The sequence below is a fragment of the Phoca vitulina genome, unplaced genomic scaffold, assembly GCF_004348235.1.
Source record: "Phoca vitulina isolate PV1807 unplaced genomic scaffold, GSC_HSeal_1.0 scaffold5, whole genome shotgun sequence".
NCBI lineage: Eukaryota > Metazoa > Chordata > Mammalia > Carnivora > Phocidae > Phoca > Phoca vitulina.
This window is the reverse complement of record NW_022589708.1, coordinates 46043660-46115748: the sequence shown is the minus strand read 5'-3', so window position 1 is coordinate 46115748 and position 72089 is coordinate 46043660. Positions and strand designations below refer to the sequence as shown.

Here is a 72089-nt window from a genome sequence, read left to right as displayed (position 1 = left end):
CTGAAGTATCTGCTATCAACTCTTTGCTTTATGAACGCTTTAACTTTCTATGTGGGAAAAAAAGATATGGTAGCAAAGTTTTTTTTTTTACTGGGTTTTCACACCTGATCCTCTACCCTGTTTTGGTCTTGGTGAGGTATAGTGAAAAATTGATATAAACATGCTTTTTCTAGCTAATTTTTGTTACCTACAGACTATAGGGAATATGTATCAAATCAACACATTGCACACTTTAATTTACACAATGTTACATCTATTATATCCCAATTAAAACAGAATTAGGGAATAATAAATAATAATAAAATGTAGTTTTCTTTGTCTTATTTTTTCTTAAATGTTTAATATGTAATGTTTAAAAACATCCTAACTAACCATAGTTTCACATACTGTGGCTTGTTTATCAACTCTTGTTTATTTTATGCTCTGGTTATATTGAATCTTTCTATTGAATTGGAATGGTCTTCAAAAATATTCCAAAAGATTGAAGTCTTCCTCTAGCTACATAATGCATAAGTTCAATTTTAAGTGCAGAATATAATACTTGCACATAAATATCTGAAATCTTGTCACTGTTTGTGGTATCCTACCAATTTGTTTCAAACCGTGCTGGGAATACTAAGCAACACAACCCCTTCTGACAACAAAGGTGCTATTAAGGTCTGTTGCATCAATAATGGGTGGATGTAAACTCCCTAAATAATCATAGATTGGATATTGTGTAGCAGTTTCAAAAGCACAATTACAGCCCATTGTGTCAGTAATGTGTGCATTTAGGCCTCTTAATAGTACATATTGGCATAATGACTGTGAGATAGTGGAACTAGTTACCATAGGGTAGATTCTCATTTCCTGGATATATTTTAGGAGCGGAAATAACTATCTGTTTGAAATTATTTAGGTTCATTCTTACTGGAGTCAGGGGGTTGGAAAATGTTGCCTCTAGTGGGCTCTTCTGGCCATGTGTCTTTAGGAAAAAAATTGCTAAACTGTTACTCAAGTTTTTCTCAACCTTGCTTCAGAGATGCAGAGCTCAATTTAGGATACACATGTGTCACATCTGTCTCAATTCAACTCCCACTCTGAAATGTGCAAAATCTATGCATGGGTTAGGTCTCCCTAACTTGATACTGCCATCCCTCGTTTGCAAGCCCACTATTTCTGACAACAGAAAAAAATTATTATAATAAAAAACGGAGATTAAGCATCTTCTGCTTAACATCAGTTATCTATTCCTAATCTCATCCTGAAAAGTCAAACGATCTGCATTAAAATGCTTACCTGGAGCCTACTTTCCAGCCTTTTTTTAATGCGAAAAATTATAACATATTATAACACATCAAACCAAAGACCAATTTCCTAAAATGTAACTAAAATACAGCAATATTCTTACATGTAAACAACAGAACTATCATGCTAAGATGCTAAATGCTTAAGACACCATTTTCTGATCACAGTCTCTTTTTTAACAAGCACTTTCCTCCAGTGCAGTTAAGTAGCCTCTGCAGTTCGCATGCCATTACATCAACACTGCATTTAGGATAAAGTGTAGCAAAACCATCATATAGCAATAAATACATTGATTAGAGAAGTACAAATAAAAATTGATAGTAAACAGAAGGCAATTTTCAAAAATGAAGTCATTCTTATATCCCACACGGGGTAGAAAATAAAGCTTGAAGAAAGCTGAAAAGGAGGAGCAGAGAGCATTGTAACAGTCTCTTCCTGGTTGCAAAAGGGATGCGGCCAAGGACCTGGGTGGTGGAGGGGTAATTTCAGACACACCATGAGATTCAGAGGAGCTGGCAGAGATCCCCTGTCATTATAGTGCTGTTCTAGGCACTCTTGAACAGGAAATCAGAATTAAGTATTTGTGGTTAGGTGTTTCATGCTTTAGGGTAAAAGAATTACAAAACTCATCTTTGCTCATACTTTGCTTAATTTCAACTTTTTAAAAATAAGTATGTTGGAAGAATCCAGCCAGTCTCAGGTCTCAGTGAAAGGAAATATTATAATTGCACCTGCACATCTTTGCTGATGGCATTCACTCTCTTTTCTAAGCATCTAAGCATATTCTGATAATGAGAACTTTAAGAATTCTTTGATAATAACTTTTCTCACACATCATGTATTATGTTTTGGATTCTTAAATAAAAGTCAACCCTACGTTAATATTTGCAAAGCTAAACCAAAATAAAATCATATATTCTATGACACTAAAGCTTCTAAAACCAAGAGGAGGTTTATTGAGAAAATGTTAGTGCGGAGACAATTTTGCGGGTATGTCTATAAAAAGAGCCAAACTCATCTAACACACTACTTTCTATAAAATTCCAAAGGTGTCCCCAGAGTCAAAGTTCTTGGATAAAATATGTTTACTTTTGTTGCGGGCCTTCTGCATGGACCAGTATCATATTCCTTTAACTGATATCCCATAGTGTATTCATTCAGCTTACAAGACCAATTGCTCCATCCTGCTGTGGCTTCTCCACGCTTCTCTCCTAGACAGTGTTTTCTCTCCCCAGTCCTGGACAGATTACCCTTTCTCTGGGTACTATAAATTTTAGTACTAAATTATTAGAATTCATAGTAAAGGCAAAATCATCACCCCAGTTCATGAATTTTCCTTTCCTATTTTCAGTTATGACTTTCTAACTTCTAATTTTATTTATTTAATGCATAAACTAGTTATGATATCTATAACTCTGTGTTGTAATATTTCTGAAATTTTTAGTTCTGTTAGTATTTTCTACAGGGATGGAAACTGATAAAACTTATATATAAAAGTAAAAATAAGCTTTAGCAAGATTATTACAAAATGAAGATCATTTTAAGAAGTACTTTTTTCTCTCTCTCTTTACATAAATAATAAACAGAAACAATCACCTAAAAGCCCTGCTAACGAAAGCACTACTAGGATATTTAGGAGTTTTGAGCTGCATCCCTAAGAACACTTCTCCATTTCTATCAGCATATGTCTATTCCTATATCCATACTTATAAAATATTTAGTGTATGGTGCATATTTAGTGATAGACATATGAGTTTGAATTAGGTACATATTTCCATAATTCATCTAACATATACACTATGTTTAAAATTGTATTGCTTGAGAAACACTGCTATTTCCAAGATGTTAAGCTATACCCAATTTTTCTGAATCAATTATTTTAGAAGAGACCCATGCCTTCTTACATAAAAGATGATGCATTTTTGAACATTAAAGTCTTAGCAATCAAGATTAATATTTTTAAAAATTAAAAATGATAATGAGCTTTAAGAATTAAAATTGTCAATATAAATTCTTTGTACTTTGTTATCTTCAATTTTGCTAATACTGGATAGATCAGATTAGGAGCAGGTCAGCCAAGGCTCTATGTGCAGGCTTTTAGTTATTCCCTTCTTGAAAGGGGAGAGGTTATAGCCCTAAACTGAACTAACGTCACAGAGATCTGTTACCAAAATAATCTTTTAATAAGTAACTCATCATCTACCCATAATCAATGACTGATTGGAGACAATAGCATACCCAGTGTGGGTCTTCAACCAAATGGAAAAACTAGTCTCTACTCATAAGGAATGACACATAAAGTGAAAGCACAACACATGTCAAGAAGCCAATGTACATTTAGAGTGATGTGTAAAACAAGGCTGCATCCACTAAATACCATTCATTCATTCAGCCAGTGTGTATTAACTGCCTATCTGACTTAGTTCATGATGCTTGGTTTTAGAAATATCAGAATAAAAGAGACATTATGGCTGCCCTAAAAGACCTCAGAATCTGTTACAGAAACAAATATGAAAACAAGCAATTATAAAATAACATAATAACTGTTATACCAAACATTAAAGGTACAAAGAAGGAGCTTATGGAAAGAAATACTACTCAATTGGACTGAGTAAGTCTGTGGAAATTTCATAGAGGAGGAAGCATCAGAATTAAGTATTACACGATAAACACTATCATGTCCAGTAGTAAGTGGTGGTAAGAAAGGCATTCTAAAAAAAGGAAGCACTTTGTGTAAAGACATGAAGGAATAAAAGAGTAGGGAATTTTCAGAGACCTAAAGTAGTTTGGTGTTGTTGAACTGTAACGTAGGAAGGAAAAATGACAGGATATGAGGCTGGACAGGTAGCAGAACCAGACCATATCAGATATAGTACTGTTAACTGCCTGAGTGAGACAAGCAAGCAAACAACAACAACAACAACAAAAATAAACAAACAAAACAAAACAATAGCTATATACTGTATTTTGACATAGGGACTCCAAGAGGTCTGTGCTAGAATTCTAGATATCAGCATTTTCAGCATATCAAATGACAGTTGAAATCATGGGCAAGATATCTAAATTAGAGGAGGAAAGTACAGAACACAGATCCCCTTTGAACACCAATATGAAGTGTGCAGATGGAAAGGAAAGTTATAATAAGTGGTCTGTGGAGATAGGAGAAGAATCAAGAGTGAACATTTTCACAGATATCCTGGGAGGAGTAAATTTAAGTACAAAGTCATTAACGGTGCCAAAGGCCAGGGAGGTCAAATAAAATAAGGACTGAACATATGCATAGGATTTGGCAACTGGCAGATCATTGCTTGTCTTAATGAGAGAAATTCCCTGGAGTGCCAATGTTTCAGTAGACATCTACAAATCTGTAGCAAAGAGCAATTTGAAAGCCATGTTTCCCAATTTTAAGAACCAGGGGCTTGTGAAGGAAAAAGATTTTGCAAATGCTAAAAGCTTAGTTGTATGTATCAAAGTCTAAAGTCTAAAGGACTCATGAGTCAAATTGTGGACAAGAATGTGTAATTAAATTAGTAATTTTTCCCAGATCAACCAGAACAAAAGGAGCTAATACCACAAACAGAGACAGGGGTGAGTACTCTGGAAAAGAGAACCTGATGGGACAGAACCAATATTTAAAAGCTATTGAGTCATTAAAGTTTGGATAAAAACCTTGGATAAATTTGGAGATTCAAGAAATGAAATAGGCTTTTGCCAGGCTTCTCAGTTCAGCTTTAGAGAAATAATTTCATTTCAGCATGCAGAATTCTTTGCCTGTGACAATCATATTCACCAAATTTTGTTGCAGTAAAATGAGAAAATGGATACATAAGTATATACAACAAATTTTAAACTTTGTACTCCAGCAAATTGGCTAAGAGATAAAATGTTTAAAAATAACTATAGATACAATATTTTGTTAATGTATTCACAATATAAAAAGTTGTAAATTGTGACACCAAAAGCATAAAATTTGAGGGGTAGACAAATAAATAGAACATATTTATGCAGTTGAAGTTAAACTGTTGTTGGCATAAAATATGCTTGTATAACTATAAGATATATTATAAGCCTCCTGGTAATCACAAAGCAAAAACATATATTAGGCATAAATGATAAAGGGAAAAAATCAAAACATATCATTACAAAAATAATCACTTTATGAAGAAAAGACAGCAAGAGAGGGAAAAAAGACAAAGGATCTACAAACCAATCAGAAAGCAATTAACAAAAGGATGATAGTAAGTTCTCACCTTTAATAATGACTCTAAATATAAATGGTTTATGTAGGTTATTATATAATGATAAGGGGGTCAATTCATCAAGAAGATATCACAATTGTAAATATATATGTACCCAATATTGGAGCACCTAAAGATATTAAAAAATATTTAACCTATCTGAAGGCAGACACAGACTACAATGTAAGAACAGTAGAGGACCTCAATACCTCATTTTCAACGATGGTTAGATCATCAAGACAGAAAAATCAATAAGGAAATAAAGGACTTGAACTCTAGTCTACACAAAATGACCCTAAGAGACATGTACCGAACATTCTAATAGCAGCAGACTATACTTCCTTCCCAGGTGTACATGAAACATTCTCCAGGATATATTATGTTAAACCCCAAAACAAGTCTTAACAAATTTAAGAAGATTGATATGACATCAAGTATTTTCCCCACCAACCATAGCCAAGATATGGAAACAACCTATATTTTCTTTGATAGTGAATTAGATAAAGAAGATGGTATCTATACCCAATGGGATATTATTTGGCCATAAAAAATAAGGACAACCTGCCATTTGTGACAACACAGAAGAACTTGGAGGGCATTATGTTAAGTCAAATAAGCCAGACAGAGTAAAATAGATACTGTATGGTATCATTTATAGGTGGAAACCTAGAAAAAAAGCCAAGTCATAGAAACAGTGGATGCCAGGGAATGAAACAGAAACAGAGGATGGAAGAAATGGGACATTTAGGATAAGGGTAATAATGTTCACTTTTAAGAATAAATTCTGAGGGCGCCTGGGTGGCTCTCAGTTAAGCGACTGCCTTCGGCTCAGGTCATGATCCTGGAGTCCCGGGATCGAGTCCCGCATCGGGCTCCCTGCTCAGCGGGGAGTCTGCTTCTCCCTCTGACCCTCCCCCCCTCATACTCTATCTCATTCTCTCTCTCAAATAAATAAATAAAATCTTTAAAAAAAAAAAAGAATAAATTCTGAGGTTTAATACACAGCATGTGTCTGTAGTTAATAATATGGTATTGTATACTCAAAAGTTACTGAGAATAGATGTGTAGATCTTAACGTTTCTCATCATGAAAAAACAAGAATTAATTATGTGAAGTGATAGATGTGTTATCTTAATCCTTGTAATTATTCCATGATATATATGTTTATCAAATTATCAAGTACACTTTAAATACACATAATTATATTTGTTAATTATTCCTCAATAAAGTTGGAAAAGAAATAGGACAATGGTTGTGATCCTTTAAAAGACGATAGATTATAAAAGGGTTGTTGGATAGGAATATAGGTCAGACAGCGATCTCAAGAGTGTGAGTAAGAAATTACAAATACCTAAAAGTAAAGCAATCCAGAGACTGAATCAAGTGATACTTAGGAAGGCATTGATTAGATGGTGGGTATCAGAGAGTAAAAAGTCAAGTTTTTGTTTTTGTATTTTTTTTACATGTCTTACAAATAAGATTACATGAATGGTAGTTTGTTAAAACAGATACAGTCTGACCAAAGAGAAAATTGTAACTTAAATTTAGTTTTGTACACATAGAAAATTACACAAAAATCTACACTTAAAATATCACTCTAAGATAACTTAAACATGCCAAATGGTCTGTTAATACATTAAAAAGATACGCATGCACTCTGAAGCTTCTGCCTCCTTTTTAAGGAATTAACGACAACAACAAAACCCACAAAGGAATAAACTTCATTTCATACAAACGTTAGCACATAGTTTCTGTAAACTCACCAATAATAGGGCTCAACTAAACTAAACTAACATTAAATATGCCTCTTTTGTAGATAACTTGGCCCCTTTTCATATTTTATTTTACTTCTTTAATTTATTCTACCAAACAACATGTCAGTAATATCGTTTCCATAGCCACTTATTTTGAAAGAGGCAAAGAGTCAGATGGGCACATTCATTTTATTGCTAACATTTTCTCTCTTATTTCCTGTCTTCAAATAAGTTCCATAGGGGTTAATTCAATTGAATTCGAGACAGAAAAGAAAGACTTCACAGAAAAGATACCATCCTTCTCCCTCCCTGCTTGAGTGCTGCTTAGAGAATTGCTAAATTGCTTAGATAGAATGCAGAGTATGGTATCATCATTTCTCAGCAATTTAAAAATAAATACGACAGTTAAAGTCTTTGTGCCATTTTGTTGACCTTTATAATATAAACATTGGGAAACAGAATGTGTGACTATGTTTTAATTAGTCTATTGATAATTGACATTACAGAGAAAGACAGAAATGCTTTCAAGGGGTGATAAAGCAAAGTAGAGGGATTAATATTTTGTTTTTAAAATCTTATACTATTGTGATAGCCTTAAAAAATTGATATTTTACTTCTCTAGGTTACCAGGAGAACCACAATTACAGAATTTGATTTTAATGTGTTCACAATTAATTCAGAATACTCAGTTTAATGAGGAGTTCAAATAACATTCATCAGTCATAACTGTATCTAGTTATTTTAGCAAGATTTATTTCAAATATTAAGGGAATTTAAGTTGGCCTCAGATTTCTTGAATAACTATAAGATCTGGTGGGAAAAGCATGTCTTTTAAAGCTTCTACAGGTGATATACAGCTATCAAAGGACCCCAAATATATTTTACTCACAAAATCAAAAGTCAAATGATATTGAGATTGTTTGTTGTTCTTTTGTTTTTAATGTCCTGAAGATTCTTTCCTGACAACTATATTTTTCCTTTATGAGCACTGTAATAGGACAGAAATGTAAACTCATATTACTGGCTGGTCATTTCACAGAGGTTGTATATAAGCTGCTACTAATACAGACTCTCAGGAGTCTGCTTTTAAGTCTCAAGTGACCAATATAAACAGCAGCTCCAGATACGTCACATATACATATGGACAAATTCTAAAGGAATAAGAGGCATAAATGGAAAGATAATAATAATAATAGTAATAATAACAATACAGGGACATATGAAGAAAATAAGGATGAATTTCTTTTTAACTTAGATCTAAAGAAAAAAAAATTCCTACTAAATCATTCAGAATATAAAGCCAATGAAAGAGGGAAAAAATAAAATCAACTGCATGGCAAAAGACACTATAAGCAAAGTAAAATTTTCATAATACCAAACTGGGAAACATCTTTGTAACATGTATCAGAGGCCAAAAAAATAAACATGCATTAATCTATATTAATGCTGGAAATGCAATATCTTAAAAAAATTCCATTCACATTACGTACCAGCTGAGTCATCAGTCTCACTTGAGAGCATCTATTCCAAAGGTACCCTGGAAGAAATATAAAATAATTATGCAAAATGTTATTCATGATCGCATTGGTAGTAATAGCTAAAATTAAAAACACTCTATAAATCTATCAATAGGAAATCGATTTATGAGTACAACCACCTATTGGACAACACACAGCTGTAAAAAGGAATGCGATGTCTTTCAGTCATGTGGATATATGTTTAGGTGAAAAAAACAAGGTACAGAATAGTATGCAAAGAATTATATTTGTACATGTACACACATTTTATTTGCAAAAAATAAACACTACATCAATATTTGCAGAAAAATCATTTGACAGTATGCAATATCCATTCCTGGCAAAACTCTCAGCAAATTAGGAATATATAAGAACCTCCTAAACCTGATAAAATGTATCTACACAAAACTTAGTAATAATATCATACCTAATGGTGAAAGAGTGAATAATACTTTCTTCAAAGATCAGAAATACAAAAGTAAAATCTTACCACTCTATTCAGTATTGTACTAAAGACTCTAGTCAGTGCGTTAAGGCAAGAAAAAGGGGGAAAAGGCATCCAAAATAGAAAGAAAGAAGTAAAACTATGTAGAGAGCTAGTGGAATTTATAAAAGCTACCAAAGGGTAATAAATGAGTTTAGCAATTTTATACAGTAACTCAATATAGTGAAATAAATTGTAGTTTTATATACTAGCAACAATCAAAAATTGAAACAAAAATACTATTTACAATTGCATCAAAAATATGAAGTACTTCGGTAGAAATCTGCAAAAGGTGTAAAAGGCCTATACAGTGATATCTATAAAACACTGCTGAGAGAATTTAAAGAAGCCCCAAATAAATGAAAAAATATACCATGTTCATGGGTAAGAAGACTCAATATTATTAAGATGTCAGTTTAACCCAAATTGATCTATAGCTTTGATTAAATCTCAATTAAAATCTCAATAGGCTCTTTTAAAAATAAAAGTGGCAAACTGATTCTGCTATGTATGTATGTAAATATATATGTATGTATATAGATGTGTGTAAGCATGTGTATATATACATCCATGGATGTATGTTCACATGGGGAAATGCAAAGGACCTAGAACAGTCAATACAGTATTGAAAAAGAAGAATAAAGTTAGAAAACTAACACTGAATGATTTCAAGACTTATAATAAAGCTATTCTAATCAAGAGAGAGTAGTCTTAGTGTAAAGACAGACAAGCAGAAAAACGGGATAAAATAGTTCAAAACTCCATACATAGAGTGATAACTGATTTTCAACAAAGATACAATGGCAAGTTGGTAAAGAAAGGGAATCTTTTTACAAATGATACTGGAAAGTAAATATCCATATAGAAAAAAGAAGTTCAAACCATAATTTGCACCATTTACACAACATTAATTCAAAAAGATAACAGACATAATATAAAACCTGAAATTATAAAACTTCCAGGATAAAATATAAAAGAAAAATTTGTCATCTTGATATGGAAACATTTCTTAGCTATAATACCAAAAGCATGATCTATAAGAGAACATATTAATAAATTGAAATTCAACAAAATGGTAAGAAAATCTCCTGTTCTTAGAAGGACACTTTTTTTTTTTATTATGTTATGTTAATCACCATATAGAAAGACACTTTTTAGAGAATGAAAAGGCTGGTAATATATTGGGAGAAAATATTTGCAATGTATGTATCTGACAAAGGTCTTGTATTCAGAATTTAAAGAATTTACAAGACACAATAACAAGACAATTTTAAAAATGAGCTAAATATTTGAACAGGGACTTCACCAAAGAAGATATACAGAAGGCAAATAAGCACATGAAAAATGCTCAGAAGCATTAGTCTTTAGGGAAATGCAAATTAAAACCCCAACAACATGGTACATACCTGTTAGAATGCCTAAAAGTAAAACAACTGACCATAGCAATAGTTTGCAAGGATGTTGCAACTGTAGGAGGAACTGTAACTCTACTATACTGATGGTGGTAATGCAAAATTGTTCAAGCACTTTGGAATACAGTTTGGCAGTTTCTGAAAAATTAAACATACATGTACCATATAGTCTAGCAATTCCACCTCTAGGTATTTATGCAAGAGAAATGAAAGCATGTGCTCAAAATACTGCGCACAGGTGTTCTTAGCAGCTTTATTTGTAGGAGCCATAAACTGAAAATAACCTAAATGTTAATTGGCTAGAGAATGGATAGGGAAACAGGCCATACCTGCCCTATGGAACACTCCTCAGCAATAAGAAGCATCAACAGACACAACAACATAGGTCAATCTCAAGACCAGCATGCTAAATAGAAGTCAAACACAAAAAAACTATATATGATATGATCTCACTTACATTAAATTCTCTAAAAGGCAACACCCTAGAGACAAAAAATAGATCAGTAGTTGCCTGGCAAAGGAGATAGAGAGGGGAGGGGGCTGGTGGCAAGACTCTGGAAGGAGAGGTTAACCAGGGAAAAAGAAACTTTTCGGAGTGATGATTATGCTCATTCCTTGATTATGATGATGATTTTGTGGGTGCACACATGTGTGGAAACTTACCTGATTTACACTCAAAATCTGTGCAGTTTGCTAAATGTCACCCATACCTCCATAAAGCTGAAAAATAATAAATAAGGTAAAAATGACAAGAACACAGGAGTCTACAAAAATAAACTTCCAATGGCCAGATATGGAACAATTTGATCATTGGAAAAAATAACTACAATGGATTGGCATATATTGAAATCAAAAACAAAACAAAACAAACAACAACAAAAAAAAACCCTTAACTTAAACTTGGTACTCATAAAAGAGATTGGGGGGAAAAAGCCAAAGGAAAGAAGTCAGCATTTATCCTACATTTTCTATGTAAACTGTATTGAAGGATAACAAAATAGATCAACTTGAGTATGAAAAGTTAATCTTTATAGAAGGAAAAAATTCAGGTAATAAATGTGAAGTAACTGTTTCAGGCATTCATTAGAGAATAAAACCTTTAGATAAAAGATTGATGGGAAACTTTACAATGAGGATTCAGGATGCAATGGTCTGACCTACTGTTTAATCTTAGTATCACTAAACGTGGTGCAATGAGCTAGTCCACGCTGCCTGTTGTAATGCAACATGAAATAATCAGCATTACCAAACAATATTGTTAGGTAAAGAAAGTTGAAGCCAAATCTACTCAAATCTTTATAGCTACCTTCCTCTATAGGAAATGCAGGAGGAAGAATTAAATGTCACCATGAAAACACAGAGAGTTAAAACCAGAAACTAGGACATCCTACAAATAACTGAAGCGAATCATTCAATGAGTTAATGATATAAAAAAAGAAGGGGCTGTAGATTTTTTAAAAATGCAATTTAAAGACTGGTTTTACATTCTGATTTTTATAAACAATTTTAAATATGGCTAGATATTAGATGATAGCAAGAAAGTATTGTTAAATGTGTTAGATTTTCTTGTGACTATGTAAGAAACTATCTGCATTTGGGGGAGATATATACATCCTAAGATGTATGGGTAAAATGATGTATGGTCTTGCGGTTGTTTAAAATGCTTGACAGCATATCAAAAAAGCAATGGAGGAGGCAAAACCTGGAGAGCTGTTTCACATTCATACTTTGTTTGATATTTTTCACAATAAACATTTTAAAAATACAAAAAGTCTTTTGAAAATAAAATATTTATTCTTCTTGTCTCCTCTCAATTAAAGCACTTTCCTATTATTCTATTCTTAACTGGTATTTGGTCTTTCTGTCATTTTCCCTGCTCCTTATATCAGAGGAATACACCAAATCTGGTATTTATCTGCAAGTTGCTTAAACCATCTATATTTGAGGGTTGCTGGAGTGGTGGGGGGTGGGAGGGATGGGGTGGCCGGGTGATAGACACTGGGGAGGGTATGTGCTATGGTGAGTGCTGTGAATTGTTTAAGACTGATGAATCACAGACCTGTACCTCTGAAACAAATAAACCACCTATATTTTAAGAAGGCTGCAAGTGAGTACTGATGTGGCTCCATAGGAATTTGATTAGCCCATTTTATGGAGATTTTCCCATTCTTCTCACCAAAAGGAATTACGGAAACCTATTCAGAATATATTAAATCCCTGTTTATTCATTCAGAGTGGTTTGTGAAACAGAACATAGATGTGAATTAGATATCCTGGGATTTTTTTCCATATAAGTCATCAGCAATTTTCAGAAGTTTGAACAACAAGAAAATAATCTTAAGCATGACACACATTGCCTCAGAGTTCCTAAATCATCATATCAGTTCTCATTGCACATTACTATGGACATAGAAGATATTAGGACTAAATGTACTTTGATTGTCATATAAAAACTATGTCCATTCAAATACAATCTCTATAATCAACTTTGTATACTTATAACTCTATTCTTCCAAATAAAATAGAGGGTAGGAAATTCTAAAAGAGAATTTATAAATTCTGCAGGTAAATGTTGAACACAGGTTTGAACTGCATGGGTCCACTTATACACAAAATTTTTACAGTACAGTACTGTCAATGTATTTTTCCTTTCTTATGAATTTCTTAATGACATTTTCTCTTCTCCAGCTTACTTTATTGTAAAAATATAGTACATATACATATGACATACAAAATATATGCCAATTGACTGTTTATCTTATTGTCAAAGCTTCTGGTCAGCAGTAGGCTATTAGTAGTTAAGTTTGGGGAGAATCAAAAGTTATACACAGATTTTTGTCTGTGCAACAGCCAGTGCCCCTAAACCCCATGTTGTTCAAGGATCAACTGTGCTGTTCAAAATTTTTTTTTCATGTTCTGTATTAAATAGAGTGACTTCTAGTATTTTTACCATTACCATTGACTGCATATGTTGACCATTATTAAATTGCTATGAACATTTCTATCTTATATGCTCTACTTCTATTTCATTACATTTCATATATCTTTCTAATATACAAAGAACTATTAAGTAGAATTTATAATTTTATTACAATAAATTTTTGGAGTATATGTAATTCTCTAAAAGGTGATATATTTACTTTTCAGTAAAGAGAAAACCATTCAGGTACACAAAAGACACTAAAACTGTGATTTGTTCTCAGGGAATTAATGAAGCACAGAGCAAATATAATTAATTATTAAATTCAGTAGTTGATTAAATATGACTCCTAGTCTATAAAGTAAAAGCCTACTAGTTAACTATCAAATCCAGAAGCATACCAGAAATGGTCACTTATAAAATCATCTTTACTTGTACATGAAGACAATCCCATTTTTGTCAGATTCACTCTCATTTCTGATAAATTACTCATATCTACTCAACCACACTAATTCAGATATTTCTATTAAAAGATACTAGGAAATTTCTAATTCATCATATACAACTATGAAGGGCAAAAATATGTTCATCTACTTTTTTTGTAATCCTATCTGAACCTGATTTGAGATTGTACTCAAGGTGGAGGTGAATATCCCTAAACTGGGAATAACAGGCCATCTTTGAGGATTTCCTTCCAGTTTCATAAAAATCGGCAGTAATCAACTCTGGCACAAGGCTTTACTAAGCTAGAAGTTAGGAAATTATTCCTTATCAGTCAGGAATTTTTAAAATTTGTTCCAATCAGAAGTATTTTCATATCTTCCTCAGTAGAGCTCAACAAATAAATGTGAAATGTCATAAGAATAATCAATACGATTTGTGGAATGTTAAAGTGATGACAGATATATGCAGAGCATGCTGGCTTTATGACAATCCTCGATGGACTTACTGTCCCTGTTTTATAGCTGCCGAGACCGGACAAAATCTGCACAACTGGGAAGTGCCCTTCAGCCTCAAGCCTATAGAAACCTGAATTTTTAGCCACCACCAGGTCCTCATTTCCAGGTGGCAGAACTAGTCTTTGTTCCTGGCAAGAAAATAATACACAGGCTCCGCTCCCTACACACCTGGCATAAGGGAGCAAGCAGGCCTTACAATACTTTCTAGTTCCTTTATCTCACTTAGACTCAATCCCCTCACTTATGAAATGGGGGAGGCTTACACAGACAATGCAAATTTTAGTTCTCTTCGATTCTAGGAGTCTGGAAAAAGGAAAATATTCAGAACCAAGGAAAGAATTCGGAAGGCAATTTAATTTAAGAAAAAAATCAGTGACTTTGATTTATAACCAAGTGAGTTTCAGTATGAAGAATAAAATACTTCACATTCTTAATAAAAAGTCTAAAAAATCAGTAGTACACAAAAAATCACTCCTAATAAAATTACTTTAATGACTTGTGGTAGATGCACTTTTGAATGCTGGACAATTTGGAGAGTAGCAGAGTGCTTTATTCTTATAAGGATCATTTGTTCTCTATTTGACAAAAATGATGAACATTTCATTCTGTTTTACTTTTAAATGGGTATTATTGTCTTTGTTATTTGACAATGTCAAGTAAAATGTCACACCAATCAACAAAGCCCATTCATACTTAATAGGTAGACTGCAGAACAGAATGTACCTTTGACTGATTTATGGCTTGAAAAACCTACATAAACAATGTTGATATTTCCATTTTTACCAAGTATCAGCACAAGACATTTCACAAATGTTGTTTAAGCAAAACACAACTGCTCGTTGCTATAAAAAACAGTAGCAAGTAACAGAATGTTTTTTTTTTTTTTTTTAAACTGCCTATTTACTGATGGGTAGTTATAACAGTAGTATGTTTTAACCTTTAACTTGGTAAACTTTATGTTCATTAACGATCAAAACATACTGTTTGAATTTGAAGTTCTTGGAACTGAGGGTTAAGATTTAGAACATTTTTTTGGCAATGTTTACTAACTATAGTTTTATGCAGGAAAGTGATAATTAGCATATGAACTTTATAAGTATAGATCCTAAATGCTCTTTCTTTGTCAGAGCCTTGCTAGAATATTCTTATTCTAAATATCTTGATGTTGCTTGTTCTCATTTAAATGTTAATATGTTAATGTTAATATGGTCCACAAGTTTAATTGCATAGCACCTTTCTTATCAAACTCTCTTCTTAATTAAGTACTTCAAACGAGAGGGCAAATTTTCTAAACATTTTACAGCTATAATGTTGCTTTACAATCATGGGAACAGATTTCAAATACCTAGAGACAATTTTAGGAGAGGAAATCGCTCTGCTTTTCTCTTACTTCTTTGGATTGATGTATTAGAATTGCACCTCTTTCTCCATGTTGGGGCTGCATTTTTAAGAGGGTGTGTGTGTGTGTGTGTGTGTGTATGTGTGTGTGTGTGTGTGTGTGTGTGTTTTGCTGATCACTACAAGAATTCAGGAGGAAATGCATTACCCTTGAGTTTCCAGCAACTTAGACAGATTTATGGGATGTATTTGTGTGCTCAAGCATATCAAGACCTGCATAAAAATCAGTGCATTCCCTAAACTCAAAATCATTTAGTAATCTCTCTTACATCCCATCTCCTTATCAAGGAGAAACACCCCACAACTATCACTAAAGCTTCAAAAGCCTATCATTTAAAACAAATCTCCAGGAAATCCATTGCTTTTAATATCAGAGGCTTATTACTTTTGCTTTACATATAGACACAAATGTGGAGATTTGTATTTTAAAAACCTTAAGCTGATATGCACATATACAACAGAAGCAAAGGCTATTAAGCGTTTTTGACTTGTTAATTGCAATCTCCTGTTTTATGTCTTTTAAAAAAAATCTAGTAAACTCAACCAACAGGAGTGTCAAACTAAAGGTCAGACTAATACCTGGAAAGGTGCAGCAGTGGATTTTGTGGGGGCGAACTGATTAAACTAAGTCAGCTTAATTCAAAGCAGCGGGAGCAACAGATGCTGTTGCCTTTGTTTATTTTCCCTTGTTGCCAGATGGAAAGAGAGAAATAAATACTAGGACAGAGAGGAAAGCTGCTGAATTGTGTTTCTACTCCATCTTAGCTTGCTGCAACATTTCAACATGCAAAGTGGTCTAAGCAAAGTAGTTTATTTTGGAGTGAACTTCCCATCCCTGGCAACCAGCTGGAGGCATCAGTAGGATGACAATCACCTACATAAACAACATTGTTGTTGTTTTTTTTTCTCATAAAGAATGAAGTAATTATAATGCATTGTTTTTTTCTGGGAAATCTTACTGCAACTATAAAGTTATGCATTCCCACACTGGACTGCATGTTTCTGAAGGCAAGAATTCTGCTTCACTATCACTACACTTTCAGCCATTTGCATCATTTTTCATACAGTAGACACCCGGGAACCGGCTAAGATTCAACAGAGAATCAGTCTTATCTTTCCAAAACTACTGAAGAATTATTGAACACCACGTCAGGCCTGTCATTCTTATACTGCACCTTGAGAAAAGTCTTCTTTTGCACTTCTTTTTGTAGTAGCCCTCCTGAAGTCATAACCTCATTGGAGCCCATTAATTTTGAATTTAATAATTATTTGTTTAGAAGCTGGTATGTGTCAGGAAGATTTAGCATTGGAGATAGTAGTGAAGAAAACATTAAAAAAGGCTCTCATAGAGCTTATATTAAAAGTAATAAAGATAAATAAGTAAATAATTTAGTGTGTATTGGTTTTAGCTTGGGAGCCCTAGAAAACAGAATCTGAATCAAAGCATCCAAATATTAATTCTTTACTGAGTAGTGTTGAACAGGGCCAGTGAGAATGAAGGCAAAGTTCAGCGTGTCAGAGGAGTGTGGGAGCAAACACAGGGGCGATGTCTTACCAAGCTGGCCACTGCTTCACAGCCATGGTCATTTGGCTATGAGGAATAGCTCTTGGATAGGCTTTTAAGAAAACTAGTAACAGTCATTCAAAGACAGAAAGAGGGGGAAATTATCTGCCTATCTTCAGGCTCTTTCCTTTTGTTTTCTAATTCTCATTAAGTGAAGTTTCTCACCACTTCCCCCAACTCCCCACCCCTTGGTGCTGGTGGTGGTCATATTGTGGTGGTGGTCAAATTCTACTCACAATACTTCTGGGTTACCTGGCCCTTGCAGCAGCTGCTGGGGAAACCAGCATGTCTCATGATATGGAGCTTCTTTGGGGTTTGGTAATGGCTGTAAGAGCCAGAGCCTCCGTGAATCAGAATGAGTGGATCCAGGTGCCATTATAAACTTCATAAATACAGCACCTGGCTCATCAGTGGCATGTAACCCAAGTAAGGCTGTTTCATTCCAGAGTACATTATTCTCACCCAAAAGAGAAACATTTTATAAGCTTACTAAGGGTTGATGATGTAACCCCTGGGTTGCCTGTGGTCTTCTCTTTCTTTGGAGGAAACCACATCCAGCAAAAGAGAGAGAAGCAACAATGAGACAAATGAGTGGAGAAAGTTTAAATGATTTGGTGTCTTTGGTGTCATTCCTTTGAGGTGGTAGATAACCCTAGGTTCCAACAGCTTTTCATTTGATTTAGTCAGCTACCTCAAAATCTTCACTAGACCACTTTGTTTAAGCTGCTTTGTGTTGGGATTCTGTCATTTACAATTGAAATAAATCCTGCCTAATGCAGCATGTATTATTTTTTTCATTTTTCAGAAAAGAAAATGGAGACATTAAGTCATTTGCTAAGCATCATTGATTTAGTTATTTTGACTAAATCATAGTAGCCACTCTGGTATGTGTGCCCTTGATAGCAATCGTTACATATTTACTGAGAATTACTACATGGGAAAGTACATGAGGACACTAAGTTGTATCAAATATAAATTAATCTGACAGTTGATTCAAAAAGTACTTTCCTATATTCCAGAGTTTCAGGCTAATCATTAGGAATGCAAATATAAATTGTATGCAACTCTAGACATTTTTAGGAATTTATAGTAAGTTTTGCAATAAGCATTTTGCCTGTTTGTCATTTCTGTCTTATAGTAAGAATGGGAGCTAATGTTTACTCTATCCTACTATACACCAGGCATATATGTGTTTCACATATAATATCTCACTAATCACACTTGTTTTCCTCCCCACAACCTTGTTATCCCTCTTCTCCAATGTAGAAACTGGCCCTCAAAATGGTTAAGTAATTTCCCGTCAAGTTGCTAGTATTTGGAGGAGATGGGGCTGAGTCTAGGTATCCCTGACCCTGGAACCTTTAAGACATCATGAAACAAAATAATAGTATTAATATTTATGTTATTGGCTTTGGATATATGGTAAATTTAAGGAAATTCTGTGTATTTTTGGCAGTAAACCAAATAAATAGTTATAGATAAAGTATAAATATGTCATACACCAAATATCTCTCTTGTAGATACTAACTGAAATGTAAACTGGGATAAACCGCTTACTTACTTACCCTAGTTTTACACAAATGTATTCTAAAAACTCAGAATTTTGAATTCTGTTTTAAAATAGTTTCCTCAAATGTATGAAAGCCACATACAATAGATTAGTGCTAAAAAAAAGTAAACTGGAATTTTAATCATATATCAATGCAAAGCTAGTGAATTAACATATACCAGAAGGTCTCCTTTCTTTTCTCCAGCATCTAATTACTCTAAATATATTAGCGCATATATTAGCATAATTGTTTCACATATTGCAGAGTACTCTTAAATACTCATAGGAAAGGTGTACATACTATTCTATATCATTCAATTCATTGAATATTTCAATTAGTTAAACACAACATTAAAAGTATATGTAACTGTGTGTGCACACACATATACTCAGGTGTTAGAAATGCATTGCCCCAGGTAATCTGAATATGCAGATTAGCCTTGATAAACACTGAGAGTGCTTTCTATGTTTGATTTGCTTGTTCAGATATTTTATTTTATTCAAATTTTCTTCAAATATATTCCAAAGTTTATACTATGGCTCATGGGATATAATGAAACAGGAAGGGAGGGCTTCATATCTAACAATTATACAACCAAAAAAAAAAAAAAAAAAACAGTTTAAACATGACACAAGTTCACCTCCAGATACATAGGCAAGAAAAGAAAGAAAGAAAGAGAGAAAGAAAGAAAGAACAACACATATCAATGAGACACCAACATCCAATCATGACCTATTCTTTCATACTAGTTCAATCAACAAATTGGTACAGAAAATAATGTTACACACTTAGGAACACTTAATGTTTATAAACAAATTCAATTACATATCTTTGAAAATTATCAGGTTTAATAGCTTAATATTTTATCAGAGCAAATATGAGAGATTTGCAGAAGTTACAAATAAAAACAGAATTAAATTGGAAAATATTAAGAAACATTACAGAACAAACTGTGTCAAATTACTTGATACCCCAAAATAGAAGAAAAGCCTAATGAGGGATATTTAAGATAGACATAAATACATATTAATATGTATATATTTATCTGTTGGGACATGAGATCTTTCCAAATAGCTGAGTTTGTATTTTAATAATAGTGTTCAAAAAAATAGTAGCGTTCGCATTGTTAAAACACTCTATTAAATTCACCTTTAGTGTTGTTTATCAACTATTTCCAGCTCTGCATTCTCCAGACACAAGGTAAGATGGCACGGCCTATATCCCTTGAGATTGGATTGTGAAGAAGTTGTAAGAAGGGAAGGGAATTCATGTGATTGTTATGGCAAATGAATTATGAGGAGGCCAGAGCATAGAATAACTGATGAGAGACTCTCCAGAGCTTCCTTTCCTTCTGCCTAGAAGACTAGCTATTTTCAAGATGGAGCCACATTTTTTGGGATGCAGCATGCTGGGTCAAGCCTAGGTCAAAAGGACTGAAGAGATGTGAATCAGAACCCTGAGCAGGACTGCAGAGGATATGTCGATTGAGCAAGAAACATTTTCATTATAATCTGTCATTAAAATTTGAGCCTTTCCTGTTAATGCAGCATAAATTATCCTATCCTGATTGATAGAGAAACACAATGTTTGTTCTTTTCAAATAGAGTAATAATTTATTTGGTGACATCCTGGTGATAAAAAAAGTCAGGAAGGTGTGTAATAGTTATAAATGTATTTCCAAGTAGTAGTTTAAGTAACATAAGATTGTCTCTCAAATTCTATTTCAGCATGTTAAAAGTAAACTCTAGAAATAAATGACAACATGAAGATCCCAGAGGAAACTAAGCCAAGGATTCACCCTGCATTAGACATAAATGTCTGTGCCCTCAATGACTTTGGCATACTTCAAAATATACCTATAACAGTAAAGGATCTCACAGATAGAAAACACTAAAATGTGGCAACACTTAAGTTATCACTAAATATTTAGTCTCTGTAAAATCAGAATTTCAAAATGCTTTTCTCAATAAAAGCAATTATCAGATTAAACTGTTTTGTAGCTCATGGCAAGATAACACAGGAAATATAAAGGGGGTTTCATAACAAAAGTGGTGCCAGAAGGGGTGACTAAAAGTTGAGATGTCAGGTAAGCTCTTCCAAGTGGGGATTACATACGGTGAAAGAGATGGAACTGAAGACAGCCAACATCTCTAACTCCGAATGGGAAACTGGTACAGCTATCAAAGCCCTGATATGGTCTGAATCCCATTCTTTCTGATCATCTCAGAACCTAACTTTCTCTATGACATATTCACTCTCCTTTGTGCCCTGCACTTTCTCCTCCACTGGCTTCTGGAGAGCTTTGTTAGATTGCTTTACTCTCTTCTAACTAAAAGATAGTCCTTCCTAAATTTTACTAACAATTTTCCTATCTACCTCTCTTCTTTACAGAGTTCCTGTATTGTCCCCTTCCGATTTCTGATCATTTACTTTTTTGATCTCCAGTTTTTCAAACCTGAGTCATCTCTCTTCCTCCCCAAACACAATATAAACTGTTCTCACCTCCCTAATGCTAAATTGAAGAAATGATTTCAAGAATTTCCACTTACGGATCTTTCAACAATATTTGACAGTGTTATCACCTGCTTTCTTTCAAAGCAAAGAACTCTCTGCCTTCCTTTTCCATAGTGATAGCACAAGGGTTTCTACATAAGGGGGCTTAGGGACAAAAATTTGATTGTAAACATCTGCTAGGAAATATGCATGATAGCTGGATTTGCCTAACAATTTTTTCATGTATTGAAAAGTGTATTTCTGCATCAAAAGTAAGGTGAGGCCCGTGGAACAATTGGGGTGGGGATGGTGCCCTGCCAGAGCTTCCCTGAAGTCCCTTCCCCGAAAGTCCCTTTCAGACTCCTCTTTATTTCACTTGTACCTTAAAGTTAGTGTTCATCAAGACTTACGCTAGGCCGTTTGACCATGATGCCATTTGCCCTCTGATCTAGTCCCATAAAAATTTTAACTGAAATAAAAGTAAATAAAACTCATTTAAGTTACTTCAGGATTCTCCAGAAGGGGAGTGGTGATTTACTGGAATGATGCAATGAACACCAATTCTGATGAACAGTAGGACAGAATTGTTGCTGTTCTCCTAAGGGCTGAAGCCAGTCATGGGAAAGCAGCAGCTGTCTAAATTCCTTCTACCTCTCCCTGTGCATTAACTTCATCCCCCTCGCACCCTTTGGGTACGCTTGCTCTATTTTCTATTCCCATGTTACAAATATAGGTACCATGGAACGACTGCTTGATTTCCAGAATTTACATACAATAATTCTAGTTACCAACACAGATTGGCTGGCCCCTGCAAGTCCTAACTCCATGCCTCAGGAGGGAATCATTACATACATAGCTTCTTCTACCTATTAAAATCAGTCTGCTCTGATATTAAAACTGTCTTTCTTTCCCTAATTTTAATATACTCGAGTTGCTTCCCAATAAAATTTTTCATAATTTAGCAATTATAATGTATTTCAACTTTTAAACACCTCAGATATTTCATCCTGCATAACACCCTCTTACCACCCTCGCACTTGCACAAAGAAAAAGAAAAATATAGTATCAGTGTTGAAAGGTAAGCTCAGCTAGGCCAGTTCCTGTCTTGTAAGGAATTTCAGTCAAGAAAAACATCTATTTTTGTGTGTGTCAGGCCACTGGAACAAGTCAAAAGCAGAGAAACACTACGCCCCAGTTTCCCCAAGTGCAGTCCATTGCTACGGTTGCTCACTACACTAGAAGTGGTCCCTCTGCTCCTGCAATTTAAAAAGGTAGAAAAGATTGAATTTCCTAACTTCACCCAAACCAATTAATCAGCCAGCAAATTAAAGTCAGCTGTGGACTGAAACCCTCAGTCACAGTTTGGACACTCTACCATTAGTTATATTATTGACAAAGAGAATCAGATTTATAGATAGCAGCAGGGCATTCAGACACTTTTGGAAATGAGTATGATTCTTCATATTATTTTTCTCAGGTTGCCTACTGTAGACTTATCCTCACATCATTATTGAAAAAAAAAACAGCATAAGTGTTGCCATTTTAAGTCCACTTGCCAATATAGCGTTTTAACAATTAAATTTTGTAGTTATAATACTGCAAACTTTGCTTTGTCAAAGGATGTTTCCTTGTTTAAAATGTCATGTTAGTACTAAGCAGATAGTTCTCTTCTAAAGTAAATGTATCAGTCTTAAGTTAATTGGAAAAACAAAACAAACACAAAAAATTGTAACATTTTATCCTTAAAATACCAGATTTAAGCTCTTGCTACCACTGTGATTTTGCAGAGCCCTGGAATTATGTGCTTGAAGGCTATTTGTATTTTTTTTCTGAACTGGTGTCTACTAACTCCCCAGTAGCTATCATACCAGGTTTGGTAACACTTCAAATTTAATGGCACTAATTACACCTAAAATACTCTTGTAACAAGTATGTCAGTATTTTATATATTTTGTTCATAACTAAATGAATTTGAAGAGAAATACAGCACTCCAAGGCTTATAAATTGCATGATTACGCATTTGGTAGTCTTAAATCTCAATAATCTGAATATACGTCAATGGTGCACCAAAAACCTCTGGAATTAGTTAGCAATAATGATGCTTTTAAACATCTATTCTTCCTATCTGAAGGTTTACTGGGCATGCTGATTACCTTTTCACACTCTCTCATATATATTGTGCTATTTCTAGACATGCATATTCTAATTAATGAGATCATAGAGCAAAAGGAGAGAAGAAGAAATTAGAATCTTGGTGTAGGAATTTCTATTTCACTACCCCCAAATTCTAAAATAAATTATGTTCTCTGCTCTAATCATTTACCACTTCCTTATTTATGAACCCACTCAAAGACCTATTATACAATAGCATACATACCTATTTATTTTTTCCAAAAAAAGTAATTCCATCACTTTTTTCAAAAGAAGTTCAAATATATAATTCACCATTTAAAAATACTTTAAATATGACAGTGAGCAGATGCCATTTGTTGAACACTTGTTCATGAAATGTGAAGGCATGAAAATTCTGAGGTATGAACAACAATGACAAAATAAAATCAGCAACGGTATTCTTGTATGTGTCTACATCAATCTATATAGAGTATCTATATAGAGTATCACTGTTAAAACCTTAAAAATAAATTCAGTTGTTTAAGTGTGAGGTGCACTCACAGACTAAATTAACTGAATAAAATTAGAGAAAGAGTCCAATTCTGGAAAATTAATATAAAATATCAAGAGTCATCACATCACATTATTTCCATGTGCATTTTAGTGTTTGATAGAACCTATTTATAAAACATAAATTCAATCATGTAATTAAAATAATATAACCTGCTAATGTTATCTTGAGTACATAACAGAGCACAGCAGATCTAGACACAGATTTTATAACTTTTGCAAAAATTATCTTAAAATGGATCATAGATCTAACTGTAAAACACAAAACTATACAACTCCTAGAAGATAACGTAGGAGAAAACCAAGAAGGCCTTGGTTAACAATGACTTTTTAGATACAACACCAAAGCCATTATCCATGAAAGAAATAATTGATAAGGTGGACTTCAATAAAATTAAAATGTCTGCCCTATGGAAGACAGTGTCAACAGAATGAGAAGACAAGCCACAGACTGGGAGAAATTATTTGTGAAAGACACATCTGCTAAAGGACTGTTATCCAAACTATAGAAAGAACTCTTAAAACTCAAAAATAAGGATAGAACAGGCTAATTAAAAAATGGCGGAGAGATCTTACCAAACACCTCACCAACGAAGACATACAGATGGCAAATAAGCATATGAGAAGATGCTCCAACATCATATGTCACAAGGAAAATTCACATTAAAACAATGAGCTACCACTACACACTTATTAGAAGGGCCAAATTCCTAAACACGGACAACACCAAATGCTGGCAAGGATGTGGAATAACAGGAACTCTCATACATTGAACATGGGAATGCAAAATAGTACAGCCACTTTGAAAGACAGTTTGTTGGTTTCTTACAAAACTAAACATACTCTTGCCATGCAATCCAACATCTGCACTCCTTGGTATTTACCCAAAGGAATGGAAAATTTATATCAACACAAAAACCTGTACATGTATGTTTATAGCAGCTTTACTCCTTTTTTTTTTTTTAAGATTTTATTTATTTATTTGATAGAGAGAGAGAGTGAGAGAGCACAGCACGGGGAGAGGCAGAGGCAGAGGGAGAAGCAGATACTCCACTGAGTAGGGAGTCTGACCTAGAGCTAGTTTCCAGGATCCTGAGATCAGGACCGGAGCCGAAGGCAGACGCTTAACCGACTGAGCCACCCAGGTGCCCCACCCACAGCTTTATTCTTAACAGACAAAACTTGGGAGCAACCAAAATGTCTTTCAGTAGGTGAATGGATAATTAAACTGTGATACATCTAGAACAATGAAGTATTAGTCAGTGCTCAAAATAAATGAGCTGTCAAGACATGAAGAGATATGGAGGAAACTTAACTGCATATTATTAAATGAAAGAAGCCAATCTGAGAAGGCTACATACTGTATGGTTCCAACTACATGAATTGCTGGAAAAGGCAAAAGTATGGAAACCGTAAAAAGATCAGTGGTTGCTAGGGGTTAGGGGGTGGGGCTGAATAGGTGGAGCACAGAGGATTTCAGGGCAGTGAAAATTGTCTATGATACTAAAATGGTGGATACATGGCATCAAACATTTGTCTAAAACTACAGAATGCGCAATACCAGGGTAAACCCAAATATAAACTATGTACTTTGGGTGATTATGATCTGTCAGTGTAGGTTTCTTAATTATAACGAATGGACCACTCGGATGGGGGGTACTGGTAATGAGGGAGACTACACACATGTGAGGGCAGGCCAGAGGGTAGAGGGACATCTCTGTACCTTCTCAATTTATCTGTGAACCTAAAACTGCTCTAAAAAATAAAATCTTTTTTTTTTTTTGGTTAAGATTTTTATTTATTTATTTATTTATTTGACAGAGAGAGACACAGTGAGAGAGGGAACACAATCAGGGGGAGTGGGAGAGGGAGAAGCAGGCTTCCCGCCGAGCAGGGAGCCCGATGTGGGGCTGGATCGCAGGACCCCGGGATCATGACCTGAGCCGAAGGCAGACGCTTAACGACTGAGCCACCCAGGTGCCCCTAAAAAATAAAATCTTAATAAACAATCAAACAACCCAGATTGTAGACCTTGGGAACTTAAGTGGCATAAAAATGTAATGGTTATTTTTTAAATTTATCATACATTGACTATTTCTGATACTGCTGTAGCTTCTTACAAGGAAGAACAACTGTGTATGCGTATATCCTTCCCTATGTGAAAAAGACAAATGATATATATCTTATTACAACTTTAAAATTTTGATTTTAGTAGTCTGGAAAATCTCAATGATCTGTACTGAGCTCTGCTAAAAGTAGAAGTTAAAAAGAGCATAAGGAATTAGTTTTTTTAATTGTATTATTCACATTAAGGTTTATGGACACTAATCCTTTATATCCCAACAGACGGCTCTCCACAATTCCACTGTGAATGTCTGACTTTTCTAGTCACATCAATCCCCAGCTTTTGAAGTCTACTATCTCTTATATTATTTTCTTATCATACTTTTAACCCAGTCTATCTTCTACAGTAACAACCAATGTGTTTTAGTTGCATATATCTTCTATCTTTGGAATTATCTGGGATAGGTTTCCTCCTATCCTGCCACCCCATACTTCTTTTCGGTATTTTAAACCAGTTATTTTGGATACTGTAGTATTCCACTCAGAACCCCTCTTCAAAGTTCATGCACTCATACTCCAACTTCTGGGAATACTAACTGCTGAACTCACAGATTTGCTCTTAAGGGAGAACTGCCCTTGACCACAGGGGACTTCATTGCCCAGAAGTTGCTCACAGTCAACAACAGGTTGATATAGAGAAATAAAGGCCTTACCAGGCCTATCACCTGCCTCAAATTGGTACAACCATAAAAAGTATCCCAGATCCAAAGCTTTGCATAATATACAGCAAAATTTGCAGTTGCAAATGCAGTGAAGGTCAACTTCTCCTGATGTTCGGCCCAGCAATTCTCACTTCCTTACAGCTGTATCTCATAAGACTGCTGCTCAGAGAATCTTCTGCATGCAACTTCCTACCTCAGAATCTGTTTCCAGAAAATCCAGTCTAAGACACTAACTCTTGAATTCTCTAAAATATATGGAGAACAGAGAAAGTTGAAGAAAAGAACACTTTGTTACGAGTAGTTTTGCCCTAACCTCAGTATGAAACCCTAATGAATCAAGCTGCATTGCTTTTACTTATACCAGTGGTAGGCCTAATACTTAGAACTGAGTCCAAAGCCAGCAGCCTCTATTACTCCATTCCTTTTGAGATCATACCTGAATCCTATTTCTTTGTACTTTACAGAATGGAAAAACTTGTCCTAGGTAGAGCACACCAGCCATTAAGGAGAAGCTGGCCAAAGTTGACTAATCTAAATCTTACTCGGGAAGGCTTAGCACCCGCTTAGCAGCTCTGGGATGCTCTTACAACCCCAGGTATACAGAACACAACATTCTTAAACATTACTAATTATAAGCATGCTTATAATATGTCACAGGCTATATTACTGAAGCTGAGAAACATAAGTAAAAGGACATGGTCCTTTTTTTTAGAGTGCCTACAGTTTGGCTGGGAATCTGTCTTAATAATTAAAATAATACTAAAATATGTCAGTCCCTATATATAAAGTCCTATGTAGTAGACTTCGTAATTAGTAATGTTTGCTAGAGGGAGTTCATAATTTCTCTCCATTTTTACCTTCCCAAGAAGTAGTGATGATTTTTATGGTGAAGTCCAAAGACATCCACTGGATGGGCTAAGTTTCTAGAAGACCAAACATTAATAGCAATGGTGGGTCTTATCTGACCAAGTGCACCTTCTTTTTTGTTTGCTTGTTTTTTAAGAAGTTTTTTAAGTTGTCTTATTTTGCAAGGAGTGCAGAAACTGGCCTTGAGGGATGAAAGAACATCCCTGAGGGTAGGCTGCAGTGTGTGCAGAGCTTCCTGTGTGATTGAACCCAAGTTAGATTACAAGGAACTTTGTGTGACATGATAATTTGCTTGGCATCCTACCGCCTTATGGTTTGTATTGTGTCCCTCAAAAAAATGTATGTTGGAGTCCAAATCCCCATTACCTCAGAATATGACCTTATTTTGAAATAGGTTTGTTACAGAGGGAATAAATTAAAATGAGGCCATTGGTGTGGGACTTAATCCAGTATGACCAGTGTCTTTATAAGAAGAGAGAATTTGGGCAAAGACACACACACAGGGGGAACAGCATGTGGAGATGAAAACAGAGATGGGGTGACGTACCTACAAGCCAAGGAAAATCACAGATTGCCAACAAACCCCAGAAGCTGGGAAAAACATGGAACAGTTTCTCCTTCACAGCTCTCAGAAGGAACCAACCCTGCTGACACCTAGCTCTCAGATGTCTCCTCTTCAAAACCGAAAGAATGCATTCCTGTTGTTTCTGCCAGCCAGTTTGTGGTACTTTGTTATAATATTCCTGGAAACTAACCACTCTTGTGTAATACTTTCCTACTCCCTCCCCACTGCACTGGGAATGTTCTCTGAAAAATCATTTTTATATATGGTACCCATCTCAGTGTTTGCTTCTGGGAAACCCAATCTAAGACAAACTCTTAATTTTATCTCAAATTATTGGTGTGTGAAAAAGATTATTAGGAGAGAATTGGAAAGCCTAGTCTTCTTACAGAAGAAGTCAGACACATTCAGGAATTGAGCATTTAGCCTTCATTATGCCATCGATGAATATCATACCTTTCTCTCTAAGAGATGACAATTACCTCATTAACTTCTCCTCTTATTCTAACAACAGATATCAGCCCTTCTCTCATTAACTGAACTTATTTCTGGATTTAAGTACTTTAATTCTATTCTTAGAATTTCTTGGTTTCCATTTGCCTTTTGCCTTGGTTTTGTGGCCTTCCTTTCATCTTTGGAAAATGCTTATAGATTTGAGCCTATTGCAGATTTCCCCAAACTGTCATTTAGGATCCATTTACTGTCTCTTACTTTTCTTCTGCATTGCAGTTATGCAGAAATGTATCATCAAAATTTATTTGAGAGCCTTTGAACACTGTCAACACACGTACACTTCAGAGTTACAGATTAGATCATGGGTTCCCATTTACCTTTTTAAGCTTTCCTAAAGTCAAGAGTATGTCTTTGAATCTACTGAGCAATTCTGTCCTTCAGTATTCTAAATTCTAAATAGGCACAGCCACTTTAATTGAAAGGTTTCCATCACACTCACATCCCCAGCCAATTTTCTTCCCTCATCTGAATGAAATCCAGCAATTGCCCATTTGCTTCCTCATGTAAGATGAAATTGTCAACAAGGTAAATAACAAATTTATTAGATGCCATCCTTTTAGCAGAATTAGATTTCTAACAGATGTTCACAGAGTTTAAGGCCTCCATTATTTCCATACAGATGGTTTTGTGTTAATTTGGAAATCTATGAATTTTTATCCATAATCTTCATTGGATTTGAATATATATCAGTCTTTCAAAACGTATTTATTTTGCATTTATGTTGTATTTATAGCAGTCAGATTTTGGCAGAGTATTAACCAACAATGATACTAATTCTGTTTATTTTCTTTATTTTCACCTATTTTACTCATAGACTCTACTTTGCTTCATAAAGCATGTATATGAAAATGAGGCATAAAATTATAAATGTTCTCAATATGTTTGTCTTCTGTTGTCTTTTCTTTTGAATAAGACAGTAGTCATCTTGGGTTGCCATAAGAAAATACCACAGGCTAAGTGACTTAAACAACAGAATTTTATTCTGTCACAGTTCTGGAGGCTGGAAGTCTGAGATCAGGCCTGCCGAGCTGTTGGATTTTGGTGAGAGTGCTTTCCCTGTTATGCAGGTAGCTGCCTTCTAATTGTGTCCTCACATGAGAGAGAGGGAGTAAGGTTTCTCGTACCTCTTCTTATAAGGGCAATGCTCTACCCTCATGACCTCATCTAAACCTAATTACCCCTCAAAGGCTGCATCTTCAAATACCATCATATAAAGGGTTAGTTCTTCAACACAAATTTTAGGGGGACATAAACCTTAAGTCCGTAACAATGTCCATTGCTCTGTTCTGCCAAGTCTTGTTAATACCTACGGAAGCATACTGTGTTAAAATCTCAAGCTTACTTAATATGCAATATGAACTTCAAAATGCTATATAGATATCTTAAGGCATAATGTAATTTAAAGCCCTCTTTTACTTACTTCTAAGAAGTACTGGTTACTCCTTCAATATGGCCTTTCTCTATGTGTGCATGTGTATAACTATGTGTATGTCTGCATATGTGACATACTAGAAGAGCATCACATTTCAAGTGCACTCTTTCCACGTGCATACCAATTAAATAATTTTGATTACACTGGCAAGTCTGACAACGAATCTGTTTTCCCAGTCTTCATGAGTTTGAACTATCTCCTGCTAGGAGAACATTACTTTGTCACCAGAAACCACAGTACTGAAAAACTGGTATTCTTTTTCAAATAGACTTTATTTATTTATTTATTTATTTTAGAGAGAGAGAGTGCAAGCAGCGGGAGGGTAAGGGAGGGGCAGAGGGAGAGGGAGAGAGAGAGAACCCTAAGTTGATCCCACAACCCTGAGATCAAGACCTGAGCTGAAATCAAGAGTTGGGTGCTTAACTGACTGAGCCACCCAGGTGGCCCCCCAAAATTGATATTCTTGAATATCAATAAACTGATCAGCTTCCTTGTCCTCATTCTTTTCTGAAGTTTTGACTATCAGTATGAAGACATGACTACTTTGCAGGTGTTTCTAAGACTTTCAGGTTTTTTTCACTCAAGTCTTCAAGGGCATGAGAGACACATCAAGTTTCTCCCAACCAAATTACCTGTTTCAGGCATGAACCAGCATAAATGGATGCCACCACATACTGTCAGTCTAGCAGCCACATCTCAGGTTTATGTCTCAAGTTCTTAGACATACATATAACCACTTTTTTTTCCATTTAATAAACATCATCAGCTACATTTTAACACAGGTACCATTTTTTTAAATTATTTCATTAGCTTGTCTTATCTTACCAATTAGATTATAAACTCATTTATATCTAGTAAATATTTTAAACTATAAGTGGCACTTGATGAATATCTAATTAATTAGCCATCTATGTGTTTGAAAAAGTTACATTAATTTACTATGCTGCAAAATAAAGTTTCTAAATGAGTTGTAATGGTATAAATTTGACATGGGATCCCTCATATAATGAGCAAAAGATTGTAACCACATGCTTTGCACAAAGTAATCACTCAACAAGAATTAGCTATTGATGTTTATAATAACAGCACCTACCCAAATTAATAATTATTAGGGGTACATTTTTTAAGAGTAATTATTCATTCTTACTATTTTGTGATCAGATGTTAAAAATTCATTAAGACAATTTCGTGAAGAGTAACTGTAGTCTTGACTCTGTGTTGGGATCCTTAAAGGGAAGGGACAGAGACAGGGAAGTGATATGCTCACAGTAGCAGATGGGACAGACTGGAAGACAGAGATTGAAGGCAGGCACTTTGTAAAGGATTTCACTTTTAAATGTGAATTTCTCTCTAATACAAATGTCAACAACGCTGTGTAAAAGTGGTGATGCTTGAGGAATTCTAAATCCATAATGAAACATCATCTTTCAACTAATCCACTGTGGCCAGACACATGAAACACCTGCCTGCTTTGTAGATTCTATGCACTGCCTGGACTTGTTGAATGCCTAGATTCTGTAGTGCTTAAAGCAGAAAATGTCACCCTGATTTCAAAGGGAGTTCTTCATGGTTAGAAACTGCTATAAATGATTGATTTGATTTCCATGTCAGCTTAAAATTTGGTAGCTTTGTCAGTTCAAGCCATGCCCTTAATGTAGTTTTAATGTTGCTGGGTTTTTTTAAATTATTATTTAATATAGTCAGTGTACATACTTAACAAAACCTACCTGCAAGTGAGGCATTTTCCAATCAATATTTTAGATTTACCTGATTAAGAAAAAAGTGTGCAACTCAATTATAAGAATTTTCTCAGTGTTTCCTGATAACTTTGATGTGGTACATTTAATTTTATGTAAACACAGACTCTTCTTTTGACAGAAATAATTGTTATAAATCAATGGAGGAATTGACATCAGTTTTTCAAGGTCAAGTATTGAGTCATGCTGACACAATATAGATAAAGACCTTCAAAACAGCTAAGCAACATCATAGGAAGTGAAATATAGGATTTAATTGTCATGATTGCTATGAACCAGCATTAGATTTTCAGTTTCTTTTTATAAGAAATTTTGTATTTCTTATTTTTCTGTAAAATTCTCAGTTATATTAACATTACAAATAAATTCACATTTGAATAATTTGTAACGTTCTTAAATATCTCAAAAAGATAAAATAGAATCAAGGGATGCAGTAAGGTTATATCTCCTAGGCAAATTTTCCAATACTTGTTTGATAAATATGCATAAACATGTACATAGTTAATAATATATGTAGTTTCTTATACTTTTGAGACATGTCCTATTACTGAGAAGACAATCCTTCTTTTTAGAATGATTGTAATTCATTAAAATCAATAAAGTTTCTCATTTTTGTCAAAACCAGGAACAATACAAAACTAACATAAAATCTCAAGTCTAAAAATCACTTCCAAAAATAATTTAATCATATATTCACTGAACAAATAACCACCAAAAAAGTAAAAACTTGAAGCTCCAAGTATTTTAGCAAACTGCCCAATGTCACAGGGTTAGTTTGTGGTGGAGTCAACAGTAGCACCTAGTCTTTGTGCATTTGCTTTTACTTCAAAGACCACATTCTTCCTGCCATGCAATGCTTCTTCTCTAAAGCCCTAGTGTGTTGGCCAATTAATTATGTGTCATCTTTACATTTAAACATACATTCTGTAATTTCATGCAAATATTTGTTCAGAAACTTTGAAAAGAGCTCCTTAATTTCACAAATAACTCATTTGGTATCTACAATGTACTAGACACGGTGTACCACTAAAAAAATGCATGTGGTCTTTGCCTTCAGGTAGCTTGCCATCTGAAGAAATGATATCCCTGGGCTGAGTCCTTTAATACACATGACCTCATTTATCATTAAAGTGAAATAAATACTGGTGTTCCTTTTTTTTTTTTACATTCATGGATGAGCAACTGAAAATAGTTTTAACTTGCCCAAAGTCACACAGTTCATTAAGTGGTAGATCTGGGGCACCTGGGTGGCTCAGCAGGTTACGCATCTGACTCTTGATTTTGGCTCACATCATGATCTCAGGGTCACGAGAGTGAGTCCCCCCAAAAAAGAAAAAAGTGGTAGATCTGGAATCCATCTTTTCTACATCTACATAAGCCTTCCTAGTTTCATTGCAATTACAACTATTGATGTTCTTCACCTGTAACTTCAGGCCCTCCCCAGTATCTGAAACAAAAATAATAGAAACAATAGAAACAACATGTATAACCATGCTCTCTTCCCAGTTCCTTCTTATCTACTTAAATATAAAATCAAGTGAACTTACAAGCACAGGGAGCATAACTCAATTCTTAGCTACTTGGTCCACATTACCTTCTTATGTCTCTTCCTGGCTTCAGAGCTAACACATAAGAATGAGAGCCAGATCCCTAGATGGCACCAAATTAAAAAACTCTATTGCATTTTGTCTTCATGTTGGTCCAGTCTAAAGAACTAGGTTTCTGACTAGAGTCATTTCTTTAGTAGTTACTTTGATTAATATTCCTACTACTCTTCACTGAATACAAAGTCCTGACTGGAAACCCAGGTTACTGTTAGCAGTAATACTATTAAGCTCTTGCTACCAATTCTTTCTTTCTTTTCTTTTTTTCTTTTCTTCTCTTTTTTTCTTTTCTTTCTTTTCTTTCTTTTTCTCTCTTTCTTTCTTTCTCTCTCTTCCTTCCTTCCTTCTTTCTCTTTCTCTCTTCCTTCCTCTCTTTCTCTTCCTTCCTTCCTTCCTTTCTTTCTTTTTTACCATCATTATTTATTTGGTAATAATAAAGTCCTCTTGGTTCTTACCAGTATCCCTCTCCATAATGGATAACCATGTTTTCAACCAAATAGCTACATTCTTATGCAAATTAAATGAAATTTTGCTGCTTCCTAAATCCCAAATACCTACCATTATTTGTAATCCCCAATTCTGATTCTGGAAGTCTCACTTACCAAGACAGCATTGACAGTTTTTTTATATTATGAAAGGTTGCAGTAGTCTTTAGACACCATGACTTGTTACCTGGATTTTCTTTGAAGTTATGCGTTCTAAGAAGCTCAGATCTTTAAGACACTCCTGTGCCTCATCAAACATACACACACATACACACACACGCATACACACAACACTAGATCTGGGATTTGGCATTTTCTAGACAAGTAGAAGACCAACCTTATTCTCTATTCACGCTATGCTTATCCTCTCTACACCAGCTCAGCTCTGTGTCTGAGTACTCACTCTGCCTTGATGGCAACATTGGATCTATTGTGGGTACCTTGTTCTTTCTGCCTCTCTAGACTCTGTCCCACTGCTTTCCATTCATGATTGTGGCTTGTCCTCTTCCTACCAGCTTTACCTGTTTAAAATGGTATAAGACTAACCATAGCCTGGTTTGGTTAGTTATAGCTATGTCTGAATCTCTATTTCTTATCTGTTAACTAGGTTGATTCACTATCCTCACCATGCCACGATTCATGTTTCATTCTTTATTCCAGGACATCATGCAAATTCATGAAAGATGCTTCCCTGAAATTGAGGTACACTGTATTGATAGATTTATGCCGATCTTTAGCCTTGCTAGACTGCCAAAAGGAGAAATTAAAGAAGAAAAGAACCTTGTTTTTGCCACGTATAGCCAATCAAGAAGCATTCATTGCCCTGAAAGGAGATCACCAGACATTTTGCCATATTTTGTTTTCAGTGACTCCATGCTGGTTTTGAACAGTTGTTACTTCTCATAAGCCATTCTTTAAAAATTGGTCCTGGATTTGGTCTGAGATCAACATTTAGCCCCCTAATCAATCATTAGGCAGCTTATGGCTTTTCCTCTCCTCCTCTTACTCTCTACATTGTTGTTATATTATTAGTTTGAGAAACGTTCACTAATACTTTAGCACCTTTTCTTCTCTTTAACAATGCCTAAGATCGGTTACAGTGGTCTGTCTCGTGGGCAAATTCCTTCATTGTTTGGGATATATTTCATCTGAGCCAGATAAGCTGAACTATTCAGAGTGACTATTAGAATCTTTTACCCACTTTGAACTGAAATCCCTCTAAACATTCATTCTATCCTTTTTAGTTCATACATCATTCACAATGACAGAGAAGACAAGTAAAATAGAGTTGAGTGGTTTTGCCACGTTGTCACGTATCAACATTCAATCATTAGCTCCAGGAAGCATACCTATCCCTCCTTTTTTTTTTTTTTTTTTTTCTATTTTTGAAACAACTTAAAAACCCTTTGAATTTATTACATTGTTTCCTTGGAATGCCTTGTAAAACTAAACTGCCTTGAAACTTCACCATCTTAGTGCATTTTCTCCTGCCTGTTCTGTCAAATATTATGCTGGTTATACCCTCCTCTTTACAACTTCCCTGCAGAGCCTTTTATCATTTGCTACTTTATAAATAGTGAATCCTGGTACTTGATTTCCACAAGCATAACAAATGTCATATTTTAAAGCTAAACTATGAATGAGGAATTATATTTGAGGAGGGCTGTCAGATTCTGTAAGATAGCCCAGTACTGACCCCTGAAGGGGCTCAGATGTTGGAAGGGTGTAGAGGAAGACTTGAAGAAGTAGGAAGGAGAATGGAGGGTAAGGAGAAATGAAACAGAAGCTTTAAGGAATATAGGTGTTTACAACAGTCTAGCAGACGGGAGGAATATGATGGAAATTTTTTAAAAGTTGTGAGATATAAATGTGGGTGTGTATATTTTCTAAACATCTATCTAGTGGCTATCTTTATACATTTTCCATGTATCTATCTAGTAACTATCTTGAAACATTGATCTGTATCAACTAAAAAGAAGAATTATCTTCCCTTTCAAATTGTCCCATTTTCCACAGTCATTTTTAAACACAGACAGTTTTATTTCCTTGACATACTAACTGCTAATAAATAAAATATGTTTCTATCACTTTCCTGTTCCTATTAAATTGCTCATTTTTAATGCAAGTAAACATGGGGGTAAAAAGTTTTATCCTTCATGTTATAAATTTTTGCACTAGATTTTCCAATGTAACGTGTTCTAAAATTATTAGAGAAGATATTTTGGTAGACACTGGAAACTTGCTTTCATTTCATCCCATAAATATATAACTATATCTATAAGTAAATATTTTATTCATGTTATATTTTAACTATGAATATAAATCAATGGATCATAAATAAAATATCTATGCATATGAGACCATATGCATAATTTTGCTTGTATATTTTAGGTTTTCTTATTTTACTATCAGTCATAAATTCTGAATACATATTAAGCTAAGTATTTCTCAGTTTGTTCACAGGTTATTTGTTTTATTTGTAAAAAGAAAGTTTAACATTTAACTGTCAGTTAAAATACTGATGGTGCCTAATACTGAACCACATTTCAGTAAAAAAAAAAATTTTCAGTAAAATCAGAAATAAATATTTTTTTCTGAATTCTTAAATCTCTGTAATCCCACTTTTTGGCTAGAAGTTTAGAATTACTTAAGCATAATTAAAAGAAGCACTCTATTGTCATGGCTATTGGTTCCTGTCACAGGGAGGAACTCTGCCTTCTTTGCCCAGGGTGGATATTTTCATTCACTTACATGTTATTAAATTCGATTTCAAAAGGTGCAAACTAAAGTGTTGCCTGATTTGGTAAAATTAAAACTGTAGTTTGGGATTATGTTAATGATTGGGATATTAGAAATCCACCAATACTGAACTCAAAAGTTACTTGGGCAGTAAATTTACCAGGAGACTAGAATTCTAGGCTCCTTTAGTGAGCATAACTCTCAGGTGGAAACTTGGTCCCTAGGTGTATTTTCTTCTACTTGTGTTTGTTTCTAAAATAATTTTGAAGAAGCTAAATCTTCCTTCCTGTCTTCGAGGTGTTTCTTAGCTACTGGTATAGTCTTTTGCCATGGTATTTCTGAGGACATGCAGGAAAATGAAGAACTGTGATTGGCCGTTGCCCAGTTTGGCCATTCGTTGCAGGAATATTATAGATATAATTCTCATTTTGGGTGAGAAGTTGAATCACAGAATCTCCAACACCTAGAAGTCGTACGACCATAACATTCTTTAATATATGTGAAGAAAAAGTGGAATTCAGCATATGTGGGGAAGGTAGAAAAAATACGAGAAGCTAGAAACGTATTATACAGTTTAATAATGATCATCATTATGCACCCCATACCAGTTTACCCTCATTTTAGTTTTAGGAAACTATTGTTGACACTGGCTTCTTCAGGAGCCCAATTCTCTTCTCAATCAGATTCTATCGGGGGGCAGAGACAAAGTATCATTTCCAAGGTCCCTCTGTGTCCAAGAAGCCATCCTGTCTTTGTTTCTTGATTTTATATCAGAAACAGACTGAAGCTATTTTTCCCCTAAGATCTTTCACTAAACCCCAAACTTTTGAGAAATATGTTTAAACAAGATGATCATGAAGGTATCTAACCTATTATGATTCTTAAAATCCTTTCTTCTCCCCAAGTTTAAGTCCATGCACCCTGGAGTGGAGAGAATCAAGCTCATTATGTTGTTTATCCCAGGTAACTATAAAAAGTGGGAACTTCTAAGTTTCACACCCAACAATTAGCTACTTTTCTATCTTTACTACTGTGAGTATAATTGGATTTGAATGAACAGGATAAATATAAGAGCAGTCTCTATATGGGGTGGCTGAAAAATTCAATAACCTGAATCCTATGTGAGCATTATAAATATATACTATGTTAAAAATAATAAAAATATTATGGAAAATATAACAAACTCATATTAATGTTAGCATTCTATAAATCAATTTCTACATCACTGTTTAATATATATCTCTCATAACTGTAACTCTACAATTTTATTTGAAGTATTTTCTGTGCTATTTCTTTCTTCCGGTCCTCTTAGAAAAACTTAGCTCATAACTAATGTGTAAGCATTTAATACATGACTACTGACTGAGATTATTGACAAAAAGAATGAATGAAATAGGTAAATGGCATGACTACAAAATCTAATTCTAACAAATTTTTAAATAAAATTCAAACTATTTAAGTCATTCCAAGTTTAAAAACGTGAATTTATATCTCAGAGTACTAACAGATACAGATTTCTATCTTTCCTAACTATTTAAAGATAGAGAAGACCATTTTCCTGTACAAAAATAATCCTTCTTTTTGTACTTGAGATTCCATACCCTGGTACTTATATCTAAATCATTTTCATCCCTAATAATTTTTTTTTCAATGTGTAAAACTGCTTAGCATGCTTCATTTTTAACTACAACATCAAAAACAAAAGTGTTTGCCCTTTTCTCATCCCTCTTGCTACAATCAGTCTTCTTTGTCTAATAATTAAACTTTTAATCTGTCCTTTCCTTCATAACACCACTGACACTTAGTTGTCAAAATGCATAAATGTTTCACTATTGCCAAAAGCAGGGAATACATTTCAATCTCAATCTGACCTAATATCTCCATGGTATTTGAGACTGAAGCCCACTCTCTTGTCTCTTGGTTGCCATCTTATCTTTTCCTTGGATTTTCCTTTCCATTTAAGAGTTCTCTGACTATACAGATTTTTTCACTCTTTTAACTATTGGCTTTTTCTTCTATCTTTTGTTTTTCTCTTTTCATCTAATTTTAGTTTACACTTTTATTGAAAAACTCCTTCAATTCATGACTTCAGTCACCCATAAACCAATGATTTCCAAATCTGCAACTCCAAGCAAACTTCCCACTTGAACTCAGGCATTGTATTTTTGTCCCTTTAATGGATATCTCTGTACATGTATGTATAAATGATAGCTCAGCTTTACTCTCCAGAATGAACTTACAGATCCTTAATACCTTCTTTGGTGCATCTCCCTTCCATTTTTATGGTCATATTAGTGAAAGGTACTCAACGAAATTCATTTTCCTCTCCTTATAATTGAAACACAATTAAAATATATGTTTCAACCTTCCTTGCTCTTCGATGTAGTCATAGGACTGAGTTCCAATGGATGTAATAGGCGAGTAAGTAATATATTCTATTTACAAATATGGACCCAAACAATCCCCAGGCTCCTTTGTTCTAATTTTCTTTCAGCGAGAAGGAAACGAGACAAAACTGATTGTTATAAATTGGAAATCAGAAAAATCTCTGTCAGTTTAGAGACCTGAATGACTGTGTTGAGAGCTGCCCCACACAATCCCATTTTATGAGGAAGGAATACCTTCTATTGTACTTACACCATCAGCCATTTGGGGGACTTTACTAATTTAATTAAGCCCTAAAAAAATGGACACAGATAAGCCCAAAACTTGGATGTCACTGTGGACTTCTGCATTTTTTGATACACTCAGTCATATAGATATATACACATATACACACATGTGTATACACATATTATCTAGCGATCTATCTATCTAGCTAGCTATTCATCCTGTTTTTCCTTTTAGGTCCCCACCATCATTTAATTCAGGCATCCATCTCTTACCTAAAAATTTTCAATGAACTCTTAATAAGTTTTCCTAAATACAGCTTCACCCTTACTTATCCCCATCTCCACTCAATCTTGTATACAAAGTAATGTTTCACAATTAAATGCTTATTTAACTCACCTATTTGAAATATTTTAATTACTGTCATTTTTAAATTATGTGATATTTAATGAGTGCTATGATTCATGCATCTCTAGACTGGCATATAAAAAAGCATAATCCTTAATTTTAAGGTAGAATTAGACACATAAAAATAACTATAAGAACACAGACCTCTCCCCTTGTGCACAGGATAAAAGTCAACCGCTTGACATGGCATGAAAGGACTTAGTGAATTTCTAGAAGATATTAAACAGATGTTTTGAGAGCATTTGGGAGAAAATGCAATGATCATTAGGAGCCAGCATGGGCTTACAAAGAATAACTTCTTTTTGATAGAGTTGTTAGACTGGCAAATTAGGTGAATTTTATAGACAAACTTTGTTGATTTCAGCAAAGTTTTGTGTGTCCTCAGTAAAGTTCTTTCACTAAAAATTTGGGAAAATATTAGTTAGGAGGCAAAATATTAGAATGTCATTTGATGGATATATAATTAAAGTCCTTCATATGTTTGTTAGTAAGTTCTTCCCACCTGATCCTTTTTGAAAATTTAATGATGTGTTTGAAATCATAAAAGAAAAGCTAATACAATTTTAAATTTAAAAACCTGATTAAAATGATTAAATGCATTAAATGAAAGAACCTCAATTCAGAAAACTATTTCATCACACTAGGCTTAAATCAACAAAGATGATAACTTATCTAAAATATATTTATTGTAAAACTTCATGCCAGGCATTGTGTTAGACTACTTAAAATATAAATTTTCTTCTCACCACTTTAATGAACTTATGAATTAGGAATTCATATTGTGCCTCCATCTTATAGATGAAGAATTCCAAGTTCCCACAAATTAGAAGTCACAATTAAAGCCATTCATCCCTTAAAGCTGTAAAACTAGATTTGGGACACAGTCTTATTATGAAGAACATGATCTTACAATCAGCTAGCACTGCATTTCTGTTGATATTTAATTAAAATATGTTTTAAATTATGTGCTTTATGTGTTTGTATTCAAATAATTCACATCACCAGCACAGCACTGCAGAAATGTGACTTAGCAACAGCCATATGAAAAATAAAATGACAGAAGTTTAGGTAACTATAACTTCAATAGTAAAGATCGAATCCACCAGGAAATCTTTAGTTACATGTAATTGAAAACCCAGTTCAAACTGGCTTAAACCAAAAGAAAATCTATTATCTCAACTAGAATGAAATCCATAAGTAGGTGGCTCCAGGCTAGATGTGATAAATGACTCAGTGATGTTCCCATGGTCTGAGCTCCTTTCTAGCTCTTCTTGTTTTTTCTTACACTCCAACCTCAACGTTTAAGTTTTGCCTGACCTGTTTTCAGGTAAAGCTGACTGGAGAGACTGCAGACATAGTTTCAGGCAGTTCCAGACATCCTTTATTTATGAAAACAAACAATCTTATGTTTTAGTGTCTCCTTCTCAGGGAAGAGGAATCCTTTCCCAGAAGACCAGAATAGGTCAGAATCGGATCAAATGGTCATTCTTAAACCACAAACAAAGAGAACTAAATCAAAAATATTATCTTACACCAAATATGATTTGCCCCTGGAGCTGGAGAAGGTGTCACCCTGCCCTACATTTTTCTGGGGAAGTGGAAGACATCCAAACAAAATCAGCCTGTACTAAAAAGAAGAAGGAAAACTGAATGATTAACAACCAAAATGTCTACTACAACATCAATGTAATATCAATTACTTTCCCCCTAAATTCAGTCCTATGTGTTATTCACAAAGGTGGTCTTTGATTGTAAACCAAATACCGTAAGGTGCCTTTAACTATATGAACTTTTTGTTTTCACTTCATATCCAGTCAACATATTTTTGAGATTCAGCTCCCAAATTCCTCTTAATCAAATATATAAATGAGCATTACAGAAGTGGCTGATGATTGTGTAAAGAACTGATATTTTGGGGAAAAGGGAATGGGCAGCGTTAATCAATGTAAATAAATTACCCTATCATTAAAAATTCACTTTGTAAGGCATAATTAATAAACACAATTTATTTTATTACTATTGCTATTTCTATTATTATTATTTCACAATTGCCCTTCTCAGCCATAAAAACCTCGGTCTTCTTCCCTTTCTAAGCATCTTCCCCCATGAGCAGTCAAATTTCCTGCAGTACTGTCCCCAACTCCTACCTATTAAACATTGATATCAAAACTCAGTATGGCTTGCCAAAACCCTAGCTCCTTAATTAGAACAAACAACCTTCCTTTAAATGCTGTTTAGCACCTCTCTTTTTTACTTGAGTATGCAACACTCAGCAACACCATCTGATATTATTTTTGAGACTACATCTTCCAAATACATAAGATATTCTCTCAAAGAGGAAGTCTGAAGAAAGAAATTTCCATGAGAGTTGGTATTTTCCAGTTCACATCAGTGGGACTATGCTTATTACTGGACAGTACAATTTCAAAAGACACCATCTATGTCAGTGAGGCTTCTGGAAACTACCCCAACTGCTAAGAAAAGCAAATAATCTGAAGATAAAATGACCAATAGAAAAAAAAAAGTTATTTTCAAATGTTTGAAAAACCTGAAAGGCAGAAAATGCAGAGAATGAAATGTAAATCATTTTTAATCAAATATACATATTCTCCACTTTAGGAGGATTTTTATACAGATACACAAACACATAAACAAAATGTAGGCAACAACTTTTCAAACTTAGACTACTATCATTTCATAAATTGGTATTTTTTAATGTCTAATGTGAAAATTTTTCATGTAATTACATATTTTTAAGAGTATGCTTTTAATCAAAGAGTTTTTGAGCATGGGAATAATGTAATCAAAATTATTCATTATTAATATTAAACTAGGACTAGTCTGTGATTGATTTGATTACAGAAAAACTGGAGACAATAGAACTAGTTGTCACTGCGCCTTCCAAAATGGTAGACAAATAGCTGAATGTGACTTTTGAGAACTTGAAATGTGAGCAGCATCACTAAGAAACTAAATTTTTAATTGTATTGAATTTAATTAACTCAAATTTGAATACCCACATGTGGTTAGAAGCTAGCGTATTGACAATAGAGATCTAGCACCTTTCCATCATTGCAGAAAGTTCTAGGATAGTCCTGATTTGATAGATATGAGAAAACCAGAGACAACAGTGATGGGTTTGTGATAGAAAAGGAACTAACTCACACGGAAATCATTTAAAAGAAAAGGTCAATGAGATTTTAAAACTGATTGACAATTGAAGTTTGAATGAATGAAGAAGTTCCCCAGCTCACAGGTTGGATTGATGCCTGAAAAGAAAATCTTTAAAATGTATACTTTTAAGCTACTTAGAAAAAGGTAAACATAAAATTTTTAAAAAGTAATTTTCATATATGCAGTAACAACAGGTAATTTAGACCTGGAATAGTATAATTATTTAATATTTAGTCAGTGCTTATTGCATTTGAGCTACTATTGTAGCACTTACTATATGGTTTTATTTAATCCTCAATGTAATACTATGATATAGTGTTAATTCAATGTGCAATATTACTATTATCCCAATAGTGAGTATTCAGAGACAAAGGTTTAGAAAAAGTTAAATGCCATTTAGAATACTACAAAACTAGATAATGACAGAGCAGGAATTTCAACTCTCATCTATTCAACATTGGTATCCACATTTTTAAAAAAGATTTTATGTATTTATTTGAGAGAGGGAGAGAGACAGCATGCACAAGTGGGGGGCAGAGGGAGAGGAAGAAGCAGACTCCCTTGCTGATCAGGGAGCCCGACGTGGGACTTGATCCCAGGACTCTGGGATCATGACCTGAACCAAAGGCAGATGCTTAACTGATTAGCCACCCAGGCGCCCCGGCATCCACATTTTTAATTGCTAGGCTCCACTACCTTGTGTTCTATAGGGTGCTGCTTAAAGAGCCTTATCTAACATATTCTTCCTTTAGTCTTTACTAGTGTGAGAAGCAGCTGCCATCAAAGGATATGCAGTGCTGTGATCAGTTAATACAGATATTTCAAAATCTATAATAAATCTGATATTCTTTTATTTGCTGAACACATGACCAAAGCACTTGCATTCTACATAGAAAATGTTCATTATGAATTTACTGAGGCAAAACTAAGTCCTATAATTAATATGAATTATAAATTAAAATATATACTATTAACACTATAGTAATTACTATAAAATAAATTGTATTTTAAGTCATATTGTAACAATTTTATTTCTTGTGAGTAAAATCTGAGAACTATAAAGCTTGTGCATCAATAAATGTATCATCATGGCTATATAGTTTAGATTTTTATTTTTAATTCCCAATCTCCTCATGTTTTTACCCCAACTCAAGAAATTATTCAAACTTATCACTATTTCTATTCCAACCCCAGAGTGTCCTGAACATGTTAATATGTAATTTGAATTAATAATTTATCACACACTTGCCTTGTGAAAAAGAATAAAACACTTTGCAATTACAACAAAATGAAATGATTAAGGCTAAAATGTGTTTCTATTTCCCTTGGCTCTTAGTAATAGAAAGAGAGGACACCTTGAAAGAAATCCACTGACTTCTTTGTCTTTTCTTCTCTGCTAGCAAGCAGCTTGCTTAGAACATAATCTACAGGATTTTCACCTCTCAGAAAGTCTGTTTCAAAAAAAAATCTCTTTCACATGATTGTTAAATAATGTGTTTGGTTGGCAGAAACTTCTATTATTTGGAGACGAACCCCAGAGTATAAAGAGCAATTCATGTTCAAAGAAAAGAGACAAATGAGATGTTTGTTGATGATATTAGAGACATTATTGATACTTTTCTCTCTGATACTATCCTCAGAAATGGAGGTCACCTTTACACATCATAACCAAAGATACAAAAACTATATAGGAAAGGAAGCATTATAAAATTGGTAACATTTGCTAGCAAAAAGAAGGAACCAAAGGCTTTAAGACTCTTTAGAGAAATGATACCCAGAACTGGTAGCAAGAATACTATAGATAGACAGGTCCTAAAGGGAGGGAAATGTTTAAAGAGAAAGAATAAGGAGGAATTAAGAGTGAGGAAGCATGCATGTAGGTCTTATCCTGAAGACTTAAGGCCTTTGTCTCTTATGGGTACAAACAAGGTAGACCCAGGCCTAACTTGTCTACTCATCTTTGCCCAGGACCATACAACTTTGGTACAATTCCAGGATGCTTAAGGTAATAAATATTTCAACTTGTATTACTGTTCACTAGTGAATATTAAAATCCTTTTTTCTTTCTTTTTTTTTTTTTAAGATTTTATTTCCTTATTTGTCAGAGAAAGAGCATGCTCACAAGCAGGGAGAGTGGCAGGCAGATAGAGAAGAAGACTCCCTGATGAGCAGGGAGCCCAATGAGGGACCCTAGGATCATGACCTGAGCCAAAGGCAGAGGCTCAACTGACAGAGCCACCCAGGCATCCCTAAAATTCTTTTTTCAAACCTGAGAAACAGCAAGATATGTGACTTGGTAATTTTTATTAGGTTTGAGAATTTTCTGATAGTTCCTTAGAGGGAAAAAAAAAAGAAAGGAAGAAAGAAATTTGTAACTGGTGTCTTTACTAGTTAGCCCTTATCTGACACTGTTAAAAAATAAAATTTTCTTGCTCAGTATCTCTGATCAGCAGCCACAGATGTGTTCTGTATTATTTGTTGCTTACTACAGTTTATTAAGAGCCACAGGTTCATAAGCTTATTATTTCTTTTTATGGAGGGGGGGAAATTAAAAAAAGATGTTGATATTTAAATTTATTACTAATTTATTCATGGAAATAAAGTAGCCATTACCATTAAGAACATTTTTTAGGATGGTATACAATCACGTATCGGTTAAGATTTTGGCATTTAAGATATTAAACATTTTATGAATTTAATTAAAATAAATTCAACTTGTGTCTCCAACTTTATATTGGTCATAATACTTTTCATAGTGTGCAGTATTTGAATCTGAAGATGAGAAGCACACAAGCATCACAATGACCTCTTTTTAAAGTTGTCTAGATATCCATTTTGGACATTGGGTTAATGGTTTGAAAACAACTGCATTACACTACATTTATAAGCAAACCAGAAAAATTTTATTTGGAGACTGCAGCTTTTTATTTTTATTTATTTTTATTTTTTTTAATTTTTAATTTTTTTTTTTTTTGAGAATGCAGCTTTTTAATGGAGATTGAAAAAAAGTAGGCAAAGTGTGAGATAACAGCTATCCCTTAGGAAATAATCTTAATAGTTCAAAATCTTTCATAAAATCTTATTAAAATTTAGGAGGCAACATTAGTTTAACATTTGACAGGTATGAGAATAATTCTCAGTAAGAATCTTGCCTAATAATATTAGATCTTGGATTAGTATAATTTCTAGTTGCAGATGTAAATCTTCAAAGAATATATGTATTAGGCCAAGTGAACCAAATATGTAATAGTGCTAGATGATCCTTTACCTTTTTGTAAGTTCTTGAAAATGAAAATAGTATACTTATGATTCCTTCGTAAAAGTGTCCCTAAACCATAACAACTTCAAAGGACCTTGACTTTTATCAGAGAATAGCATATTCAACTCCTATCCTTCTATTTTTACTTGTCATATAGGAATAATAATGACAACAGAATTATAAATTCTGCCTTGAAAAGATGAATATTGTTGCTCTTCCCAACGCTTACTTCAAGTTGAATCCCTGCTATCAGCAATACTTAACCTCCCTTGTCAAAGCAGTAAAAACTAAAGGCATTAAATTAGTATCTAAAATCAAATTTTTAGCTTTATCTATAAAATTATGTGTTGTATCCGGACATAGGACAGCAAAGGCCATATAAAATATATTCAGAGACTAATGTCATTATGAATGTAAAGGTTTTAAAGGTTTCATATATACATATATTTTTCCCTAACAACTTAAAACTCAATTTTTAAAAACTGGCTTATTGGGGCGCCTGGGTGGCTCAGTTGGTTAAGCGACTGCCTTCGGCTCAGGTCATGATCCTGGAGTCCCAGGATCGAGTCCCGCATCGGGCTCCCTGCTCGGTGGGGAGTCTGCTTCTCCCTCTGACCCTCCTCCCTCTCATGCTCTCTGTCTCTCATTCTCTCTCTCTCAAATAAATAAATAAAATCTTTAAAAAAAAAATAAAATAAAATAAAATAAAAAATAAAAACTGGCTTACAATATCAGGCAGGTGTCCAAATGCTGAGTTTTAAATTCAGCATTATCTTAACTCTTTGTAAAGATAAGTTGTTATACAAACATTAAAAGTGCAATAAGCTAAAAACACAACAAAACAAAATACCCTTGGTTTAGTATAACTAAAATTAATAAATAAAGCAGAGCACTAAATGATCTAAGAACCTCGTCACCAGAACAGAGCATCAAATAACAATGAACGAACATTACAGCCCAAAGAAAGCAACAGAAAAATCTCACAGTCAGGTTGTGTTCATGTGAATTTTTTTTTAACACCACTGTTCCCACACTTCACAGGCCCTATCCTAGACAAAAATCCATCAATACCAACTTAATACCAAGAAATTCTGAATTGATAATTTAGCAAAATGCAGTTTGGCTTACTGCCCAAGGTGGTAAGAAAAATAAGTTCAGGAAAACATGCTACAGAGCTTGCGCTAACCCGCAAAAATAAACAACAAATATTATTGTGGCTACAGATCAAGAATTTGTTTTAAAAAAAGAAAGATTTGGCATTTAAAATGGAAACTTTCCAGTACATTCCAAAGGTATACTGAAAAGGCCAGTAATGAAACAATGATGACCAAGACAGCAGAAGCACCCACAACTGAGATACACTTTGTTCTATGAAATGAGAGTCCACAGGTTGACAGAAAAATATTCTAATTTCAAAAGTCAACTATACGACACCCTATTTGCCATTACTAATTCCATTAAGATTACTAGAATTTCAAAAGTGGCACTGTAAAAAATGGTACTTCCAGGATTCAACCCAAAAGCCCAAACCAACCAATACAAGAATATTAGATGACATTTAAAGTAGCCTCAACAAATGTGTGATATTTCTCCTTTACAATTTATATTTTAGTTTTCTTTCTCAGCTCTTAAAAACTGTAGTTGGAATTTCTAAAGCTTCAAGACTATGCATTTCTTATCTTCTCTCTTAATACAGCAAACACTAAACATAACACAACTTGTCAACAGTATCACTTAAAACACTGTTCTGACACAACTGAGGATCTGCTTCTTGGCTCCTCAAACTGGTGGTGCTATTTTGCTCAACAACTATTTGCTTATGGTCATATCTGGTCCTTGGACAACCTATTCACAATGTAGTGGACTGTAGCTCTAAAGTCTACCTCATTTTTCAGAATCATCAGTGGTATTTTACCTCAATGTGTAAGAATATGGAAGAGGGCCTTCCAAGTTGAACTTCCTATAACTCACAGTTTGAAATGGTCTGGAATGGCTGATCACATTTTTAAGATCTAACTCAGCACACTTATACAGAGGTAGTAGATGCCTTTGGTGAATCCCAAGGACTGCTCTAGCACAAGCTTCTCTCATTCTGCTCACCAAATCTAAATCAGCTCCCCCAATGAAAACAAGTTCAAGTTCTGTTTCATAATAAGAAAGTGTACAATCAAGTCTTACAATCAAATTATGAGTTATACCACCTAAATTCTGGAGCAAAGAGAAAAAGTCAAATTTAGGAGCTATGCTCATGGTTTAAAGCTTCTAAAAAACCACATAAAACAAGAACAATATCGTTAACATCTTGGGTCCAATGTGCTATAGCGATATTATCACAACTGTTTCATCAATGTAAGAGCTGAATCAATTTCTATGTTGAGAAAATATACATGCATACTACCATTTCTCTATCAAATACATATACATCTCATAGAAACACATCCTCATAGGAAACACTGATTTTACATTGTCTTTTTGAGAACAATTTTGCATTGAATTACAATAAAATTACAACTCATTGTTGTATATCTTAAATTAGAGATGTTTACACAAAGAATTGTAGTAATGTACAAGAGCACTTCAATAAGAACTGGATGAACAATGCTTAAAGCAAAAAGTTTTTATAACCAAGCTGTACGAACATTAGGGGGCTTAGGTCTTAGCAACAGGCCACTTGACGTGTCAAAAACTGGTCGCTCACTCTTACAACTGAGACCACTGGTAGCACTGGATGTTCTAGAAGCTCCTCTTAATGGGCTATACTGGCCAAGAGTTGATCTCACTCGTCTTGAGGACGGTGATGAGCTGAGATAACCCATATTGCGATGATAGTCCATCAGTTGGTCAGAGCGTTTCATACCAACTGTTGGCTTCACAGCTTCAAGCCTTTTCAATAAAGCCAAATTTTCTCTTTCAATCCTTTGTTGTTCCCTCTGTCTGTTGAGGGCACTATGATATAACTTAGGGGGATGAACAATCGATCTTCTAGGAATCGTACTTTTGTTTCCTGATTTTTCAGGCTGCCTTGACAGTTCTTAAAAAAGCCTCTGATTTTCCCTATCAATCTGTCTCACTTCCTCTCTTGTGAAAGAGTAGTTTTTCCTCGGTGCTGCCGAAGGCTGATCAAAGTGATGTTTTTGTGGTCCTTTTTTATCTAATTGCAGAAACGCTTTCAACAGATGATTGAGGTCCATTGTGTCATGTAAGGCTTTTTGTTTATATCTGTGGTCTGAACTGGAATCTAACACTGAAGATTTTGATGTGAGATCAGGCCCATGTTTTTCTTGCCCTTTTTTGGTTGATTTCAATGATTTTGAATTATTTTTTAAATCCTCAACATTTCCATATACTTCTTGACTCACATTTTCTTGCCTTTTAACTTTTACTTTTTGATCATTTGATGCTCCCAGTTCAAAAGATTGAACAGGGCTGATGTCTGGAGTTGACAGAGGAGTGACATCTGTCACAGTATCTTCAGATTCCTCATGGTAGTCACTGACTTTTGGTTTACCTGAAGGCTGTATTCCTGTTGATTTCATTCCTGGTTTATATTTCTGTTTTGGTGACAAGTGGGTTACACCACATAGACATTTCTTTAATGATGGCGATGAATCAGAAATACAGATATCAGACCCTGCATCTGAACAATCTGTGCCTGTACTTGAAGATGAGGAGGACAAAGAGGAAGAGGAGGAGGAGGAATTACTTTTGGAATACTTTTTACTTATGTTTTTTTTAAAGTTATTAGATGGTTTAGCTGACTTGGACCTGACATGTTGCTTTTTCCCATCACTGCTTTCCTCTCCATCAGTATAATAATCATCTTCACCTTCTTTTATAATTTTGGGACTTCTGCTTGGAGTGGGCAAGTGTATTTTATGCCCTGTTGTAGCACCCCACAATTTTTTTTATCTTGAAGTGGTCAATGATAAAGAATTTCTGGTTTGCATATTATCATTTTCTACAGGGTGGTGTTCTGGAGTAATTTTCTCCTTTATTGCATTTTCCTTCCTTTGTATTCCAAATTTCAAGTTTACATTTTCTGTATCTTTATCTATTTTCTCTTTAGGGTCATCATTTTGCTTGCCAAAAACTGAGTTACTTTCACATTTCTTTGCTTCTTCAAAGTCACTGTCAAAGAAGGAATGGTCCACTTCACCTTCTGATATATCTATAAACCGATCCCTGATGGTAAAAATATATCTGGCTGGCTCGGCAAGTTGAGCATGTGACTCTTGATCTCAGGGTTGTGAGCTGGAGCCCCACGTTGGGCGTAGTGCCTACTGGTGCTGTGGCCGTCGCAGCCATCTCGCACGCCGCCAGTGGCCTTCCAGGGTCGCGCGCACGCCGAGCTTATTATTTCTGATTAATGATCCACAGGTGGCCTGAGGTGGCAACCTCAGGTGATGGTTCCCACATGTCATGACCTAGGGTAACTCATATCATGATAAAGATGGGGTAGTTTCCTATCCTGCAATATAAACTAAAAGCTTGGGTCTATCCTCATGATCTTATGCAATTATTTCATGGGTATTTAAGTTCTTTCCCTAAAATTTTTGTTAAATTATCTCACAATTTAGTCTTCTTGCTGCTTCTGTTGTTAGTAAAACTTTCACACACGCTTAAGATCAATTTGTCTAAGACATTTGGTTTAAGAGGGGGTATTCCACATGGGTTCATGAAGAACAACCCCAGGATAATTCCCCAGGGATCATCAGAAGGGACAACCTCCATCTGACAACCTGACCAGACAGGCTGGTCCACTTCTGTATATACATTCCACAGGACTAGGATTCCTATAAAATACAGTATGCCCAGTGAAATTTAAATTTCAGATACAGCATTGTTTAGCTATAATGTATGGGATATAATTATATTTAAAAAGTATTTGTTATTTATCTGAAATTCAAATTTAATTAGTCACAGATCAGAGAAGGAAGAAGCTGGAAACAGGTTATATAACTTGCCTAAAATCTTTCAAGAATAGAAATGATATCCTTCAAAACATGTTATTTGGAGAAATAAGTAGGAAGAGGTGGAGTTAGAGCCCCTAGCAAAAAGAGAGGCATTATAAAAGTAGGAAGAAGTAGGGAGAAGACTACAGGCGTTAGAAATGGTTACTTTCTTTTGGGGAGAGGGGGATTCAGCTCTTATAGAAAATTGAATAAAGCATGGACCTTGCTACATTGAGTCACATTGGTTCACATTTCATCAGAAATCAAAAACAAACAAATAACAATTCCCTTTATTAATCCATATGCTAACTTTGAAAATGAAGGCATTTATATAATTTCATGTGAAAATAACTTGGGATTGAAATTAAAAGTTTTTCCTCTGATTAACTGGGCAAAATATATCCTATTATCTAATTTCTCCAAAACTCACTTTTCTCATCTTAAATCAGCAAAACAATCCTGCTCACCTAAGAGCTGTGAGGAGTTTTCATATAAGTAAGATACTCAGTTCAGTGCCTGAATTATATTAATCACTCCATACAGTTTAACTAGTATCGTTAAGACAATATAGCTCTAATGTATAAATAAAAATAAATGTTGGCAATTATTTTTTATCTAAATAGATATTTTTTACAAAACTAGATTTCATGTTGCCACAGTATCCTTTACTCCTAGAGCTCTGTTCTGGGACACAGTAAATACTAAAAAAAATTTGTTGGGCGCCTGGGTGGCTCAGTTGGTTAAGTGACTGCCTTCGGCTCAGGTCATGATCCTGGAGTCCCTGGATGAAGTCCCACATCCGGCTCCCTGCTCGGCAGGGAGTGTGCTTCTCCCTCTGACCCTCCCCCCTCTCATGTGCACTCTCTCATTCTCTCTCTCTCAAATAAATAAATAAAAAAATAAAACCTTTAAAAAAAAAAATTTGTTAAAGGAATGAATATGTTCAATTTAAGCATACAACTTATTGTCTTATGACAACTTAGAACCAATTTCTACTATCTTGCCTCAGATTTTCAGAACTTTGACTTTGGTCCTAGAAAAGTTATTTCTAGGGCGCCTGGGTGGCTCAGTTGGTTAGGCGACTGCCTTCGGCTCAGGTCATGATCCTGGAGTCCCGGGATCGAGTCCCACATCGGGCTCCCTGCTCGGCGGGGAGTCTGCTTCTCCCTCTGACCCTCCCCCCTCTCATGCTCTCTCTCTCTATCTCATTCTCTCTCTCAAATAAATAAATAAAAAATCATAAAAAAATAAAATATTAAAAAAAAAATAAAAGAAAAGTTATTTCTATGAAGCTATATTTTAATTTGCGTATCATCATTAAAGATTTTGATTTTCTTGTGGCCTGACTGAATTTTATTTGATTAATCTATGATGGAAGATGCAAAACTCACATCTTAATTATCAATATGTTATTATAAATAAAGTTTTTAAAAGTATATAATATATAAAATGTATAAAAATTATATAAAAATAAAGTTATTTTGTTTTTAACTTTTCTTCCCTTATAGGAGTTTATAGCTACCTTGTTCATAAGCTATTGTGAACATGAAATTGTTACTTTTGATTTCCAGATTAAAAAGAAAATAATTATGAAAATGATTATATGGTAAACTATAAATTATTGCTAAAACTATTGTTTTAATAGCATAACATTAGTTTTCATTATTCATAATTATTGAGGGAAAATATTAGTGAAATAAAACAATCCCTTGCCTCCAAATTTCCACATTTAACATTGTTCTTGCCAGCATTTGTGTACATGTCAACCATAACTCAGTAACTAAAAAAGATAAAGGAACTTTCTCTCTCCCACTAACAGAAACCAACTTCTAAATTAAAACTACTTCATGTATACAGTCTCTTCACCATAGGAATTGATGATCTATTATTTCACTGGATTTGGGACTTTTGACAAGAAGATCTGGTGATTCAGAGAATTAAACTGTGTGTGGATGAGCACGATTAAATTCTGTATAAAAACAAAAAGAAAGAGCTAGAGAGAAATTCATATTGATATTGGACAAATGTTTTGATGAAGCCTTAGGAAAAAAGAATAGACACTAATCAGAGTAAGTATCATTCATGCATTATATTCAATGCAACCAAGAACAGATGTGAAGGGCTGATGTTAGAGAAATAATGAATAATGCAGTTGTTCAATGCCAACTCTCATTTTACCTGATTATTACTGTTTCTTTGATTGAATTATAGATGAGAAAAGTGCATTTGTAAAGCACTAAATATATTTCAATTATTGAATTCACCATGAATCTATCACCAAAAACGATCCACCACTAGTATTCTGGATTACCTACAAAGGGGCTGAATCAGAATGCTGCATTGTTAAAAAAAAAAAAAAAAAAAAAAAAAAAAACTACAGTAAATAAAAGCTGTGTTATAGTAAAATAATAATTGTCACTGTAGCTGAACACTATTTATGCAGCTGGGCAATATGCCATATGCTTTATTTTTATTTTCTTGTTTACTTTTTCCAGAAACACCAAGGTAGATATTACTGTCATTTCCATTTTATGGATAAGAAAACTAGCTTAAAAAACTTAACTAGATTACTAAATCTCATATGACCAATAAGCGGAAGAGCCAGGACTGACCTCTCCCCCTCTCTCTCCCTCTCTCTCTCTTTCTCTCATTTGTCTATCCTTAGGTCCTCTGACCAAAAAACTCCTATGATGCAGGCTCTGACTGGTCAATGTGTAATCACAACCTGATTCAATTTTTCATCAGTAGAATAAAATAAATAATGATGCTTAGCCCTGGGGGTTATTGTGGTACCAAATGAGAAGATGTTTGAAATCTGTGAAAACTGTAAACTGACACCATTATAGATACTTTTTACTATTAACAAATAGAATGTTCAGGCACTGGGTTTAATAAGAAAATAAGATATGGTTCAAACTTCATGATGATTACAGCATAGTGTGACAATCTTATATATAATTAAATATAGATGATGGCATGAAAGTTTCATAAGGAGTTCAGAGGAAGGAGAGATTTCATATGAGAGACAGTGTGTTCAGGAAGGAAGGGAGAAGTCCAAATAGATAGGAAAACTAGTATAGGATGTTTTAGAACAGGGGCAGGGACAAAGCAGAAGTATTCAGGAGAATTTACATAACTCAGTTGGTTAAGTTTTGTGCAATATATGACAGTTTCTAATTTTTCATATCCTGATCAATATGTTCTACTCTTTAATAATAACATAGGTAAAAAGTAATGTTAATTTTAATGAGCATGGCTTTTTTAAAAAAAGTGATTTTGGACATCTTTTATGGATTAAACATTTATAATTAATTGTTTGTGGAGATGTCTACCCATATTGTCTCACTATTTGCTATTGATGCCAGGTAGTTCTTCACCAGTTAGAGAAGGTTTTTGTGTGTTAGGATATTAGTCTTATGTTTTATGAGTTGAAAATATTTTTCAAATTAATATGTCTTTTGACTATGCTTATATTGATTTTGCTACGGAATTTAAAACATATTGGTTTTATTTTTTTTTATTTTATGGATTCTGAGTTTTGTGCCATGCTGAGGAAAGCCCTGTCCATTTTCAGATATATTTTTTTTAAATTATTCTTTCATTTTTTTTCTAGGATTTTTGTGTTATTTTTTATATTTAAATATTTGATTCATATGGAATTCTCCCTGAAGTAAAAGTGTGAGACAGCATTCAAATTTGTTTTTCATCGGTTTACATAATTGTTGAAATAGCATTTATTACAAAAATAAAACTCCAACTCAATAAATTTCTATGTTTTGGGTATATTTATAAATTTTCTCTTATTTTCCAATAATCTGTTTATGCATCAACATTACTATACTTTATTTTTTAAAAGATTTATTTATTTGAGAGAGAGAGAGAAAGAGAGAGAGAGGGAGGGAGTAGGGGGAGGGGCAGAGGGAGAGAAACTCAAGCAGACTCTGTGCCGAGCATGGAGTCCAATGCAGGGCTTGACAGGGGCTCGATACCACAACACTGAGATCATCACCTGAGCCGAAATCAAGATTCAGGCGCTCAACCGAATGAGCCACCCAGGTGCCCCAACATTACAGTATTTTAAAAAGCATTATAATTTTATAGAATGTGTTATAATGTAGTAGAGCTACTCTTTCAACATTCGTCTTCATTTTCAGAAATTTTGTGGATACTTCTTACTTGATTATTTTTCCACATAAACTTTAAATTCAGATTTTGTAGTTCAAATATCTCTTATTTTTATTTGAGACCCCTTAAATTTATTGATTATCTGAGGAGAAATTTCAGAGTTATTATGTTGAACCTCCTGGTTTTCAAGCAGCAAATAGCATAATTAAGGTCTCCTGGCATTTTCTCCCTCAGTATCCACAGCAGCTCAAGACATAGCAAAATAAACTTGACAGTCTAGCCTGATCATGGAGGCCTGTAGGTTGAGCCTCATTGTACCTCTCACAGTACTTGTATGAAAAAGTCCCCATATTTAAGACTCAACATAGAAGGACAAAATCAGCCCACAGCAGAGGCTAGGGTAGACCCCCAGGCTCCTGCACAAGTTGGAGAAAGGAGAGGGGGGCATAGGATCCACAGCCAGTGATGACGAGGGAGATTAAGACAACCCAGAGAAAATGGCCTCATTACCCAGAAGCCTTGCCTAAAGCCAAAGGAATAAACCAAACCAAACACCCAGCAGCATCATTGAGTCCAGCAGAGCTATCAAGTGTCCCTGCAGGGGAAGCACTGCATTTTCCATACACATCCTTCTCACAGTGTGAGTCAAATCAACAGCATCCCACTCCAGCCCAATTGTGTTACTTATTTATTGTCTATCTGCCCTCTTTTAGAATATCAGTTTATGAGTGTGCAAACTTGTCTAGCTTAATTACCTATTATATCTCCAGCAACTGCAACACTACACTCCCATTTTTTAGATGAAAATTCAATAAATGTATATCGAATAAATGAATAAAAAAACACATGAATAAATGGACTGATATTCTGCTAAGGATATTACCTCTGACTATTGCACTCCATTAGTTTATTAGTGAGATGTGCCATGAGAAAACAGAAAATAGAAAAGCTGAAAAGCCCAGAGATGTGAGATGTACGTGTGAGTTAAAGACAAATATGCATTTATTCTTTTGCTTGTATTGCTTGTATTGCATTATGTTTATCTATGTGTTCCCGGTGAAGCCAAAATTATTACTTAAGTCACTTTTTAAAAAAATCTCAGTTTGTCTATAGGTACTTGACCATGATATTTGTCTGACAGAAAATTTTATTGGGAGTCTTACGATCATTTGAGACCTTGACCTTTCACTTTTCCTTCAAAAAACAAATTGGAGTAAGCATTGACTTTGCTTGTTATCACTGAAAAAAATATGGTCCAGATAAAACTTTGCTTTCAGTGGCTAATGCACAGTTTCTTATTCATGTGTTCATTATGAGTGAACTTGACCATTGCAATAGTTTCCATAATCGCTTCCCTACCGTTAGAACAATTTTTGATGATATCACCCTCATGCTTCACTTGCTTAATTAGACCCCAGTGCATCAATGAGTCATTTTAACATTCTCCTGTGAAGGCTCTTCATGCCCAGGGCTCACCCCTGTCTCTAAGTTTTATGCTGTTCTTCTTAGCCAAGGCTGTAAGATATTTGAGTACAGTTGTTTTCTAGACAATTTATGTTTTTATTGATAACAGAATGAATCTTTACCCATTTCTTTGATGCTGTCTGAATAGGGAAGGAATTTGATATTTTTTGAATACCTACTATGTGTGAGAGTGTGTGCTATGCATGTCACACTTATGGTTTCATTTAAAATTAAGATATCATTTTCCTTACAGGAAATTAGTAATTGCTCACTGTAAATGTTTTGGGAATGTAAAAATGTACAAAATAGAGAACAAAATTAGCCAATCTTCTCTCTCAGTCCAGAAGTAAACATGGTACAATATACAGGGTTTTTCTATATTTAATACATGTATGTGACTGTGTCGTTCATATAGTTGTCAACTTATTAAATCATGGTCTTTTATCCATTTGATTAAAATATCTTTAACATATCCTGTTCAATGACTGTTAAGTTCTATTACAAAGCTTTTATGCTGTTTCTAATGGGTAACTGGAATAGCAGTTGACAGAATTAAAAGCATGAGTTGAAACAAAGAACAAATAACTTTGGCGGTACAGTCTAACAGATAATCTCATGCTCTGTTACTCCTATGTTAAGTTTGGTTTAATTTAAAACTAATTTTTAAAAAGTATGATTTCTTATGCTTTAAGAGAATTATGTAATAATTTTCTATAATAAAGAGAATTCTGACCCAAGTTTTATATTTAAGTGATTTATCGTTAATTTCCAAATTATTGGCTAATTACTTCCACTAGTTTAAGTGAGAGGAAATGGGATTAGAGTGAACATGGGAGATGAGCTGGGTTGTATGGGAGTGAAGAAAATAAATCTACTGATATGTTGGTTCAAGTATGGTCTTGTCCAATATCAAGGAAATTATATGTATGCAGCTCAGTTTTGTAAGATTATTGGAGAGGAGGAAGTATGGAACCAGAAACCTTTGTTTGATATCCAGGATTCTCCAAATTCTTGCTTAAATTCCTGCTCTATTAAATGGCACTGGATACTGCTGGGAAATAGCATTAGTTAAAAGTTAGAATAATAACAGTCACCAAACACAGAAGCTCTCTTTTCTCAGCAGGGTTGAGTCAACTGGAGCCCAGAATTAGGGAGTAGGCAAGAGGAAGTCCCCCTCCTGTCCTATCCACACATGTCCTCAATATTCAGCTGAATCCATTCACTGGAAGGAAAGGATTAAGAAGAATTAAGAAATCATATTGATAGAGACATTGCCTATGGCTTCAACCTCTACAAGAATTTTCATTTCAGTTTATTTAGTTGTTTTTTTATTATTGAGAATTGAGTTCCTTGGAAAAATAAATAAAAGCTTAATTTGAAATCAGTGAGAAGAGTTGAGTACCAAAAAGCTTGATGGATGAAAAAAATACCCAAATCATAGAAAGTTAGCAAAGCTTTTGTGGAAAACCATTCCACTGGAGAATCCCACCACAGAATTTATTGGTAAAGCCTTAAGAGACCTTGAAAGAGAGGGAGCACATTGTTTATGAGTTTATTTTCTGGGACACTGTTTTGATAATGGTGGTAGTAAAACTTCCTTTGAGAACAAGTCGTAAAGCAGAAGGTTAACATCAAGGTAGTGCTGAATAAGACTTTGTAGACATATCCTGAGCAACCTCAGAATGTAACTATCATTTGTAAAGTTGTATGTGTGACCCTCTTGGACAGGCAGATATTTCCTAGAGTTTATTCTGTGATAATTATTTGGAAATTCTAAATCACTCAAGACTAAATTATGAGCACAAAACCTTAAACTGGGTAACAATTCAAAAGAACCAGTTTCATTTCTGTAACAGTTTTTAAAAGAAGCATGTCTCCTCATTACTGTTTTCTTTAATGTTTATAAGTATATGGGGTATTTGAGAAACCAGATAATTTTCAGGAATAATCTGGTTGATAAAATGAATCCAGAATGAAGACATTACATTTAAATTATTCTCCCTAATGGCTTATTAATAAGTATAAAATAACTGCAAATATAAAATAGTAAAGCAAATGATTCATTTTAACACAGACAGTGAAATACACAAAGGGTTACGTAATGGCATTTTGGCGTTGACCCTGAGAGCTGAAAGTATTTATTATTATTTGTTTGTTTGTTTGTTTGCTGTATTTACTGAGTAGAAACGCACGTAGTTAAGAGAAAGTGTCAGGCAAAATAGAAGATGTTTGATAGGACAGATTTAATTAGCTGATACAAATATTATAATATATCAGCACTTTTAACAACATGACCTTCAATTGTTCCTCAGGGGACACAGCACAACAAAGAGAAAGACCTTTCTTCTAAAATGACAGCTGCTGATAATTCTCTGTATTTACACATTTCGTTCCTTCTAAAAAGCACAACATGTCCTTAATTTTGTGATGCTCCTCAAAGGTTAATGGGTCTGAACTCACATTCCTGATAATTCAGCTTTTGTACAGTAGGCCAAGTTCACTGCAAAGTCAGGGGAATAAGGATTATTACAAAGCTAGGACTATGAAAGGCCACAGAACAAGAATAGAGTGAAAAGTATTGAGTTAAAAGATTAGCATTGATCCTAGATTATCACAAAAGTTGCCTAAATATTCTCCTGGTGTCTGTGCTATCTCCAGATGCTCAATCTATCTTAACCTGCCTACAGATTTATTCCTTCTTAAACACATCTTTGATCATGCTGCAGCCACAAGTAAAATGTTCAATAGCTCCTTAAAACTGAAGTATAAATGCTATCCACTTAATCATTTGGCCACTGCTTATATTGCCACACTTCTTCCACATGCCTCAACTGTGTGAAGTCTCCACTTCAGCTAGGCTGCTCTATTTTGTCCTAGTTTGACTTAAAACAACACTGCCTCACACATTTGCTCACAAAACCAATCTCAAACACACGGGGTATGCCTAGCTGCTTCACCATACACCTCCTTTTCATTGACATCTTCCCCAAATATTCTAGAAAAAGCTTTCAACTCTCAACTTCTGTAACACTCTGCTCTTGTTAATAATGTATTTGACATACTCATGACCTGTTTTCTTGAGGTCAAAGTGATCTTGCAGCTAGCATCTGTTCCTACTGCTTAGTCTTACAAGTACTCCCTTACTCAATAAATATCCAGTGGTTAAATAAACAAATACTGATCTGTTGACCACCAACTCTGAAGAAAGTTATAGGAATTTTGAGACATGGATAATATAAATAAAGCATAGAATATATTCCAATTATTTCCAAATTTGTATTTAACAAAGGTCTTAGGAGAGTTCCTCAGGAAGAATCAAGAGGTAGGGGCCTCTTCACCTGCCTGTTGGTGTCTTTGCCTTCCTCCAAGTCTACCCTGTGTCTTGCTTCCATGAAACACAGCTGAACAATGTTCTGCAGGATGAACATCCGACCTAATCCTGCAGAATGTTTATTGTTTCCCATGGTTAGATCCACCAGGCTCAGATTTTTCCACTTAATAGTTTTTCTTAGAGGTTTAAACTTTAGATAAATGAATAAAAGAATTTAGAAAGAATGAATACACACTGTGGATTGAATGTTTTAAAGCCAAATAAACAATTAACATATGGAGGAAAGTAACTAGTATTTACTGAGTATTGGTATATTTTGGATGCTATGCAAGATTCTTTGTGAATACATCTTATTTATTTTCAATTTTAACAATGAGGAAATTGAAACTCAGGATGGTTAACCAACTTGCTCAAGGTCACACAATCAGAATAACAAGGCTCGGATTTCCATTCAATATGCTGTTCTTAAATTAAGACTCTGTTTCTCTTGCATAAATACCCACGTGAGATATAGCTGAATTATATGGTAGATGTATTTTCAATTATTTTAGAAACTCTCAAATAATTTTCCAAGTGGTTATGAAATTTTACATCCTCATCAGCAGTTTATTAGTGTTCCAGCACTACCATATTTTGCCAGAACTTGGCATTTTCGGTCATTTAAAATTTTAGCAACTCTAATTGGTATGTGTTAGTATCAGACCGAGGTTTGTACTTGTATTCTCCTAGTGATAAATATATTGAGCATCATTCCTGTGCTTATTGGTCATTCATAAATCTTCTGTGATGTGTCTGCTCAAACCTTTTACCCATGTTTATTGGGTTGTTTGTCATATGTCCACACAACGATTTCTACATAAATGTTCACAGCTGTTTTATTCACAATAGCCAAAATATGGCAAACAACTTAAATACCCAATGATAGGTGAATGGATACATAATATAGATGATATATCAGTACAATGAATACTAGACAACAACCAGAAACTACTGACACATATAGCAAAGTGAATGAACCTCAGAATCATTGTGCAGAGTGAAAGAAGCCATACCCCAAGAGAACATACTATATGATTCCATTTATAAATAAATAGATGACTGATAGGTAGACATATATAGATGTAGACATATAAATTCATCATTCCAGAAAGTGCAAATTAATCTATAGTGACAAAAATCAAATCAACATTTGCCTGGGGCCATGGTTAGGGGACATCTTGAGGGGGGTGAATATGTTATAGTTTCATTGCAACAACGATGTGGCCAGGGTATACATGTGTCAAAACTCTTCAAATTGTATACTTTACGTGGGAATAGAAAGTATACCTCAGGTTGATAATAAACAAAAAGACATACATACAAACAAACAAACATACATACATACATACTAGGGAATGCATCAGATAAAATATGATTTTGGTATTATTCTTCTCACCGTGCCTAATAAGACTAAAGTAAGTGTCTCTATCCAGAAATATCTCTACCTTGGTTTTGATCTTATCTGTTGTACCTTTTGTTGCATCCCCTTATTTCCATGTCATCACTGATTTTTCCAACAACCCCATCAATGAAATTTTGAAAACTCTCAATTTGTTCATAGTGGCTTATCTTTAAGACTTTAAGTTCAGAGTCAACATTGCTTCTAAAGTCATAAGGTATTCTTTCTCTCTTTGGGCATATATATCACAAAATATTCTATTTCAAGAATGGTATTCTCTGCTAATGCGTAACTTTCAAAACATTCATTACTCCTGAGAATTATCAGGAAATGGATTCTCTCTTTGCCAATTACAATCCCAGTATGAGTAATTAAATATACACAATAATTTCAACATGAAGAGGACAATTTTTAGGTTCAACATTATCTTTTTTTTTTTAAATCTCTCTCTCAAACATCTACTCATGATAAAAACTCAACAAATCAGGCAAAGAAGAAACACATCTCAACACAATAAAGGCCATATATGATAAGCCCACAGTTAATATTACACTCAGCGAAGAAAGGTTGAAAGCTTTTCCTCTAAGATCAGGAATAACACAAGGGTTGGTTCACTCTGACCAGTCCTATTCAATATATGGCTGAAAGTCCTAGGCAGAGTAGTCAGGCAAGAAAAAGAAATGAATGACATCAGAATTGGAAAGCAAGAAGTACAATGGTCTCTATTTGTGGGTGATATGATTTTATATAGAGAAAATCCTAAAGACTCAACCAAAAAATTGTTAGATCTAATCAATGAATTCAATAAAGTTGCAGGATATAAAATTAACATACAAAAACCAGTAGTGTTTCTGGGGTGCCTGGGTGGCTCAGTGGGTTAAGCATCTGCCTTCAGCTCAGGTCGTGATCTCAGGATCCTGGGATCGAGCCCCACATTTGGCTCCCTTCTCAACAGGGTGTCTGCTTCTCCCTCCGCTCATGCTCTGCCTCTCTCCCAAATAAATTAAAACAAAACAAAACAAAACAAAAAAAACTTAAAAACAAATCAGTAGTGTTTCTATACCCTAACAATAAATTTTCTGAAAAACAAAAAAATTGATCCAGCAAACAGTAGCATTAATTTTTTTAAATTAGGAATAATTTAACTAAGGGAGTAAAATATCTCTACCCTGAAAACTATAAGACATTGATAAAATAAATGAAAACACAAATAAATAGAAAGGTATCCCATGTGAATGGATTTGAAGAAATGATATTGTTAAAATGTCAATACTAATGAAAGCCATTTATAGATTCAATGAAATCCCTATGAAGATTCCAATGGCATTTTTTACAAAAGTAAAATTTATACAGAACCACAAGAAACTCCAAATAGCCAAAGAAATCCTGAGAAAGAAGAACAAAAAAGAAGGCTTCACACTTCCTGATTTCAACCTATATTATAAAGCTATAGTCATCAAAATAGTATGGTACTGACATAAAAACAGATAAGCAGACCAACAGAACAGAATCAAGAGCCCAGAAACAAACTCAAGCATGTATGGTCAACTAATATTTGACAAGGGAGCCAAGAATACTCCATGGAGGAGACAGTCTCTTCAATAAATGGTGCTGGGTTAACTGGATATTCACATATTAAAAAAAAAATGAGAATGGGACCCGTAACTTACACCTTTCCTAAAAATTTCCTAAAGATTAAAGACTTAAATGTAAGGCTTGAAATCATGAAACTACTAAAAGAAAACATAAGAATAAAGTTCCTTGGCATGGGTCTTGGTAATAATTTTTTGGATATGACTGCTAAAGCACAAGCAACAAAATAAAAAATAAACAAGTGAGACTACATCAAACTAAAAATCTTCTGCACAGAAAAAAAATCAACAAAGTGAAAAGACAATCTATGGAATGGAAGAAAAGTATTTTCCAACCATATATCTGATAAAAGATTAGTATCCTAAATATATAAAAACTCATACAATAGCAAAAAAATCCATAAATAACCCAATTTTAAAAATGGGCAAAGGACCCGAACAGACATTTTTCCAAAGAAGATATATAAAAGTCAACATCACTAGTCATTAGGGAAATGCAAATTAAAACCACAATGAGATACTACCTCATGCTTGTTAGAATGGCTATTATCAAAAAGACAAGAGGTAACAAATGCAGAAATGGATGTGGAGAAAAGGGAACCCTTGTGCATTGTTGGTGGGATTCTATATTAGTGCAGCCACTATGGAAAACAGTATAGAGGATCCTCAAAAAATTAAAAATAGAACTACTACATGATCCAGCAATTCTACTTCTGGGGATATATCCAAAGGGAAAAAAACCACTAACTCAAAAAGATATCCTCACCCTTAGGTTCACAGAAGCATTATTTACAATAGCCAAAATATGGAAGCAACTGCAGTGTTCATCACAATGAATGACTGGATAGAGAAATTGTGGTATATAAATACAATAGAATATTATTCAGCCATCAAAAAAAAAAAAAAAAGGAAATCCTCCCATTTGCGACAATATGAGTGGAACTTGAAGGCATTATGCTAAGTGAAATAAGTCAGACTAAGAAAGACAAATACTGTATGATCTCACTTATATGTGGAATCTGTGGTTACCAGAAGTGGAGGTTGCGGGGGAGGAGTATTGGAGGGACATGGTCAAAAGGTACAAACATTCAGTTATAAGATAAATAAGCACTAGGGATGTAATGTACAACATGATGACTACAGCTAATACTGTTGTTGTAAGATATATAGAAAAGTTTTTTATTTTTTATTTTTTTATTGTTATGTTAATCCCCATACATTACATATAGAAAAGTTTTTAAGAGATTACATCCCAAGAGTTCTTGTCACAAGGAGAAAGTCTCCCCCCCCCTTTTTTTTCTTTCCTCCTTTCTTTTCTTTTAATTGTCTCTATATGAGAATATAGAGATATTCTCTATAGCTGATATTAGCTGATCCTATTGTGGTAATCATTTCACAATATATGTAAATACATGGAATTTACCCAGTAATGTATACCAATGATTTCTCAATACAGTGGAAAAAATAAAATGAATTAAAAGTAAAAAAAAAAGCCTATCCCAACATAGTCATCAAAAGTTGCCTAAGCCGACAAAGGCATCAAAAGAGTAAAACTCCAGCCCACCTGCAGCTTCTGGGTCTTTACCGTTACATGGACTTTTGCAGATAGACTGGCATCATAAAAATAATGCCTTCAATGCTAAAAATGCTTTTAGAATCCAAAATTTTCTAATAGTGGAATGAAGTTCCTCATAGTGGGGTCCTTGCAATACTTCAATCACTTCAGCTATGGTCAATCTCAACCTTCTACTCAATGGCCAAATACAGCTTACAAACTATATCTTCAGAACACAAATCACTTTGCCAGAATTATCTAAAGAAACTATGTAAAATCAACAACTCAAAACTAAATAGTGTTTCTATCACTTCAATGAGATTCATTTTGTAATTATTATCGACAGAAAAAATAAGTACCTATACCTATAGATATCACATATGTCATCATACTCTACAGCTATAAATGCTTTTTAACATAAAAAAAGAAACAGTCAATATCTATTGAATGAATGAATGAATTTCATATTAGGTCTAAAAATAATTATTTTAAAAATTGTTGAACTTTCCTCAGAATCAGAAATAAATTGCAATATATTATGGAGACTGATAGTACTCTAACATCACCATAACACCTTCCTCTTTAAACATCTCTCTCATGCCTTTAAAATCTGACACCTGAAGGGGAAATACATACAAGAAGAAATTTAACTGAGACTGAGTGGGAAATCTAGCTCAACCATCACATTTGAAAATGAGTGCTCCACCTGATTCCTAGCTTTAAAAATTAGGCTGGGTGATTTCCACATTTTCCCATGTAGTTATGGGTCAATAAATCACTTGGAGGACTACTGCTAATAAATTAGATGGAATGCAAATATACAGATTTGCTCAGGTTAAACTCAGGGTTGTTTTTTTTTTTTTTTTTAATTTCCTGATCCTGATATTTCAAGTATCCTAATACCCATCTTTCAATGAAAAAAAAAAAAAAATTCCACCTATCTGGTCTCGCTCTAAATAGAGCTAGAGCATTTCCTTCAGAAATCTATCCTTGTTTCCCTCATCAATTTCTCAAGATGTTCACCTCTCCCTGACTCAGTTATTCCCCTTTTAATTGTCAGCATAAACTAATTTTGTTCCAGATGTTTGCCAGGGAGTGCAATATATATAAATATCTACTGAGGTAAGAGGCATACATATGATATTATGCATCTAGTTGTTCTGAAATTTAATCCTAGATAAAGCCAGACTAATAGAAAGCTCTGTGTGCACTGACTTACTTTACAAAAATCAGTAAAACACTGGATTTACTGATTTACTTTTTGACAGAATGAACCAGAACATTATAATATATTAAATATATATTTAAAGTCATTTACCAATCTTTAAGAATACTGGTAGATCTATAAAATTTTATTTTCAAAGCAAAAATTATTTCTTTTTTTTTTAAGATTTATTTATTTGAGATAGAGCACACAGCAGGTAAAGGGGGAGAGAGAGAGAGAGAGAATCCCAAGCAGATTCCTAGCTGAGCGTGGAGCCTGGCACAGGGCTCAATCTCACCATCCTGAGATCAAGACCTGAGCTGAAATCAAGAGTCAGAAACTCAGCCAACTGAGCCACCCAGGCACCCCATCAAAGGAAAAAATATTTTTTAAAAATGAAATATATCTATGCATTTTAAGTAAAAAAAAAATCTGTGGTTATGTTTTCTGAAATTTAAAAAAATACATAAGCAGAATGATTTCTATACATATTTAGGTTTTGTTGAAATTTAGATTATAGAGGCTTAACTGTATCAGTTTCTATTATAATAAGTGTATTTCATGAAGAACTTCTTTTTAATATGATTCTTTTTTTTTTTTTAAGATTCTATTTATTTATTTGACAGAGAGAGACACAGTGAGAGAGGGAACACAAGCAGGGGGAGTGGGAGGGGGAGAAACAGGGCTCCTGGCTGAGCAGGGAGCCCGATGTGGGGCTTGATCCCAGGACCCCGGGATCATGACCTGAGCTGAAGGCAGACGCTTAATGACTGAGCCACCCAGGCACCCCTTTAATATGATTCTTTAAACCTTTTTAATAAGTCATCTCCAAAGCTGCATTTTATGTCAATAAATCTGAAATTGACCCCACCTTCAAATAATTCTCTTTAGATCATTATATTTTTAATATTTTTAATGGAGAAAATATTGTCTCTATAGGTGCTGAGGTACCTGGTAAGATCAAATCATATTCTGCAAAAAGGAGGATATTCTTTAAGTTTTTCATATTGAAATGCAAAAATATTTCAGTCCAAGTATTTTTCAAAAGATTCTCTCCCTCCATTCAAAATGTCCTTCTTTAATAAATATTTTTATAAGAAAATACAAACAAAATAAGTTCTCTCTACTCATAATAACTTGTTTTCCTAAATTTGAATAATGCAAAATCACAGACTTCATCAATTGTGTTCCACTTTACCAAGATATAAATTTATCCACTTGAAAAATATAAGCTCCATGGAAAGATTTCTGTCACAGGTCAAAATGCTACAAGTAATGTTACAGACTTTCAGAATTATGCATTAGCATAATTCAACACCTTTTTTTTTCTTCCTTTTGTTTTCATAGGAGTACATTTCATGTTCTTCCAGTTTACAAGACTTTTTCAATAACTACAATTCACTAAATTTCTAAACTGAAGATTTTAGTATTCCATTTGTTGAACATTTGACTAAAATTTATTTTTAACAAATATTTTAACAAAAATATTACTAAATTTAAAAAATTGTATATTTTGAGGACTACAGATTTTGATTGATAGAATATCACTTTTTCAGATGCTTGCAGCAAAGTTTATTCCAAGTACATTTATGTTTCATAGGTTTTTTAAGTTAGTAGGATAGATTTATAATCCTATGTTATATTCTACCAAACTTATTTTGTCTTTTCACCACATAAAACACATACATTTATTTTTGGTGGTTAACTTTTTAAATAAATTTTTAAAAACATTAATAGTAATGTCAGAGGGTCCACCTTAAACAGAAGGAACATCAAAAGTTCTACACTGACTTCAAAAATTGGAAGAGAAAAAAAAAAACCGTTACTAGAATTAATTTATCTTGCTCTTTGAAATTTTTGATGACACATGTAAAACTAGGCATCCTCTAACTGTTCATTAAGGTTTTCGTGTGCTAATGTAGCTAACACATTAACAGCTAGCACTTACGTCTCTTTCTTTATGTGCATAAGAAAATTTGGGATTAAAAAAATGAGTGAAGTTGGAAGTTCAGCTTCTGGATGAATTTTGTTGTATGTAAACAATACCATAATAGTAAAATAAGTGAAATTAAATTTAGAAGTCATTGGATCCAAATGAAAAGGCATCCTTCAGAATATGTCAATATATCTTTTACAGCTTCATATATTAGAGCATCATCAGTGAGCATGGTCTATTGAAAATAACTGCAGACTTTTAAAGTAGATGTTGACTCTGCTGGAGCAGATTTGCGTTTTCTGATTTTTATGTGGTCAGGGCCCCCAGAGTGGATAGCAACTCTTGACAAATATTTTGTGCAAATTATATATTCATCTTCATATTTCTTTTGAGAATTGAGGTTAGACAGTGAGGCAGGAATTAACTTTTTATTAAATATATACTTTGTTCCCTTTCACAAAGACGGCACCCAAGGCAAAGAAGGAAGCCCCTGTCCCTCCCAAAGCTGAAGCCAAAGCAAAGGCTTTGAAGGACAAGAAAGCGGTGCTGAAAAGTGTCCACAGTCACACAAAAAAAAGAAGATCCACAGGTCACCTAGGTCCAAGATACTGCATCTCCGAAGGCAACCCAAATATCCTCCAATGAGCGCCCCCCGGAGAAACAAGCTTGATCACTATGCCATCATCAAGTTCCCCCTGACTACCCAGTCAGCCGTGAAGAAAACGGAAGACAACAACACATTTATGTTCAATGTGGATGTCAAAGCCAACAAGCACCCGATCAAACAGGCTGTGAAGAAGCTCTATGACATCAACATGGCCAACGTCAACACCCTGATCAGGCCCAATGGAGTGAAGAAGGCATACATTCCACTGGTTCCTGACTATGATGCTGTGGATGTTGCCAACAAAATTGGGATCATCTAAACTGAGTCCAGCTGGCTAAATATAAATATAAATTTTTTCACCAAAAATATATATGTATATACTTTGTTTCTGTGAACCCATTTTTGCAAAAAAAAGGTATATTGCAAAATTAAAACAAACAATAAAATAAATAGGTTTAGATGTACATTATTCATTTTAAAAATCACTCTAGCAAGAGCATTCATACTGCTCTTTATATTTTCTATGGCAAGACTGTTCAGCCTCTATTTCCAACACATATTTCCAAGGATTAACAGCTATCCTATTAAATGGGGACCTGGAAGCTTCATGCACCTAGCAGGCCACTGCACGGGGCCACAGTATAACCAGCTATGGCACCAACTGGCCACCAGGAACAGCAAAGTGGATAAATGGAAGAAGTAAGTTATTCCTACCCTCCTGTGTGGAGGGACACTTCCTTTTAATAGAGAGCTTGCAAGCTTATTTTGATTGGGAGTTGTTAATTATGTTTTATCTGATAGAGGTTTGAAAAGGAAATATCAATTATCTACGACTGTGTTTTAGATTTTATATTAAAGAATATTGTTAATTGCACAAGAATCACCTACAGTCTTAATAGAAACTAGGGCAGTAAGTAAAAATTGGGAGTCAAACAAACCAATCTTATGCTTAGTTTAATGCAACTATTAATAAAATTTTATTATAAAAGCAAACCAACAAACTCTGGCACAATTCACGACAGGACAGGATGTGGTGCCAGGACAATGGGTATAAGCTGGATTCATCTTAGACAAACTGGAATATGGTCACCTTTATTAAACCCAAAGCCCGAAATCTTTGATAACCCTATTTGAGTTTATTTTTCTTGATAAGCTCCTCCCTTTAAAAAAAAAAAAAAAAAGAGTCACTGTAACCAATTTCTCTCAACTTCTACATATTAAATCCAAATCTGCATGGCTTTTCCTTTGTGTTTTGCCTTGAAAATTTGACAGCACTTACATTATATAAAAGTCCATAAATCTCCATACATTTCTTGTTTCAATTGATTTTGACCATTAACATAATAAAAAAGGAAAATTACTGAAGACACTTCTCAAATTTTACATCAATGTTTAGCAAATTTGCATACATTTATTATGAAGTCTTGGCTGATTATTCAGACATTTTCCATAAATTTCCTTTAGTATTATAAATAATATACTATACATGCTGCATCTCTAGGGATTATAGAATATATTTATGTTTTACCATAACTTATCTAAAAGGTTAAATTTTAATTAGAGTCAAATACAGCAATTCTCTAGATACTTGAGGATCCTTTTAGAATGCAATTCTCTTCTGAGATTAGGGACAATAAGAATAAATATACGTTAACCCATGAACACAGATCTGCGTTGTTCCTAGTAGCTAGTTACTATTACATTATGCTTTATCCTATGTTGCTGCAGGGTAGTAAAATTACTTTATTTAGTTTTTCCAATTTCATCAATGCAGTGGACACTTGTTTATATTCCCAGCATCTATAGCCCCATCTTCTGATAACAGCTCCAATGCTACTCTCAGTAAATATGGTTTGGGGCAAGGACAGAGCCCCAGAAGCTATATTACCCAATTTTCTCAAGATAGATGATAAAACAGGTGATACATTAGGTAAGTAGGTAGGTAGGTAGACAGATATATTTTCTTCAACCAGTGTGAAATGAATTTTGTGTCACTTGCAACTGATAAAATTCTAATAAAAAGATGACCATAGCTTATGGAATTACGAATATTTTACCACATGGTCCTTATTTTAATGTAATATGACTCTGCCTTTGGGAGAAGAGCTGAATGACAAATGTAAAAAATAACAAACTTTGCTTTAAGTTATGCTCATGATGCTTTAACTCAAATAAAATGTAAGCATGTTTACTTGCATTTGTCCTCACGTACATTAATTTCCCCATTAGATATAAAGGAAGACTGGTATTTTCATAGTATACTTCCAAACACTGGTATTCAGACACCTAAAGAATGGTTACGACCAACCCAATGTTTCCTTATAAATTAAGTGCTGACCATCAAACAGGTGATTTCATCCACATTATGGACATCAGTTAATATGGAAAAATAATCTATTTGTTGGTTTATTTTTAATTTTACATGTCAAAGTATACATGTTCTTCTCCCACACCCACAACTCCCATCTTGATAAATATTTCAGAATTTGGTCATCACATTGCTCCAAATGAACAGACAACATTATACAATTACAGATGAATCAGAGTGCATGCAAAAAGCAGCTGAGCAGCTGCAGTTCATGTAGTTTGTGTACAGGAATCTATTTTACAGCCTGAGCTACAGCACATCCAGTATTTCTGTCATGAAATTGCCTTGATTTCTCAGATCCCAAGGACTATTAAATAAGATTTCCTACCTTGACGTAAGTAGAATAAACCCTCTGGTTCAGATGACGGGGTTGTGCCTTGGGGAGTGGCAGCAGACTTTGTTTATACTAGAGATCTAACTAAGGGGTTATAAATGTTCTGTAAAAGTAAGTTAGTTTATAAGATGAATTGATTGAACTGATTTTAAAAACCTCTAGGAGAGATCTCATGCAAAGCACAGGTTACGGGAAGACTCGGCAATATTGACTGGGAAAGGAAAACATCAGAAATGGTAAAGGAAGAAAAGTTGTGTGTTTTGGAGAGAATAGTCCCAAAGAAAGGACCGCTTGGCTGGACTTCAAAAGCATTGTGGTGTTTAACATTTTCCTTCTGTAGTTGGTATGCCTTATATGTGTCTATTGACTTCGACATTGTCTGTCTCACAATGCAATCTCTAAAAGGCACGGACTGTTCTACAGAGCTTGGCAAGGAGCCACATAGTCATGGACATTTAATAAATGCCCTTTGATCTGAAGACCTGGAGGGAAATGGGGATGAAGAAGACTACATAAGAAAAAGAAAGGAAAAAGAAACATTTATTTGTAAGATCAAGGGAATTAAAAGTGCCATTTTTTTTATTTCATGAACTAATGTTCAAATAATCCTGAAGTGTTATATTCTTTATCTTGCATAAACAATTGGCATAGGTAATGACAGTGTTGTTAAAAATCATCATTTACCTGAGAACTATGCAGACCCAAAATTAATAACTGAGAAGAATCTT

General features: G+C 34.3%; 1 protein-coding gene and 1 pseudogene across 1 annotated transcript; one reads left to right on the top strand and one right to left on the bottom strand.

Annotated features, from left to right (window-relative positions):
• Window positions 1-49013: 49013 nt before the first annotated feature.
• Window positions 49014-60460, bottom strand: LOC116631416 (cilia- and flagella-associated protein 97-like). The gene is given in 2 exon segments (XM_032402538.1): window positions 49014-50663; window positions 60335-60460. Coding segments are annotated over 2 exon segments (1716 nt in total). The 3' UTR covers window positions 49014-49073.
• Window positions 60461-61721: 1261 nt separating this feature from the next.
• LOC116631415 lies at window positions 61722-68978 on the top strand (annotated as a pseudogene).
• Window positions 68979-72089: the final 3111 nt, after the last annotated feature.